This window comes from Liolophura sinensis, chromosome 9 (genome assembly GCF_032854445.1).
Source record: "Liolophura sinensis isolate JHLJ2023 chromosome 9, CUHK_Ljap_v2, whole genome shotgun sequence".
Classification (NCBI taxonomy): Eukaryota; Metazoa; Mollusca; class Polyplacophora; order Chitonida; family Chitonidae; genus Liolophura; species Liolophura sinensis.
Genome location: NC_088303.1, coordinates 22,845,658 through 22,917,746, shown reverse-complemented (window position 1 = coordinate 22,917,746; position 72,089 = coordinate 22,845,658). Strand labels below are relative to the sequence as shown.

Here is a 72,089-nt window from a genome sequence, read left to right as displayed (position 1 = left end):
CTGGTTCCTACATGCACACACACACTATACTGAAATTAAAGATAAAATGTGCAGCTGAGAAAATGTTTACAGACTGAGACTGACAATTTGTCTGGTCACTGCCGTCCACAGAACATGAGAGAAACCCCTGATTAGCCCCAGCTGATAAACACAACTGACCCAAGTTAACCCAGTTGTGGTTGACGAGGGTAAATAAAGTCAAGTGATCCTGCAGATAACACCAACTATCACTGAAAACCTAGGGCTTACCTGCCGATTTCGACGAAACTTGAGAAATGCTTCTTGCAGGGATTCACTTTTAGTTGGCCCTGGTTTCCTAGTGTTTCTGCGGAAGTCCGGATCAACAACAAAACACTGGCTCGTCTGCTTGTTATGGCCCGAGTTGCCTAGTATATGTTGTTGTGGTTGTTGGTGATTAGCTGGCGTGAGATTTTCGCCTGTGTTCATTCTGACGATTGTCTCTTGGCTTCTTCAGTGGAAAACCTACATTAATCGATCAACACTAACAGTTGGACTAACCGTCGATTCTATCTTTGGCTTCACGTTAAACTGAAAGTATTCATTTTGATCTTTCCGGTAACGTAGAGCTCGTAACTATAGGCTAACTTACTGCAAGAGTGTAAAATGTTCATCGCCGCACAGGGGGAAGCGTTCGGGTCTAAACAACGACTCTAATGCATGCAATTCCCGCCTGAATAAGCAGTCTCGTGTCCTAGTTTCTGAAAATATCCCGCCACATGGATCAAAATTGTGAATGGGGCGGTTTGTTTTGAAGGTTTAGCGCCTTGGAAATTTCAAAACATTACTGTCGTGAGATGTTGTAAATGAGTTATCGATTGGCTGTCGTGGAAACGCCCTTATTGTTATCAACCAATCAAATGTCCTTTGACAAAATGAACTCTTAACCTTTCATATACCAACACGTGGTGATTCCAAGTCTTGGAAAACATTAACCAAACATTTCACATCTAAAAGTAAAGCGTAAAACTTAACACCATAGCAACAATAATACAACTAATCAAACCATCAATACGCACAGCTCTAACTGAATGCATTAGGCTATGTGTCGTACCGTTAATATAGACGCCATGATTGGTTTACGTGCGCCTGTCATTTTGGGTAAAACCACAGAACTGTAGCAATACAATAAATTGGACTATTGTAATACATCGTTGCAAATGTCCGGAGATCTATATTCTATGGGCCTATTTGTGCCATTATAACATGTACGTTCGTCCAAAAAACAATGTACACACACACAAAATTCATCTCATCTTCGATGATATACAGGCCGGTTTTGGTGATCCTATAATGTAAGTGGACGCTGCATTTGCCGAGTCTCACCTTTGTATTTTGATTCAACCCCAGTCTTTGTTGATAAACGCCTGCTAGATTTCACCCGGGTGAGAAGCCCACTCCATCCCGCTGCTCAATGTAAAGGCTGTACATCTGCTATATTCGCTTCCAGCTTTCGGCTCGGCGTCTTTCATGTCTCAGGTCATATGTGTATCTGCTTGAATGACTTGTCAGCGACAGCCAGCAGTCAGAGGCTGTTAGTGACTTCACATGATTCCAGCAAGGAAATGTAACTCGATCGTATTCCGCGTCTTTTTTTCTGTGCCAGTTCATTTCGTTCAATTTACTGGAGTAGCCACTGCGAACCGAAGACAGCCTTAGTACTACTATATATAGCCCCATCATCTCCACATGCGCTTTAGAGAGCGGACTGAAGTGAAAGCCTCGCCCTCTACGAAGCACACCCCATCGCACCGGTGCGGTAGGTCGTATATACATATTCGTGTACTCCTAGAAAGTTCCAGAACACAATGTACTCACAAACCATTTCGTACAATTTAATATTAGATTGGCAATAATGTATCGACGTTTGTATATCGGGAGCAGGTAAACTTCTTTCACAAAGAAATATTTTTTGCTTGTATACATAGGACAATTTCAGGAATAAAAGCGAAAATATATCGAACGATGCATTGCCCCAGTCACCATAAATATCTTTCAACGCCCTAAACTTGTTAACAAAGGCACAGTCTAGGTATTTGTGTCTGAAAGCATTGCTATGTACATGTAGCGCATCATGGTGTTGGACAGCTTGCAGAATGTATGAGGATCCCGAGAACAGGAAAAACGAGTTTGGTTGATTTTGATATATCACTTTAAAATACATCTATACATTTATATAATCCCCATACAGTAGCAAAATTAAGGTACGCAGGCATTTATAAAGTTAGGAACGATTTACTTAATTGTCCAAACAGAAGGGGAACATTTGTACAGTCACCAGTATTATCCATAGCCTGTACAATTGTAACCTTACAACAATCTCTTGACCCTTGGCATGTTTTAGAACTTCTATAACAGCAGTCTCATCCGTCTCTTGCATATGCAACCCACAGGCAGCTTAAGTGATTTTTTTCTTAACACTGGCCAGTAACAATATACATATACATGAATGAGGTTTGTACTAAACGAAAGAGGTTATAACACGCTCAAAATGTCATTATATTTTTAAATTGATCAGAACCACAAAAAAATTTATTATACATGTAGTTGCTTCACTTACATTTTACCTTAGTTTTTCATTTCACTGAGAAGCAAATCTAAAATAAAATATGAACTATACAGGCGAATTTTCTGCGCGTGTTCGTTATTTATTTTGGTTCGGGCCAGAATTTACATAGTTGTTTGGTTTCTCTCTCATATGTACAATATCTCTCTTTGTGTTTTGATTTATTTTATTTTTGAAAATCATCCTGCAACAGGCATACCATCAATATTACATTATGTAGATGTGCAGTATAGCAATGCTGGAAAAACTGTGTTTTTAAACTTACAAGCTCATGTACTTATATATACACCCAGTCCTACACAGACTTAACTAGCATAGCCTGGACTATCCCCTACCAGATACGCTTGAACTGCCTTGTGCTATTTGTGAATATAGCACTGGTGTATATGCTCTGCCAGTATGTGCGTGTGTTGGCCTATATACTTATGCATACATTTATGCGAACAAAAAAAAAAATAATGATAAAAAAATAGTCCAGATCCATTATAACGCAACGATCACCTCATGTAAGGTAGGCTGTTATATAGCTGCTGTCTACGTCGCTGATTCATCCAATATAATTAAAGCCCTAGAGTCATAGCATTGCTTATGTCCAATCAGAGCCCTCACCTTGGTTTATGTATGGCCTGAAGCCAGTTGAATTATGTGTGTACGCGTTATATGGCTGTCAGTGCGATGCTGGGGTGCTAAATGAGATTGAAAGCGGGATAAACTTAACCGGTGACGTGTGTGTTCCACAAAAAGTAAAACCAATTATCACGAGAGTAAAAAGCAAAGGCCGCAGAAGCTTGTCCTTCAAGCACCGGAAACGTCGCCAAATATTTGCCCTGAAGGATTTAGTTCACTATTCCAGGGATAATTCGCTGTATGTAATTCAAATATTCATCACGCATTGTTACGAAAACGCTGGAACACTTGTTCGAAATTTCAACATAACTGATAAAAAAAAGCAAATGGGAAATATAAAAATAAAAGTAAATGATGAGTACCCCAAACTGGTTTATCATACATGTACTTTGAGGGGAAATATTAAAATTTTTAATTAAAATGAAAATTTGTTCAAGTGATGAGACAATGCTTTTCTATTTTATTTTTTCTACCTGTCGACTTGGTACTTGCAAAAATATTAGATACGAGCTTATGGAACATGTAAATTCGGCTTATTTGAGGGACTGGATGACTGACACGTATACTTGTTGGGTGTGTTCGTTAGGAGAGCGATGGGCAACCTGTGGTGGTACAGTGTTACTTTGTACAAATGTAGGTCATATGGTATTTCCCAACATACCTCATGCACCTTCAAGTCACGCCTGCCCACGCATATTAAGCCTCCGCTGTTATCACATACATGTAATTATTCAATGGATAATCATTCTGATTACAATCCATATTTCATTTCCTCTTTCCACGCTCAAACGACGCTCATTTCTAGCTACATTAACACGCCACCGTAGCTTGAATGACAGCAGCTATAAATTAAAAACGCTACAAACCCGCACCTTGAAGCATTCACATTGGCAAACGCCACAAGGACCGCCCACAAGATGAGCCACACCCAGCTCTTTGATTGACATCTTGGGGAAAAACATATCTCACGCATCAACGTTCGCAGCTGCTTGCATTCTACAGTCCTAACCTAGTAGCTCTCTGCATGTCTATGGCGAGGATTCCGCCTGGCTCTATACAAAATGAAATATCTTCCAGATTTCTTCTTTTAATTTCCGCGTTGAATATTCTGAAGGCACAGTGCGTAGCTGGTCATGTGGGTTGCCTCAGTGCACGACCTGAACTTCGACCATCTTTAGTACTTAAATACGCCAAGCATTTTTTTTTAGTGATTTTCCCGCTATTGAAATGGGAGTGCCAATTTTCTGCAGCAGTTTGTGCCTTGCACTGTCTCACGTGGCTAATTCCATGCTACCAGGTCAACTGAAAGAAATCAATGAATTCTGTTAACAGGGCCATATACATATATAATAATGTGTATAGGCCTACATGCAGTACGGGCTGAGCCGCTACATTAAACCATGTAGAGTTAAATTTATGTGAAAATATGGCGGTTATGCCTAACCTATATGAAGCTATCCAAATTAAACACTACAACTTACTGCCGTCTCCATGGAGCATCAGCAAATTAAGGTGACGATTGTATCGCTACTATATACTGGCATTACATGTTAATTTTGACAGTTATAATTTTCTTCTTCCCAGAGCTGCTCGGCAGATTAATGAACATCTGGACATGCATGTATATATCAGGAATATGAGTAATACTGTCCTCATATAAAATTTATTAAATATCATACCTGATAAATTGTGCATGTTTGGTTCATAATTATAGTTTTGGTGAGGCACAACAGCAGGGATCATTTTCCATAGATGTACACCTTTAATGCTTTAGCTTTTGAAATCAGTATACTGTATAAGCCTATATACACTGCGTTAACTCCCACAGACCCATCCACGCATGCATGGTTATAGTAGATTATAGAAACAAAAAATATTCGAGACGATTACGCGACTTTTCGTGTCTAAGAGCAAATAAGGAAGTAAGGGACGGACAAAGTTTTCAGTTCCAACCAAAAATTAAGCAGAGCATATATTGCATGCAGTTTGACTATGCCATGCGTATACAGTTGTTCGAGCGAGAGCAACATGTAGAAGGTAACTCGCCAGTCGCAAAATTATATAATATTTATTATTTATTTAGACAGTTTTGTCTTAATAATATGAAATACGGTGTGAGTTACATAACACAGAATCATCGATGAACTTTTAACAGAAGAGTAATTATAGAAGAGTAATAACAGAAGTTTATATATAATAACAGAAGTTTTGATACAAAAGTGTCACATAAAAGAACAAAAGTGTCACATAAAAGAATAATAAAACAAATGTGATAATACAGAGCGTGACATTAATACCACTTTAGTACAATGCTTACGCGTGAAAATTCCAAGTCATGCATATAACAAAATTTAACAAATAACACTGACAGCATAAAAGAATGTTACATTCCCCTAGTCCCTGACGAAAGTAATTTCTTTAACTACATAGAGTCAATAATTTACCTATATGCATTAGTTCATCTATTCACCAAGCTGAAGAAAAGACAAATGGACTTTTTAATAGACTGGGTATTCATTTATTTCTGTCTAGGAAATAAAAGTATTTGGTAAATTTGAACCCTCTATATATTGTATTACCAATGCATGTTTTGAAATTACTATAAATTTTGAACTTAAAATTTACTTGGTCATCGTATCATTTATTTTACCAAACAGGCATCTACATTTTTTTTTCTTTATTATAAAATACATTTAAAAATACAAAATTATCCGTTACAAATTGCTGGCATAAATGTAAAGCTAGTGGTCGAAAAGCGATTTATAAATTTGATATTCAGATTTTGTTTCGATAACAAACACGTGATTATATATGTGAGTGTAAACAATGATATCCGATCGTAAGAGGGAAGGTCTGGCAACAACCTGCGTATGGTCTTGGGTTACCCTCGGCGCATGCCCGGTTTCCTTCCACCATATAATGCTGGCCGTCGTGGTATTAGTGCCGTATATAGGTATACACGGACATTGAACTATATATGAACAGAATGGTGCTCAGTGAATGTGCCTGGCCTGTAATCACTTGGTTATTTACACAAAAAAAAAGTTTAAAGTGTAAAAAATTTATACAAAAAGAATCGAGGCATTATACCTGAATTATATATATATATATATATATATATATATATATATATATATATATATATATATATATATATATATATATATATATATATATATATATATATATATATACGGTTACAGTAAAGGCCTCGGCATAAGTCTGACATTGGCGAAAAAAGATTTATATGGGCGTTTAGGTATTATGAGGGTTGTTCTATGTATACTATCTGTTGGAACTCTTAAATGGTACAATTATATACAGTATAATTTCAACATATCTGTTTCTTCGTATTGATATTTACACCTGTACGAAGGCATAAAAGCACGCGATTTACCTCAAAGGTAAATCTAAGACAGTGATCGGATTGCAGTTGACCTCCACAGCTGCAAAATTATAGGCTGTTTTATTTAATAGGAGTAATTTTATATGTCCGATTATATAAAAAAAAAATATAATTTGTTTTGTCTTTGACTTATTGCCATTATACCACGGTGGTTCATATCGATACCATGTGCACAGCTTCGAAATTATAGGTTGTGTTATTCAATAGGAGTAATTTTATGTCTGATTATATAAAAAAAATATATAATTTGTTTTGTCTTTGACTCATTGCCATGATACCACAGTGCTTCATATCGATACCATGCGTATGGTTCCATATAATGTAGATGGAATGATATATTGCGTGATATATAAGATAAAGACATATATTATAGTACGGTTTCAACACTCGTGGATTTCAGTCCAAAAAGAAGTTTGCATCAATATACTGTGAATAAATACAACATTTCTTTTCTTTGTGTATCATTACAACCCCATGTCGTTGATGAGATACTATTTGGACAAATAAATCACATACATAAAGGCGAATACATGTAGAGACAAAACGAATCAACAACATTCGTCTTCCACAAAACATTCCTTAATTTCTATGTAAATCAAAACGCAATAGCCTTAAACTTCGACATAGATAATTCATCATTTTGACATAGAGGATGTTTTGTTTTTCAGGACTTACCAAAGCATTTTTGAGTCGGCCACTATATAGATCATCAGGCTGTAAAGAGGTTTGTATGCAGAGTGCACCGACACTGGCCGCTAGGTTGAATAACGTGTAGGTGGGAGGGAATGACACACAGGCTGTTTGTCATACGTCTGTCCCCTGCTTTGCTAAGTCATCGGGTTCAGCATCCCACTCGCCACATGCCCGTATGAAAACCTCCCAGTCAGGGTTTAGTGACAGAGGGTTTCACCTCTAACCTTAATTCATTTGTTCTCGTACAATACATGTCCAATGAAAAGTTTCGTTTACCTGAGATACGGTTGCTCCAACGTAAACCTTTTCCACTGACGTCATTGTAGCATTTATAAATTACGACAAATCACCATGGCAAATATAACGTAAATATATGTTATGCAGAGGCCGTATAAAGAAACTTCCAAACCCGTCCTGCCGCGAAGCCTTAAGATGCACTCCCAACATAGAGGTCGTGAGGCTCGATCTGAATACTAGCTTTTTCACACAAAAAATTAAAACGTAAGTTCAGAAAAAAAAATAAAAATCTGTGTACACGCCTCCATTGACATGTAGCTAGGCCTACATAACCTGATTATTTCAATGTGTTCTTTCGGATTAAGCCACTACCACGTGATGTTTCATACTGTCGTCTGCTCCAGCCAATAGTCGGACTGGATCACCCAGTTTTAACAGCCGGTTCTTGAAACTGCCTCGATTCCTAACAGCAACACCCCTTCGAAACGCTGGCTGTAGTGGGCGGGAAAGGGAAACGGAGAATAAAAGAGTGAGAAAGAAAAGTGACACAGAACTGTTGAGTAATCTTGATCATCCGGCACGTAGGCCTAATAGAATGGAAATCGGGATGGGGAAGGCACGTCGAATGGCTGCAGCTTGATAAAATGCCAAAGCTCTGCAGCCAAGCAGTGTTCTCTGTGTGTTCTATACCATCATAACATTGACAAATACATATATACGAACATTAAAATGCTAAAACTTCTAATCCATGCAGTTGTTCATACATGTACACTGTATATCATCATAAGTTTAACAGTATAGACATTAAACTACCAAAGCTCTGCAGCCATGCATTTATTTGCATGATTATATATTAAATTACCGTATAGACATCGACATCCCCGAGGTCTAAAGCCACCCGATAAGTTATCTACATGTATATCATCACAACATGAACGACTGTATAGACATTAAAATACAAAAGCTCTGCAACCGCGCAGTCATTTGTATCATCATAAAAACTGTATACAGGCTTATATAAATTAAATTCCTATGACAAATGCAATTTTAGATGGTGTTACATGAAATGGTATATATAGTAGCAGACTTATGGTTTATCAAAGAAGATATTGGGTGTTTAGAATTCAGGAACACTGTGCGCTGACAGGATATACTGTTGTGTGTTTCCTGTTAGCACATACACACTGTACATAGCATGCTTGGGACAGGGATTTGCGTGTATACTACCACGTTACCTGGCCTATTTCACGCCGTTTTAGTATTTGTTCTCTTATTATACACGTATTGAAAGAAAGAAAACGTGTATTGTTTAAAGAATATGCAATTATTTTAGACATATGTAGAGTTGTGTTGTACATAAGTGGAAATCATACATGTAAATGTACAAAAGATTTGCACACAGGAACAAAAATGATTTACAAATGTAACAACAAACCAAATCTTTTAGATATTATGCACAAATGTTTGCACACATGTGTAAAAGAATTGCTCAAGTGCACAACTCTTGCAGATATTTATAATTATTTAGAATAAATACCGAAACGACTTGGCATAAAAAATAACCTGACAAAAGACCTACTCGGAAATTATATATATAGCAATTTGAAGCCCTTGAGATTCAATGTATAAAATGTTCTGTATCTTAGTACTGGTCGAATGATTTGCAACTGATTCACATATATAGACCAGGCAGGTTATTTATTGGTTGATTAATAGACCAGGAATATTCTTTCGTGAAACAAGATAAGACTTACAGAAAACCCCGTGGTCACTGGACACCGCGAGACACAATATTCTCTGCTTTATATGATCTGGCACAAATTCCATGCATGCAGAAAAAAAAATAGAACACGTTTTGTAACTGTTGGATGGGCGTGGTAGTCACGGCCTCTTCTTATATCACGTAAAGAATGCAGGGGTGGCGGAAGGGAACTGATTTGACCGGATATGTAGCACAATTCTTGATAAAACAAACCTAATGTTCACACAATGGTAGTCTGTTTATTTTTCTATGAACATATGAATACAGACCGTATGGAGTTTGAAAAGAAGTGACGTCACATCTACGTCATAAACTTTTTGTTAGTTACTTATATATCTATTATACACATACTTATATTATATGTACCTGATCAATCTGAGTAAATAAGGGAGTAAATAAGAGAGTAAATAAGAGAGTGAAAATACCTTTCCAGTCTTCTCCCACTAACAGGCAAAACAACGACGAGCCGGTGTCACTATATATTTTCATTTTTATTTAGCTTCCTGTTGCAGTGTTTTACCAGGAAAATAAATTCAGCCCCTGGATTCTCTTCCGCATTGAAAATGTATAAACATATACGTGTACTTTAGTTCTACTTTAAACGTTTGCCTCTTCCATTCCAAATCTCTTGCCTATTTCAGTGCTTATATGTGTATGTATTCACTATAGTCGTTAACTTATGGGCTATATTCAGCTCTCTGTAAAATCCGTCGTATAACGAAATTAGGTAGCGAGTATTCAGCAGATACCGGAATATAGGAGGCGTATTGAAAGACAAAGACCTTAGTTCCAAAAAATAAGGGATGTACAAATAGAACGGCAGCCAAACCGTTCTCAAACAATTCGTTTTCTCCATCTGTGTCTCCATCTTGGACATAATACCACCTTCACTTCAGTCTCAATCTCTGTCCTTTGTCTAAACTACTTTGTACCCCTCGTCATGCTGATTGGACAGATTTTGCAAGGGTGGTCTGCGTATATGAATTATAATTAGAAACACATTCAAAACAAACGAAGGACAAAACCGGAGTTCTTGGTGAAATAACATTAAAGGCCATACAACCAGACAGATCTGGTTTTAATCTCATGATGGGTAAGATTCACTTCTAGTTTCAACTCAAAGTAAAATCATATCTGGAAGCACAATGTTATTCGACATATTCAAAGCGGTGGAGATCTAACCGCGTAAGACAGTACAGGGTAGATCACACAGAGCCAAATCCATCCGTGTCAAGCGGTAGACAGTAGTCGAGAATGAGCCATATATACACGTGTCAGATGGTACAGAGAAGATCAGACTGAGCCATGTCTACCCGTGTCAGGCAGTACCGAGTAGTTCAGACTGAGCCATATCTACACGTGTCAGACGGTACCGAGTAGTTCAGACTGAGCCATATCTACACGTGTCAGACAGTACCGAGTAGTTCAGACTGAGCCATGTCTACCCGTGTCAGGCAGTACCGAGTAGTTCAGACTGAGTCATATCTACACGTGTCAGACAGTACCGAGTAGTTCAGATTGAGCCATATCTACACGTGTCAGACGGTACAGAGAAGATCAGACTGAGGCATGTCTACCCGTGTCAGACAGTACCGAGTAGTTCAGACTGAGCCATGTCTACACGTGTCAGGCAGTACCGAGTAGTTCAGACTGAGCCGAATCCACTCGTGTCACTCGGTACTATACAGAGTAGTTCCTATTTTATCATGCAGATCTACACGTGGCAGGCGGTACAGAACTGTTGAGACTGTATGCCAGATATGCCCGTGTCAGACGGTACAGACTAATTCAGACTGAGCCAGATCTACCCGTGTCAGGCTCTACAGAACAGTTCAAGTTGAGCCAGATCTACCCGTGCCAGACGGTACAGACTATTTCAGACTGAGCCAGATCTACAAGTGCCAGGCTCTACAGAACAGTTCAATCTGAGCCAGATCTTCCCGTGCAGACGGTACACACTAATTCAAACTGAGCCACGTCTATCCGTGTCAGACGGTACAGACTAATTCAGACTGAGCCAGGTCTATCCGTGTCAGACGGTACAGAACAGTTCAGACTGAGCCAGGTCTACCTGTGTCAGGCGCTACAGAACAGTTCAGACCGAGCCAGATCTATCCGTGCCAGACGGTACAGAGCAGTTGAGATTGAACCAGATCTACCTTTGTCAGGCGCTACAGAACAGTTAATTTGACAAATCTGCCCTCTTCAGACGGCACGGAACAGTTGAGACTGAGCGAGATCTCTGCGTGCCAGACGGTACAGAGCAGTTCAGGCCCAGCCAGATCTACCTCTGTCAAGGCGGTACAGAACAGTTAAGACTGAGCCAGGTCTACCCGTGTCAGACGGTACAGACTAAATCAGACTGAGCCAGATCTAGCCGTCATCCGTTTCAGACGGTAAAGAGCAGTTCAGACATGTGAGTTGTGATGAAAGACGAATTACCAGCAGGCACCATAAAATCACTGAATTACCATAAATCACTGAAAACGAGCCAGTGTAGATCTGGCTCAGTGTAAACTGTATCGTACACAGATAGATCCGAAATTTTTCTAATAACATTTTCAGTGTGTACTTACATTTCGTCATGGCTGATTAGACACTAATGACAAAATTTAGAGAGACGTAAATTCAAACTCTTTGTAAAATTTATTTTTTATCACTTTTAACACTTGTTAATTAAAGTCGTTAATTAAATTGCACATAACTGAAAATTGCGCCATTTTTAATGCCAGTCAAACTCACGTGCACAAGTTAATCCTATTTATAATTGTAATATTATTTTTATATTGCATATTAATATCATATACTGTTTAGCTACAATGTTCCCCGGAGTGTTTCCAACACATTTGTATGTTATCTGTAACGGACAAAACAACCTCATGGGGTTTTATTCTCGCCTATATGTATCAATAACGTGTCGTTTTAAATAAAATCTATTTCTGACGAATAAATGAAAATGTAAGTTTAAAATGACACAATATTTGTCAGAAAAAAGCAAACCAAAAGATGCCACCCAGGTTTCATTCCCATGCATTATTTGAAATACGGTTTTAAGACTTTATTTCACGTGCATGTATTATTATAGTATAAATTCTAAGCATAAGGGCGCGATAAACGTGACTCTTGACCATCAATGATCCCATCAAACCATTACGGTACAGCGGGAATATTTCTTCTTTGGCAAGATTTTTTCAACACGTGCCAAAAATTTTCACTATTTATTTTTCAATCGACTGTCGGAGAGAAAGACCACATGTGGTGTGAGCAGGCGTCAGCATTTTAATGTCACGAGTATGAATATTTAGCTAAACATGGCTATAGTAAAGCGGAGACTGATGCTGGAATATACAGAGCCAATCCATAAGGGCTCTACAATAATAAACTTATATAAAACCCATATGATATATACGAAATACAAATTAAACATGTATCCAAATGACTTTCATATAAAATGTGAGTTTACTGTATGAACAGAATGTTAACTTAAAACAATACTTTGACAACATCATTTTTATGCAATTCAATATGACGTGATTCCAGAATCAAACCGCCATATAAAAGCTATCCTGAGTTGTCGTTGTTCCCACGTTCAAGCTTTCAAAAATGTTTCATTTTATGGAAAGAAAAAGCTGAATAGAGTGCAATAGAATTATTTTCAGCGGGTCATTCATTAATTGAAGCAGTCGTTACGGCTTAACGCAACATCGGCTGTTCAACATATATAACCGTATTTCAAATGGCGAGAACATATCTACGATCTATTTACGCTCATTGAATGATGCAAGTATTTACTTGTATATATATATATATATATATATATATATATATATATATATATATATATATATATATATATATAGGCCTATACATTATGTTTTGTATATCACTGTTTGTGGCTTTGCATTAAGAACCAAACTGCCTCATCACGTGAATTTCAGCACTGTTCAAATTCAATATTTTGGTGTATACAGGATACAAAGAAAACCCAATGATTTAAAACAACCAAATCCATTTCGCTGTTTAATTTGACAGTATTTATAAATACAAGATAGAGATAGATGCAATGGAAGGTTTACTAAAATTTAAATTTTATACAAATTTATAAAGAGTTTCAAACAATTCAATTATTCTGGGTGAAATTCGGGATTTTGTTTTATTTTAATATGAACCAAGTTGCTGTATATTAATAATTTGCGCAAATTAGAAAACATGAACCTTTCGACCTGACCTGACTCGTGTTCTAAAGGGTGACCTAATTTGGGCTGTAAATCTAAATAAAAGGTATTAGTGATTGGAGATTATCCAAGGATGCAGACCTGATTTTAAAGGAAATTATGTCGATGTTGTTACAAAAAACACTGATTTTAATTAAATGTAATAGAAAATGATTTTTTTAAGAACTGTAATTTGGTTCGTATATCTATGTCGTGTTTAGTACATCGAGGATGTCTTCATTGATTCAGATAATATTCATTGATCACATATTGATGACCTCTCAATGAACTGTTGTCGCACAAACATGCTATCAGCGAATTCTTCCTACAAAATACATGTAGGATCTAATATATAGCCCGGATCAGGAAAGAGAAAAGCTGTATCGTACTAAATACCATTGATCAGTAAAACTCCTTTGGCCTTAGTATACTCTATGCAGAATTCAAATTGTGTTATATTCTGGTTAATAACTGCTAATATTATCGAAGGGGAAGCGTTCATTGGAACCTCTAATCATCTTATTGTTCCAGTATGAACGCAGAATATTGACATACATTCGAGTCTCCCTCGGTCAAGAAGTCAAGTTCAGGTAAACAACGAAGCGATTTCATTTTTGAGGGGATTTTTGTTGTTATTTTGTTTTGAGATGTTTTTGTTCCCAAGCCAAGATCTCAAAGCAATGTGCAAGTATATGTTCTACGAAAATCTTACATGCAAAAATAAATACATGTAAAAATTAAGTGATTGCCCAGTAAATTCCAATCAAACATGAAGCATATCTAAAAGATATTCCAGAACAACGACTAACACATTTCCTATTTCAATTTATACTCACCATATATGCCATGCCACGTGTCGAAATAAGTATATGTATGTCACATACTGTCTGAGTAATGAAGTACGACAAGATGTAGATTCACAGAACCTTGCACAAAGATACGCACAATTTCATATGAAAGCTGGGAAAAAAGACGAAAGGCATCGCTGAACTACAACACCCTTAAGGTTTTGATCAACATTTAATTAACCCTTCCATGACGTAATTAGAAACATCTCAAATGTTTATAAAAGCGTGTAATCATTGTTGAACATATATACATGTATTATGCAAGTTACGTGATAGGAACTTCTCCTGTACCGTTATAACGAAACCGTCTATACATATACGTATATGGTTCGAATTTCTATTTCCATATCATTTCCTTCGCTAACTCACTTATCCGGGCTGTACACATTTTTACAAACAATTTTATATAATGTTGCATGGTGATGATAAGTGATGGTGTTGCTTGGTACACGCGTACGAGTCCGCGTGTTCCTCATTCTCAAGAAAACATTCTCTACAGGTCAGGTTATACATATCACGTGATACATGACACCTTTAATTTACATGTTCATGTTATTCCTATTGTCCTTCTGCATACATATGTCATGGTTCTCACGAATGTGCTTAGAGCAACATTTTAAATGTTTTCGGGAACACTTTTAGAATGAAATCCTTACTCAGGTGTGTATGTGTTATTCACCGCACTACATAAATACACATAGCTTATTCACTCCACACAGAACTGGCATGTTTCCAAGAACAGATGGTGAATAGCTTCTGTGAATCACTGACCGCCGAATGACCCGTCCTCCAAACTTTTTACGTTTATAGAAACGTTTTATTTGACAAAAGGATGACCTAAATTCGTTAGAATATAATTAACCTTCTCTATGCGGGCACTTGAATGACTTATAGAGACAAACTAGCCTCACTTCATCTTCGTACATTTGCTTTCTAGGAAATTGGACATGTGTAAAACCTTCTCACCTATAGTCTAATGGGCGGAGAAAAGGTCGGCACTGCGCGCACCATAGTGACAGTACAAACATATATGGTGGGACATGGCCGTGTCAACGCTTCCTGGTAAGAGCCTGCACGAGGTGAGAGATGGGCGAAAGCCTCTATTCCTGACTGAAGCCTCGCTAGACGGCGCTAGCCGGGTTGTCATGGAGAGCGCGTGTTTCATCTGCATCCATTAGCCTTGACACCCTTTAGCCACTGTGGCCAATTACACATAGCCAATTTTGATTTAAGTCAGAATTTTAAATTAACACTCCAAAGAGTAAATTCTACATAGTCATTTTTTCGCTTAAGTCCGGGAGCAGTTTTTGAAAGTAGAAAATTTTGAAATATTTGTCCCTGAAAAGGTTGTTATGTGTTCCCAGAATCCACTTTGAATAGTTTAAAAATCGATTTCACAAATCTCTTTCCGACTTAAATCATATTTCAAATTTTAACTTGGTTATTTGGAATAGGCCTCGGGTTACTCCAGTCTGGGAAACAGCCTGCAGCGCAATGTTGACCATTATATTAGCGAATCCATACATATCGCACATTAATGTCATTGAGGGAAAGATTTCTTAAGAGGACAATGAGGTGCTACCTAAAGCAAATCTTTGATAGCTAACATAGATGTATGTTACAAGTGTTTCCAGCGGGTTGGGGGCATCAGCGGCCTAGTGGTTAGCCTGCTAGCACAACATAATGACCCAAGAGTCTCACACCAGTGCGACCCCTGTGGGTTCAAGTCCAGCTCATGCCGACTTCCTCTCCTGTCGTACGCCGGAAGGTCAGTCGGCAACTTTCAGCAACTATGGTCGTGAGTTTCCCCCCGGCTCCGCCCTGTTTCCTCGGGCCATAATCTTGGCCGCGTCGTATAAGCTAAATATTTTTGATGTTCGGTGTGAAAAAATGTACATAAATTAAATAAGTTTCCAACCGGTATTACTTAATTGTTATCTTTTGGTGCTTTATTGTCGTAGTGAGAAAGCTACCGATATGTATGTGGGTTTACTAAGGTTAGCAAATTATCTTACGGTCTGATTCAAATAAAAATAATCTAGGTTTACTAGTTCTTGATGCAATCATTTGCATAAAGGTGTCAAGGTGTGAAGATAATTCTTAATTGCAACAGTTAGAACGCCTAAACTACGTAAGAATATTATTCTGTAAGGACAATTTTTTTTCTCTCGACTCTCGACTCTCGACTTTTTTTCTCTATAACTGCAAAATGTTTCCTTTTTCTAACATGTCATTACCAACTATAAGGGTAATGGTTACATCCAACACTGCATGAAATCGAAACCACTGAACGACACAGGTGTAACACACAGCTGTAAGACACAGGTGTAAGATGAGATTAGATTCCTGTACGGATTTCATCTGCCAAAAGCCTTACCACTTCCCCTATGTGATAAATTCTTGAGCACGGCGTTAAATCACGCTCCAAAAAATAAAATAAAAAATTTAAAATAAATAAATAAATAAAAATGAAAAGAGTGTCCTGTGGCGATATAATTTTCACTTACAAATTTGACAGTTTTTGAAATGAAAGAAATCATTTGATATCTTTCAGGAACTCCAGTGTTTGCTTCATTTCACTGGAATCATTACTCGATACACGGTATGTTAGAAAGGGCAAAATACCCCAAATGCATGTATTCCATATATCTAGGGCAAATAATATATTTCTATCCAAGAAAGTATCATCCAGCCAAGACGCTTCACTGAAATGTTCGAAAGACGAAAGGTATGCTCTAGTCGACTGAGTAAAATCAGTATTCAAATTGTGTATCATGGGCCCTATAAAACATTTATAATAACGTATTTCAGGCTGATGTCAATTTCTAATTGGATATCTTAGCCACTCTAGAAAACGATTATCGTCACTTGATATATTGAACTCTGCATGTAATACTCTTATCAGGGGCTAGTGTGTCTGGAAGCTTCCAAGATCTCCCACTCACCATTTGCGTCATGGCCTCTCGTCACGACCTGACACCATATTTTTGACTCACTCTATTTTGCTTGTTTTTAAATTAATTTATTTATTTAAATATTTTTGAATTTTGGGTGAAGAACTTCAAACACTGACTGGAGTGCATCCACCCGTTAATTGGGGCGGAAGACGCCATAACAAACTAAAATCCGCCACCCCATCCCCAATGTACCACCTGGGGCGTCTCTTTGCAACTCTTTAAACCAAATAATGGGGACACTTTTTTCAAAATGACTATAGCTGACAGAACGAGTATTGCCTTCCGTGGAATATAATTACGGTTGCCTAGCTTCTGTAAAACTGCTATGCCCATTGAGCATTATATAAACAGTCTCTTTTTATTTTGTTACAGCCTCGTAATTACAATATAATAGATGATTTGTACAGGAATAAGCACACCGATTCTAGATTATGTGATTCTGCAACGGTGAACACACAGGATGGATATTCTCGGAGAGTCAACAATCGAACTAAAAGGTCGAAATCACAAAGTTAGTTATTTTGAACACGACAAAACATTTTCTGCTCGCGTTTCGTGACGGTCGCCTCGACGCCTGTTTGGCAAAAGTGCCCTGATCTATTTTAAAGCGTGACAAAACAAAATAGGTCTATAAAACTGAATGTCCGAAATCTTGTATGTTCTAAATACCAGCTATTATGTTAAATGACTTCAATCAGGATGTTTAAGTTGTGTGAAGTCGACGTGACTTGGCGAAAAGAAGCGACATGCGCAAAGAGTGACGCAAGCACGCTCCCAGGCATTTACGGCGCATGGCCAAACAATGGTGACGGGCAGGTCAGAAGTTATCAATGGATACATACAAAAACAGTTCGGTTATTTTTACTTTTACATCCTTCTTATGTGGTTTACCAAGGCCATGTCATACTGAAAAACATTTTCGCTTTAAAAAGTTTACCGGGTTTACAAGGGTTCACTTAGGTTAAAACTTCCACTTAGGTCTGGTATAGATCCTACTCAGGGCATGAGGACGGCCCTGTACTTTTTCTAGAAACCTGTAGGTTGGGCGACGTTGAACGCCCACATAAAATCGGATATTACGAATGGAGTGAGGAGATTTCCTAATATTGATGATTAAAATAGGCCTTACACTTATAATAAAACCCTAAATGAGATAAATTGACGAGGCCGGATTTCACCGAATTTCACCGGATAAACGTGCGACTGCTTTGCCAGATATCTCACTGTCATCAGTCCTCAAGGTTTACTCTCAATGTTGTAGTGTTTTACATTACCGCTATACGCTTTCACTTTGCAGACAAACAGTCAAACGGGTGCATAGACCATATCTTTGTACATTTTATGATATACCTCACGAATTTCTTAAGAGTTTTAGTGATCTTTAAAGTGAACCAGTTACTGAAAAGGTATTAATATTCTTTTGTCGGTGCATTTCGCACGGATGCATACATGGTGTCTGTGGTAATGTAAGGAAAAGGCCTTGTTCTACGTTAAAGTCTTCAAAGTTTTGGAGTGATTTGTCCTTCATTAGTAAAAGGCCGTTTGTTTGCGCCATTAGACGCGAAAATACTAGGTCATACATGTGCAGTTCCTCTTGGTCAATCATCCGACACAAACGATCATGAAGGGGAACTCTCAAAAAAATAACAATTTGTTAAATTTAACAGAAAGTCAGTTATTGGAGTGATGCTAGAATGTAATCTGTTATTCCAGCAGCTTATACTGTTAAATATAGCACCTGTTCGGTCAGTTCAATATAAAAATTGCATTAGACTAGGAGGATATTATGTTGCCTATGACACATTGTTATGTTATAATAACAGGATACAGAACACATCACGCAGGCAACAGATTTTGTTAACATTAACAAATCAATTTTTTTAGTGAATAATCCACCAAAATAAAGGAATTGCGAGGGTCAAGAGGGTGAAACAACTGTCTATCGGCTACCCCGGTGGAATATTAAGCGTAATAAATTAAAAATAAAATTAACTACAGAGGCGGTTACAAATGCGTGTACCACATTTAGCATTGTCTTTAGTCTTTGAGATGTCTTCCTCACGAAATATGATTTGCACACGCACACACAAATATTGTTTGCATGTATTGTTATTTAAATCTGACCGTGGTTTTCTTTTCCTTTCAGGCACAGGACAACAAGCTCTGAAATAAATGGTCGTTCTGGGTGTTGTAGAACACATCAATCATGAAAAAAAATATAACTGGACTCGATCCTACAGATATCATTACGCATTTTACCATATATTGTGACATTTTCAGGTGTAGTAAATCAAATGAAATTTTCATTTTTTGACTCGGTCGTATATGTTTCACCACATGCTATTTTGGTAACTGCAACTTTCCTAACCGTAATGGAGAAGCGAGGACACCCTGCAGGCTGCCTTGTGAGAAGGAACGTGTGAACCCCAGCATATATACGTATCTGTCATAATAAAGGAATACATTCTAGCATCACTCAGACAACAGGCTTTCTGTTTGATTAAAAGATTAATTTTTCGGAGTAGGGATAGTGTTGTGCTGTTCATCTTGATGGAATTTTGAGTAAAAAATCAATGTTAAGTATGGTGAATAATGTCATGAATACATGCAAAGTAGCGCGGTTGTGTGGCGAAAAATTGATAACATTTCAGACTTTATGTGATTTGATATTTAAATTGAAAAATTCGATTTTTTATTTATTTGACTGGTGTTTTACGCCGTTACGCCAAGAATATTTCACTTTTAGGAAGTGGCGGACAGCGTTATGGTGGGACGAAACCTGAAAATACCACGGAGAAGCCCAGTTTGGCCGCAATGATGAAATTTATTTACTTGATTTCTGTTTTATGTTGTACTCAAGAATATTTCAATTAAACGACCGCGGCCAGCATTATGATGGAAGAAAATTTACCGGGTAGAGCCCGCAGCAAACCCACACCCATCCACAGGATGCTGGCAGAACTTACCACGAACGACAATAGAGGAAGCTAACATGAGCTGAACTCACATCGATCGCATTGGTGAGACGCTCATGAGTTATTGCGTGGCACTGGCACGCTAACCACTCGGCCACCACTTCTTTTAAAGGGAATGAGCGCGCATGAAACACAGGTACATCAGATCAGAACAAAACACTGATTCGTAGGGTATCCCAATAAGAGCACAGAAAACAGCTACTGAATTGTCGCCTTTATTTCTGCAGACGGTTTGATAATACCGTCAAGACTCGATAATAATATCATTTTGGGAACAACACATCGGTGTCTTATCACTAGTTTCGGGATACACAATAAGAAATGCAACTGAGTTGTATGTACCATTTGGAGAAATGAATATATGACACGACATATAAATATGACAAGAGTTATTTAAAAATATACAAAAATCATGCACAAGATTACATGAGGAAGTTTCATTACCGATACGAAGGTAGCGGTATTACTTAAACAAGAAAACGGAACTCTGGAGAAAGCAGAATGGCGGGAAAATCAACATCAATGAACGACAGAAAGCAAATAGTATTCTGGATACTAACAAAAAGGAGGCACCATGTACCGCAACCCTCGTGAATTCGAAACACGTATAAAGGAAGGAACTGGCACAAATCCAACCTTCACAACAGTGAATTACTAAAATCATTTATAAACACTATTACTACTCTTGCCTTCAAAAGGTCACATACACACGGCAACAGTCTTTTTTTTTATTTTTTTTTTTTTAGAATAAACATATTTGCCTCCTGGAGAAAGTCTCAAGTTTTACTCAAAAGGTACCTGCATGCATAACCTGCCAAGCACCTGCAACCATGGCAAAGCTGGCAAAGAACTCAACATTTAATGTACCATTTCAACACTGTCACAGGCGATTTAACCTATAAGCGTTTTGTGTCAGAATTATGGGTGGGTGGGAATACGGCATATCAAAGTCAGTCAATCCCAAACCGAGTACTCGGTTGCTGGCTGTGTGGTATTGCCCCTAGAACATTTAGATGGTGCACACATTTTGACACGTAACACTTGAAGAATAGGCATAACTAGGCAATGTAGGGTGAAAGTTTCAAAGTAGTTACAGGGTATGTTTGAACGAAATACTACTGTAAATGGTCTACACACACTTCACTTTTCTCATACATTATTCTGAAACTTACATACACGACAACAGCAATTATGCCCATGTCTTTTCAGGCTATTTATCTGGAATCCAAAAATACAAACATTTCATCATAAAACAATTCGTAATTGAACAACTTCACAGATATGATCTTAATTAGATAACGCCCTTCAAAACTAAGGAAGGTTTTACACTTGACTTATACAATACTACCTCCTATGCAGCTACCACATGTACTGTATTTCACCTGAAGTTTAACAATTTTGCATTATTCCGATTGATTCATGTACCTTACACAGTTAGGGCCTTTATGTGCTTCTGAAAGGCTTTTTACATAACAAGCTTTGAAATATGTAGTCCTTATGCATTCCATCAATATCTATATTCCATCTGGATACCATGTCATCAAACAGGTGAAGCATTATAATGCAAAAATACTACTTTTTGTAGATATATGTCAATATATTTTACTCGAAAAAATTTTGGGATTCATTAACAAGATCAATGACTGAAAAGAAGAAAATAATGTTTCTTAAAATATATGTAGCTTTGTGGATATATAGATGTACACTTAAATGTACAAGTAAGATACTGGGCATAACAATCATCAAAACGTGATGCTTGTAACATGTTCTCTCCGATAAATACAAAATGAATCCTGTATAACAAACCTGCAATGGACACCTTCTCACACACACACACACACACAGACACACACAGACACACAGACACTTGATGAACTGCAAACTGCCACATTGTCATGGCAACAATCAGTTAACATAAATTACATTTTTGAAATTCTTATGTAAAACAGGCAATTAATATAGTGATCAGGCAAAGAGAAAATGTATTTTTTTTCCAAACAAGAAAATAAATAAAAAAAATTACAATTTTCAGGTATACTTAAATACCAACTATATGTTTGTGCCTGTGTGCACTTATCTTTTCAGAAGTCTTGTGCCATGCTTAGGTATAAAATTGTGAGCTGCACTGCAATGTTCAGAAGATCTGGATTTTATTTTTCACTTGAAGTGAAACAAAAATATTAATAAGCCCTTCAGGCCACTGATGAATATATCTAAAACTAACTTTACTAAGATATTCTAAAGATGAATAATTACAATTAAATTTTGCAGTCTAAGCAGGGGGTTTCAGTACATCCTAAATTCTAAACAAGGCATTCAGAAAAAGTGAAGATCTTGCCTTTACAGATAGTTGGCAATAGGCTAGACAGTTAAGCCGCACCAATTATTTGCATTACAGGCAAAATGACTCTTTTTCCAACATCGGAGCGAGGTGATCATAAAAATTAAAATAAAACTGAAAAAATCATCTTATTCTGCTAGGGCAATGTTTCCTGTTTACCATGTATTTATGTGGTTAAAAGCCTTGAAAAACAGGAAAATTGTGAAAACATTAAGATCAGACAAAAAAACAGGGTGGATTTACAATTTTTTTTCTCTCCTAGAGCACAAAATAAAATTGGTTTCTCCTTACATACACTACAAAACAAATGTCATTGTTTGTCACAGCCAATCTAAGACAAATGGTTTGTTTAGCCAGCAAAACTACAGCAGTGCAGTTAGTGTGCCAGGCCCAGTACTATCCATTCACTTCCTCCCATGTGAGCAGTGAATCTACAGTTCATATGTACCTAACATATTTGAAGTCGTGAGTAGGTTCCCATCTGCAGAGGAGTTAGGGTAAAAATTAAGAAACTTTAAGATAAAAAAGTATATACCAATATATATATTCTTTACACAAGTCCTTAATTTGAATATCAGATAGCTAAAACATAGGTCTAGCTTTAAATTTACTGACTAAATACATCAATAAACGCATTATTTTCAAAACTGTAAGAATTAAAGCTACGGTCATCTCTTACCTTAATATAATAATAGTACAAGAATGATATTTCACAATACAGTTCAACACCAAAAGTTACTCATTAGCCTCAGAAAATCTAAACCATGACAATGAAAACAACAACGCCCTCTCTAACACTTTCATAATACCTCGACTTCATTCATACAGGTAGTTTCAGATATTGATATGGTGACACTCACTTTATCTTTTGTTTACTGTTCCTTTAAAGTACTTCATGATGAACATTGTGCACATATAAAACTGTTTCACCATATGTTAGCCTTAACTGATCAGATTCCTCTGTCATGTAATAAGAGCAGTTCTAACATACACATCTGCTGTCAACATCTTAAGTTCATTGTCTGATGATTTAATGCTGTCGCTTTCAGTTCCAGCTTATACAAAGCATGGTAAAATAGAAAGAATAAAATGAAGAATGTATTGATGTTTAAGGCCTCCGAATAACAAAATTGTTTTTAACCGGTCCTCGTTTTCCAGTGTTAGAAAATATCCCTGTTGTTTGGTTGTTTCACAAATCTGGGATGACCCTGTTTCCTAGAAGATAGATCAATACACAGTTGTCCACTGGGACAGGCTTCATAGTTATACATACAGAGGCACTAAGAGAGTGGCCAGGCACCCCCCAACCGCATGTACACTGATGTGTGATGGTGCATACAGTCCGTGGGGAGGGACAAGAGCTGCAGGGACAATGGTAACGCACAGGCAACGCCTCAATGTTAACACTTCACACCCCACAGGTGATCAATACAGAAGAAAAACACCTATTCTGTTGTGAAAAAATCTATACTCACTTCTACATGTAGACTACTGCAAAAACAGCCATTAAACACTATAACAACAATGGCTGAGAATTGGCCATGCTGAGGACAAAAGGCTGCTGCGTGTTGGGCTGGCCAAGGTTAAAATGTCGCTCACATGCCATCGCTGGCCATCACTGTCAGGCATGTCTCGTACATTGTACAGTCTCCGTTTGTCCTCTTTGCCTCTGTGCTTTTACACCCATTGGTCATCTTCAACAATCCTGCACTTTTACAGCCATTCATCATCTTTGGCAATTCAGCACTTTCACTGTCACCATTTGCTTTCGGAGATTCAACGCCTGTGCTGTCACCATTTTTCAGTAGAGATTCAGTGCTGTCAGCATTCAGCCATGTTGCTTCCTTTTTACTTCTTTCAAAGCCAGAGTCATTCTCAGACTTTGAAATCTCAGAGTTCTTGCAGATTCCTTTTGTCTTTGGTGAAACTAAGCTGACTACTGTAATGTTTGCCTCTGTTGGATCATCAACACTGACTCCACTGTTAACTTTGGTTGATTCCTCGCCATTGACTGTCACGTTCAGATTTGGGGCTTCACAATTACTGCTGGCACTGTTTACACAAAGGCACTCAGTCTTCTTACTCTTAGAGTCTCCACAGGCGTTCACTATTGTTACTTCACAAATTCTCCCTTCATCACAGCTCACGTTTGAACATTCAACTCCTTTGCTATCTCCACTAATCGTGGGCATTTTGAAATGGTCTTTCAAGTCCCGCCTTGTACCACTCTCTCTTCGTGCCGATGGAGCCTTCAATAAGCCCTTTGTTTTAATCAGCTCATCATCCAGCGGATTTGTTCTATTGGCTGTTTGTGTTTCCCTCTCTTCCTCAGCAGTTCGTATAGCATCAACCCTGAAACATTCAACAAATCAGATGTTTATCCACACCTTTAACGTGATTACTCCCCTCCTCCCCCTCATAAGACAGCCCAAGTGAAATCTTTGGTTTTCCTGATTTGTAAAAATCAATTAAAAGACACAACAAAAATTGTTCTTCAAACCATTCAGACAGAAAAAGGACCGTGCTACACACTATAAAGTATAGACTGTTTTGCAAACCCCTTAGGGGACTAAACAAGGGCTGTTGTGCACAACATTTAGAGGACTGAACAAGGGCTGTTGTGCACACCATTTTTAGGACTGAACAAGGGCTGTTGTGCACACCATTTAGAGGACTGAACAAGGGCTGATGTAAACACCATTTAGAGGACTGAATAAGAATTGTTCTGCACACCATTCAGAGGACTAAACAAAAACTTCAGCACACCCCTTTGAGGACAGAACAAGGATCTGATCATGCCATACAGAGAACTGAGCAATGGCTGTTCTGCACACCACTTAGAGAACTGAACAATGGCTGTTCTGCACACCACTTAGAGGACGGAAAAAGGGCTGTTCTGCACACCATTTAGAGGACTGAACAAGAACTGTTCTGCACACCACTTAGAAGACTGAACAAGAACTGTTCTGCACACCAATTAGAGGACTGAACAAGGGTTGTTGTGCACACCAATTAGAGAACTGAACAAGAACTCTTCTGCACACCACTTAGAGGACTGAACAAGAACTGTTCTCCATACCATTAAGTGGACTGAAGAAGGACTTTAGCACACAATTTTAAGGGTAGAACAAGGATTTCACCAGGACTGAAAACTAAGCAAAGGCTGTTCTGCACGTCATTAACAAAACTGAACAAGGACTTCTGCACACCACTTATAAGTCAAGCTATGGACTCCCCTGCACACCATTTATTTATTTATTTGACTTAAGTTTTATGCCATACTCAAGACTAAGCACACCATTTAGAATGAACGAATGATGTTGGCTCAACATCATGTTGCACAACTTCTAATGGGAAATAAATAAAGACTATTCTGCATCAGGGGTCAAAATGTTTGGTCTTTCACTCGTTTTTAAGACCTCAAAATAAAATTAATAACCTCAAATTATACCCAAGTAATCATAAGGATGACTATGTATCATGCAAATATTCCTGTTTTTAGACTCATAAATGATTGTTACATTTTATCCACTTCCATGCTGCTTTATCTGCATGTAAATAAAGTCTAATATATTTGACATCTTCACTTCATATTTGATGATAGTACTTTTTGTTGAGGTCATCATTTTGAAGAAACATTTTGCATGTTCCATTTGGAGGTCCGGCCAAGAATTGCTCTGCACATGATTTAGAACAAATGAATAATTAAGGCTAAAAATTACGTTGCAAACATGAACTGCTCTGCACACATTAACTTAGAATCACCTTCTCACTACGATATGGCTCAAATATTGCTAATCTGTTGCACAGTGGGGCAATTGTGCAGTCTTGCCTTTCATCAGTATAGTATGCAGCTCTGTACGTCACACACGTTAAAACTTTTGAAAGGTTAGTCATTTAGCCCAGGCACTCCATGTTCATCCACTCATAAAACTTCCTTGCCACGATATGGCTGAAATGTGGCATTAAACCAAAATCATTCAATCATTCATAAAACTTGAAACGTGAAAAATTTTTAAGTATGGTATCACACAAAAATCAAATAAATTGATTATTGCGGAACACAAGAAACAAATTTGAAATTTCTGCAGGTGATCAGATTTACAGCTGAATATAATACCAATATTTTTGTGTTCCATGATATTCAGTCATTTGGGGGAATATGATAAATCAGAATTCTGAGCCATCTCTATATCTCCTCTAAAATACAAGAAAATTGTATTCTTCTTGACATCTCTTGCAGATTAATGGATGTTATCTTTTCAAGAATCCAACAAGACTGCCATTCATTCACAACAGAATTTCATTTCAAACATGACTCTAAAGTTACCCAAACTACCTTCAAAAGTCGAGCCACTTCATAATACACTGTACATGTACACTAATAAAATGTTCAAACCCTCAAAAAAAAAAAGAGACTGGAACACAATGTGTGTGAATCTTAAATTAACTTATAGAGCATTGTAAATTCCTGTATGGTTCACAAGAGAAGTCTCTAGAATAGTAAGCTATTACAGAAAAAAAAGACAAAAAAAAAAAAAGACTGCAAAGTCATTTATAGTTTTGCATCCATCTCTACAAAGGTCAAGACAATTTGTGTTTCCTTCCAATGTTGTTTTCTGGTGAAAATACAATTTAAATTTTGATTTCAAGCAAAAAAAATACAAGCAAAGGAAAAAAGAAAACTATAACTGCATGCAGTTTTACGGCTTCCAAGCCTGTCTTAACACACTGTTTGCAGCTTCTGCCCTCAGCACTGTGTTGTTTTGGCACGGTATTCATAACAACTGATGGTGTTTTAGATGTGGAATCTGCCATTTTGTGTTTTCTTCGCTCTTTGATCGCTACTTCTGACAAAAGCATACACTGCAGGAAAGAAATAGCACAAGACTTGTGAACATAGCACCCAACTATGTCAGGTAACAAAGGCCTGCTTACAACATTCATACATATTTTTTAGTCATCAATGCACCTGTATACTGACTATACAACATGTACATATAAATGTGCCAAATATAGTAAATCGGCCTTTTGTCATATTTTGAAGCCCTACAAGTCTTGTATTTATTAACACACCTGAACAATTTCCACCACAAAGATAGTACATACAAAGACCTTTCCACTCAGGAATTTCCAGCTTTATAGCTACATGTATAACAGCTTCCTGACACGTGACCTCCAAATATGTGCAAAATTGCAATTTTTAGAGCTTTAATCGTAATTTGTGACAAAACTGTATTCAGGAGAATAATCTTTACCAGACAGAATACATGGCATATCTGCTATTAAAATTTCAACTCCATCAAACAAGTGGTTCTTAAGGTACAGTGTTTGATTAAAATGTAAAATGACCAAAATTTGAGCTGCTGTAGCTGCGAAAGTATAAACGTCACAAGAATTTGAACATAGCCATTTTTAGAGAAGAGATTAGTCTTAGATTCTAGGTAACTTATGTGTCTTTAATGCAACAAGTATTCTGTCAGTTTGTGGGTAAAAATATGTTTTTTTCCGCAATTTTTTAAAATTTTTGTCACACATAGTTTCAAAAGTATTCAAAATAGGAAAAAAAACAACCACAGATTCATGAACAGCAGCAAAAACTTTGCCAAGTTAAGTATTCTTCATTTTCAATTTCAAAAATTTTTGGTCAGGTGACAAATATGCAAAGTAGCGATCTTCCAGAGTTTTTGGTATATAGGCCTGAGCTACGCAACTTATATTTGATTTGCTATGTTCTATCAACACATAAAATTTCCGGTCGATCGGTTCAGCCATTTTTGAGGAGAAGACCTTTAAAGATTTCTTTTAGATGTTAATATGGCGGCAAAAGTATGTTGCACAGAAAGTTCGAAGCAGTGCAGCAAAGTTATCCTCTGAGACCTAGTATTGCTAACTGTGTAGCGGTTACAGTTTTCATACAGTTACAAAAATTGGTGAGCCAAAAAAATAATAATAAAAATAACCTACACAAGAACAATTGGCTTTCGAAGCTTACAACTTGGAAGCCTAATAAAGCCAATTTTACTCATAAAATATCTGCAGAGTTATGATTTTCAGCTGTAGAATTTTTATGAAGCATATGGTACCAGTTTCATGTCCTACTTGGGCTCAATTCAGACTGAATTTCTCTCTCAAGCATTGTTTTCTCTGAGCAAACATTTCTGAAGAATATCATTTTAATCAGGCATTCTCTGCTTCTGGAAGCTACCAGGTGATGACGTCAAAGCCACAGATAAGGTCAGAATATGTTACATTCCGTAGAGGTCAATACAACAACAACAGCCAGCACACAGCCTTATTAATGTAAAAAAAACTAAACTTTGTCACCGGTTGGATGAAAATAGCGAGGTGTTAAGGTTTGTGCAAACCTACGTCAGTGTACATACATGGTGAACAAGGGGTAGGAAGTGGCTGAAGAGGTTTACACCTGTGGTTTTGGTGGCTAACCAAATAAGGGTGTGGGTGAATCTGTAAGTAGCTGATGAATAGCCCAGCGTGACATATTTTGGCTTCATTCTGAGTAGATTTTGATCTCCTTCAAATAAAACTCCTACGAGTCTTAAGCAGCATTTTCTACCCAGATCAAGCAGGTCAAGTCTGATAATTGTAAGCAAACATATTTATGTTGCAATGTGAATCCAGGACAGAGCGGTACAGTATATTTCCTCCACTGCTCAGAGAATGGTGAAAGCAACCAGTTTACCTGAGCTTCTATACCTCAACAGAAATCAGTCCACAAAAGTAAAATCTCTGGAAAATATTTCATGTCTATGCAATAAGAGTGTTACTCATATCTATAAAATTCGAACAAAATATAAGCTCTAAAATGTTCTGCATGAAAACTGGAAAGTGTATATTCAGCTAGGATATCACATTACGAGATGTATTACAATTAGAATGGCTCTTTTTGTCACATCTTTTGTGAATTGGTATATAGATAAGATGGTATTCATTGTGTTGAGATGAAGACTTCTCCACAAGTTTAAATATCTGAGGACAAACACTGCTGTTATAATATCTAACCTATGTAAATATATAATGGTGACACATCATTCCGATCTTTCCTGTATCAGTGAACAAGTCAGGTAAATCTTAAAATGGGAACAGTTGTGCCACGAAAGTTTGTACAAGTTTGAAATATGTAAAAAAAAATGTGAATGAAAGACTGAATACAGCTTTAAGAATATAAGTCTATTTCAGCCATATCCTGCATAGAGGGTATTTAAGCCTGAGATAGCATACAATTTTAAAAAACTCAAAAACCAATTTAAAAATCTGTGTACTTCTAGTAAAACCATCAAAAGATATGTACAAGCTTGTCTACTTTCTGAAAAGGGTATCACTCTTGGTAAGAGAGGGAGTTGGAGAGACATGAAATTTGAAGAACATAAAGATGAGTAAATACGTAAGAGGGACAACGGAGCATGTGCCTACACGTGTCCACGAAGACTAGCGTCACAGATATTACATACTAGTACACAGAAAAGGCTGGTCACTTGATTAGTAATTATGCCTGGACATCTACAGGAGCTTAATAGCAGGTGTCCAGCCCAGGTGAGGCCTGACTACAGTAATCTCCATTCATGTCAGAAGATAAACCCTGCCATTTAGCGCCGCCGTCCTGGCTGAAGTGTCCCACCTCACAGGCATCTCCGCTAATCCCACAGAAATGTGACTTTTATACCAACAGCTTAGAACACAGCAGGTAAATTTTTAGCTGTGCACAGCTTTAGAACAGCCCACACAAGATGTACTGAGCATGCACTGATGACCATCTGTTCGGAAACAATTTCCCTTGATTCAGCTCGACACACCAAATCACAGGACAAGACGGAGGAGTTTAGTGTGAGGGCGAGGGTTACGTGTGGTATTGTTACTATCAACAGCCATAATGTGGGGATCGTTTGTCTGCTTGCTTGTACAAGGCTAATATCATTTTGGCAGGGTTAGGCTGATCTCAGCAAATAAGTAGACAACCAATGTCATTAACCTGTACAAGACATCAGGAATGTCACTCTGAAAAACTAAACACCTTCAAATATTTCAACTTTCTGTCTTGTAGTCATCACCCAGTATCTCTGATACAAAAATACTGATACATAGCACTTAAATTTCAATTCTTACGCGCAAAATAAAAAAATTATCATATGCTTTACTATACTGCTATGCAGGCAAATATATGTATCAGCAACTGCCATTGGTTCTTCAAAATTCCATGTACACATGCACTTTTTATAAACTGCTAAGTATACAGACATCAATATCTGTCATTATCTCAAAATCCAGGATACACTCCTTATACTCTGCCAGGAAGGAAAATAACAACTGTCATTCTTCTATGAAATGCTTCATAAACTCTTTTTCTACATTACTAAGCTGGTAGAGATCATTCCTAAGCACAACTAAGTAAGATGATTTTCTTACTAACTTCTAAGGACAACATCTGTCAACAACTGTCATTCTTGACAAGGTGTTATAAGGCAATATCACAACTTTTCATGGAATAAACAATTTGTGTGCAGGAATTTTCATTTTCCTGACAACCAGTAAAATCTGACTTCTGCCTGGACTCATGCATGTATTTCATAAATGAGATGAAGAAGTCCATGTGATTGTGATCTAAAATACAAACTGAAATTACATCCACACAAGATGAGTTGAGACAAACACAGGTATAATAAAAAAGAAAGTACCTCAAACATCTCATAATTTCCTCATTTTTACCACTTCTGCATGAGCTACTTCCAGAACTTTTTCTAACAAATATTGTTGACAAAAACAGAGGAAATCCTCCAAAAAGAAGAAAAATCTCATGACAAGTTTTCAAGTATTTAACTTTGTCCAATTAACCACAAGCAATTGGATTACAATCAGGAATTCTCAGCACTGTAAAATAGCTCAACCATTCTAGCAGAAATTCATTAATCTGCACCTTATGATCTAGGACAGCCATGTGAAGTTTGCCGATTTGACAAGAGAAATTTTCCCAGTTCAGTTGTGCATGCACTGAACATCTTGATCGATGCACATCAGGTGATATATGGTGTCACCAGGTTGTCGGCCAATATCAACGAATATCGCCATGGCAACTCCTCAAATGAAATCAATTCTTTGTATTGTAGAACAACAACAAAAAAACTCCCTTAGCACTTTCATAGTGTTACTTTGTTTGTTTAAAATCAACTTGGTGGGTTGTCTAGGGTAACATAATCATGTTTTGATGTGATGGTTTGGCAACTGTTGTTCCAAAGCTTCCATACACGAACTTCATTACAACAAAATCTATTCAGTCTTCAAAGAATGAATCTGTGAAAATACTATGCTAAATATAGGTATACAGGATGGTGACAGTCATTGGCATACAAACCATGCAATGCCCGACAAAAATCAAATCGACTGTCAGGATTAACTTTAAATGAGCTATTTATTATGGTAACAATAATTTAAATAAAAATAACCACCCTAATTCTTCAACTTTTCCAACTGCTTTTGCGAGCAACATTTTGAAACATTTTCAGCGAAACAGGGGGTGTAGAGAACAATTTGAAGCTTGCATCTTTATTGACACAAACAAATCATTTTTAGAGGTATTTTCATGACAACTGCACGCATAAATTCCACTGAAAAACTCATAGCTTTAATGGTTGAAAAGGTTAAAGAACTACAGTATGTTTTTTATATTAAAATCGCATATACTTAATGTTGTTACATTAAGCACAGGACGGGGGCCTCCGTGGCTCAGTTGGTTAGTGCACTAGTGCAGCTTAATGACCCTGGAGCCTCTCAGCAATGCGGTCGCTGTGAGTTGAAGTTCAGCTCATGCTGGTTTCCTCTCCTGCCAGAAACCTGTGGATGGTTGTGGGTTTCCCCCGCACTCTGCCCGGTTTCCTCCCACCATAAAGCTGGCTGCTTTCATATAAGTGAAATATTCTTGAGTACAGCTTAAAACACCCATCGGGGCCTCCGTGGCTCAGTCGGTTAGCGCGCTAGCACAGCTTAATGACCCTGGAGCCTCTCACCAATGCGGTCGCTGTGAGTTCAAGTCTAGCTCATGCTGGCCTCCTCTCCGGCCGTAAGTGGGAAGGTCTGCCAGCAACCTGCGGATGGTCGTGGGTTTCCCCTGGGCTCTGCCCGGTTTCCACCCACCATAATGCTGGCCGCCGTCGTATAAGTGAAATATTCTTGAGTACGGCGTAAAACACCAATCAAAAAAAAAAAAAAAATAAATAAAACACCCATCAAATAAAATAAATAAATAGAATTAAACACAGGGAAAAAATTTAACAGAAATATCAACTCAAATGAATTATTGCACAAAAATGTTAGGACTGCTTAGAACCCAAAAATTTTAAATTATAAAAAACAGAAACAGAAATTTTAAAATTTATCTCTATCTTAAAATTACATACATACTTAATACTGCTACATCATGACAAAGGGTGGCTAAGAAAAGGAAATCAGCAATTTGTTAAATTTGTCAGAAAATAATTAAAAAAAAAAAAATCAAACACAAAAGTCTTGTCTGCTTGAAAGCAATATATCCCTTGTCCTAATTAAAATGCTAAGCCGTTGTTTAAAGGCTACAAGTGCTGATACTGAGCTGACCATTGAGCATCAATGGAGATAGTACCAAGATAACCGTAAAGTCTTGGGTACATGTAGGACTTGATTCGGGAGTCATGGGCATGTAGATGTTTTTGAGAACTAAGAACTACATGTATAAGGTCACTGGCCAAATGTTGAGTCTTTTAAGAATGATCTGACTGAATTCTCCATCCATTAGGCTGTTATTCTGAGTGACAAAAAGACAGTCAAAATAAGCTGAACATTTTGTCATTCTAAATTTTAAACTTGGTTTAACAGACGAAACTCCTTGTTCTAAGTTATGACGTTTGAAAGTAATTAAAATAGCAGAATGCCTAGCTGACCAAAGTTACAAAAGCAGGTCCAGTAGCTGAACATATCGCTCTGAGTTATCAAACTTGTTTGAACACCTTGTGTTGTTCACGCATTCTCAGTTTTAAAATATTCTTGATAGCCTGCATGAGGACCATGTAATTCTGGGTATGACAAATAAGTTGGTTTAACGGCACGAATATCTTGTCATTCTAAGTACTAAAAAATGCTTCAAACTGATGATCACCTTGACATAAACTGATGAATGTGATTTCAAAAAGATCCTTTAAAGGACTGAACACCTTGTCAATCTTAGTTATGAAAGTGGCTTAACTGGCTTGACCTTTACAGCCCTACGACTTCAGCAATAAACAAGGTCTTAAGCACAAATTCTTCTTCTCTTCACCCTAAACAATTTTTGCATAATTTACAGCAGTACTGGAGAGCTAATTTACTAGATTATTAATAATTATTGACACAAGTAAATGTGTCTGCAAAAGACCATCTGTGATGATCGTCTCCTCATCAGTCAAGACCCGCTTGTTCATTATTAGTATGCTTACTCAGTCAACAATGAATTCACAGAGATAAATTTCAACATAATTTCCACTGAGAATATTACATATGATATCATACTTTGTCCAATTCATAATTTGGGAGCCATTTTCACACAAAATTTCTCCAGAATCTGATCAGATTTTAAATGAAAATTCATAGAAAAGTAAGAACAAAAAAAAAAAAACACACACACAAAACAAAAAAAAACGTCTACCAAAAATTAGAAGTAATTATGAAAATGACAGATTTTTGGCTAATGAAAAATCTCTTTGATAAATTCGGTTTAAAATCTCAGAATATCAAACTTAAAACATTTAATAATATTTTCGGAACGACAAAGACCTGAATTCATAATTCAAAAAATGTGAAACATCATGAAAAAAAAAAAAAAAAATGAAAAAAAAACAACCCCAAAACCCCAAGACAAATGCAAAGTATATATTGCAGTGTGCGAACTGGTATACGTGACGGTTCTCATGGAGTATCCCTGTTTTATATGCAGAATAAGCACTGACTAACAGTGCTTTGGTATTCCACATGAATGTGAATATCAGTCTGTCTTGCAAAGATTTTTTCGATTTCATGTATATGTAACAGCTGCGGAACATGAAAGCTACAGCGGCATTGCATTTGCTAAGCGATGCATAAGCAGTTGCTTAGTGAAGCTGACCTAGGACGTCTGCAAGGAATGTGTGTACAAGGCCAAACAAGTGCACAGGCCTCATGACTGAGGCTTTGAGAAAATCTGTACCTAGGAAAGGATAACTCCACATCATTGCCCGTCAGAGTTCCTCCCCTTTAATATGTCTCCATTCTTTTCTACTTTTTGCTAATATACACCAGTCAGTCCACATATACTCAAGTACTTACCACCCACATTTCTGTGGATTGAAATCTGCTACTTTCATGGTCTAACAAAGAGTTTCACTTTACCATATGCAAAAAACCAATTCACTGGAACCAGCAACAGGACATGTCTAATGGCCAAAACAAAATGCCTCCTAGAACATTTCTGACTTCATATTGAAGTTACATGTACCGTTGCTAATAATGCTGTCCTCTTCACAGGAGCGGTAAACCTGAAGATTTACTCTTTTAAACAAAAAGTGCAATAACAAAGCAGCCTTTGCTGGGAAAACAGCGATGGAAATTTTTTCGAAAAAAAAAAAATTGACTTGCATATCCAAATTGAAAAAAACATTAATATTGGAAATGGATAACTCTACTTGAATGTGAAAAGCGCCGAGAGCCATACCGTTTTTCTGGGAGGTTAACAGCTTTTATGTTCTCTGGATAAAGCTTGGCTGAGGATTACAAACAAAGAGGTGAATGCCTATACCGATGCAGCTGGCTAAAGTCTAGCTCTCACCACACCTGAGTGGTTACTAACCATGCAAACTGTGTCCTAAATACACTTTCTACTGGTTTGGTTGCAGCTTTCAGTCAGCAGGTTTACCATGGGGCAGGTGAAGGGCTGTGGTTTCTGTGTGGCGAATGGAGGGTGGAGGAGGGTGTAACCAGTCTCCAGGTAAGTGTTAAAGGCTGGTTCAAGTTATCATTCAAGTTATTAAATCTTATGATACTGACAATAAACACTGAGTTATAGTATGTTCATGTGTACTGCTTCATCTCAGTCACAGGATTTGGGCCAGACAGTTAATAGCATTTTACTTGTATCCATGTACATGCATAGGGTTAGACAGATACCCGTCCATCCACCGAAGTGGACAGGTCAAATAGAAACCTGGTGCTATTTGGACACCCTGTTTTCACCACTTTTAACATGGGAGAGATAGGAGAAAATGAATTCTGGACACCCGGCTATAACAAAAATGGATTCAAAAAGGGATGTTTGGACATCCTCTTTCACATTTCTGGCCAACTCCCTGTGTACATGTAATTTACTTATCAAGTTTTTGATCAAGTCGGAAGACCAGGGATCAAACCTGGGTCGGACCATACCAAAGACAGGCTAGAGCAACGAAGGACTTGGTTGGCATAGTGTCAGTAAAATGTGACTGGGGTGTCATGTCTGTTGTCTTCAGCACGATACTTCTGTGGTTGCTGCACTACTGCTGCATGGACTTGCACAGCCACATGTAGACACAGTGTATGTACAAACACCTAATGACCCCCCTTCGTCACATGACTGAAAATTTTTCAAATACAACCCAAGGCATACATACATACCAATCACAATTACTTGACTCCTAAGTAAATCTTTTATCACTATCCTATTGCTACAACTGCTTAGATTTGATTCATTTAATTGAATGGTGTTTCACACCATACTCAAGAATATTTCAGTTATACGATGGTAGCGGGCATTACAGTGGGAGGAAACTGGCAGAACCCAGGGAAAACCCACAACCATTCGTAGGTTGCTTAGATTTGATGGAGAGATAATGAATGCAAGTACATGTACCACAACCGTAATATGATATCCCTTTCCCAAAGCTGTAGGCTCCTATTCCACATCTTCTGGTACTGTACTTTCTTTCTGATGTCTCTACAGGGATGGTAAGAGCGAGGCACAGTGGATGAACACGCAGGCTCAATCATACGTCAGTTGAGGCCTTGTCTGCTGTGAGGCGCTAGCCAGGGTGTAGCCATACACAGGTTCTCTAGAGAAACTGCTAATACCATCAGCCAGTGTTGGCCCAAAATTACAAACTGATAAATGTGAAGACTTACCGTTGTTGTGAATCAGGCTGCATCGTGTTGATTTGCTCAAACAAAGCATGGATCTGCTTCTCTTTATTTGAGGACGAGGAATAATCTCCTAATCTGAAGAGCACCGCCAAAGAAGAGTAGTGATTAGTAAGACAGTAGCAGTATTCCACCGTCTCTCCCACCTACTTATTTGTAAAGAGACACACTCCTGATCATTGCACCCTTTGGGGCGCAACTTCACACTACTGCAGGGCGTAGTCCACATATTTTGGGAATGAGCCCATAGCAACATAACTAGGAAAATTCTAATGTAATATTCAGGGGAAAAAAAAGCGTACCAGAGAGCTGCGGTTTTTAACTACTGTGCACTGTTCATTTAACAGGTACTTTAACCCAGTTCACATGTCTGAAAAGTGTATATTTTGGGAGAATGGGAATTGGGGAAAACAAGCCATTGGAAATGGGGCCAAATACCCACTCCTAGATAATGCCCTGTACTCCTAGCCCTTACATTTCGTTAATTTTTTGGGCTTGAGAACGATCAGGGTGACCCCAGCTTCAATCTTGACCACTAATATTAATATTATAAAGCAAATTTGAAGACATTTTCCACAAAAAGTTATTGCATTTGTCTAGAAATGTGGGATTATGTTGGTTGACATTTAGAAAACATAATTCCCTGACGATCTACGATGTGGCTTAGGAACAAACCCATGATTACCATCACACCATTACTAAAAAGCACATTCACCCCATCATACCAACCAATGGGTGCAGGTTTAAAAGCATAATATGGGTGGCCTTCGTGGACAAAAGGGTTAGCATGACAGCATGGCCCAATGACTCAGGAGCCTCCCACCAATGTGGTTGCTGTGAGTTGAAGTCAGCTTATGCTGCCTTCCTCTCCTACAGTACCTGGAAGGGTCTGTCAGCAACCTGCCGATGGTTGTGGGTCTCCCGCGCCCTGCCAGATTTCCTCTCACCATAATGCTGGCCGTCATCGTATAAGTGAAATATTCTTGAGTTTGGCGTAAAACACCATAAATAAAAAAAAATAAAAGTATACTATGGTATTTTAGAGAAAATGTAACAACAGACAAGCTAGGTCAGTCTACCAAGGCCTATTACAACTACCACTACCACTACCACTGACAACGGCATCAGAGACTGGTGGCTTCAGGTGATAAGTGGAACAATACTTTAGTCGGCATAAGCTACCCCGATTAACATCAGTTGAAGGTCAGAACAGAGACTACACTTTTCAGTTCAATGACATTCACTTGTAATTCACAGCCACTCCCATGTACTGTAGCATCAGTGTTACGTCACCTTTATTACCCTAACTTTTCCAATTTTTCTGAGAAATATTAGTGTGATGAAAGCAAAAATTACATTTCTCTCCCACTTTTTTTGGGAAAAGTAAAGGATATGAATAAGCTGAATGAGCAAGTAAACATTTCTGCTATTTGGGTCGGGTTATGCCAAAGACTAGTAAAGTGTGGCTGGGTGGGGTGTCATGTCCGGTGTCTTTGGCATGATACTTCCGTGGCAGCAGCACTTCAAAGCCATGGACTTGCACAGAAGACACAGTGTATGTACAATACATATAAATGAAAAATTGTTAAGTAAAACAATATAACCCAGGCATACATACATGTTTAAGTACTTACTTAGGCACAATTCTCTCTGTGACCTTAGAGATTGACTCAATGAAGGGAGACAACTGTGTGACAATTGTCTTCAGATGCTGACACTCCTGTTTCAGTCGTAAAACATCACTCATTTGAGCTGAAATATATCAGAAGGATTACCCGAACATTTCTCGATCTTTTGTCAAGAACAGATAAAACTGTATTTAACTCACCACTCACACTGGCCGTCTAGACCAATGATACATTAGAAATGATAACTGGATTTACAGCAATCCATCAAAAATTATTTCCAGGTCGCACACTTACAAACTCATAATGGGGAAGCTAACTTAAAATAAGGTCTTGCTCAAAACTTCTGTTTTTCTAGTTGTTCAGTCTTTAAAAGAAGAATCATTCCAATTTTTTTTCATGGAAGTGACTACATGTAAAACCTACCTTGATACAGTTCTTGTTCATTGCCTATTCTCTGAAGACATTCTTCCCAATGCTGAAAAACAATTAAAAATGACAGTGGTATGTATGACAGGAATAACAAACCAATTCCATTATATAGTGATACATGTAATGTAGTATTTGTAAGATAATCCATGTGACTTAATCTTGATCAACCTCTGAGAGTTACTTAGATTATCAACTGCCACTGAAATAGCATTGTAACCTCAATAATAATAAATTACAAAAAAAATGTCTCATTCCAATCAACGTTCCACATTTCCCTATACAAATAACACTTTCAGGTAAATTACTGGTACGACCCTGACAGCTGGATGGATTTACATATACACATGAGAAGTTTTATCATATTGTCTTCACAAAGAAATATCCTCTACACACATACAAACCGTCAAATACGCGTCATTGTTTCCTTGCTTCAGACTGAATGTTTATTTGATCATGTCAATGAAAGTGTCTCGTTTAAGCCTGTTTTCAGTTACGTTCATAGTTCAGTCAATGTGAAGCATAATGTTTTAAAACAGCACTGTCAGTTACAGCCTGTCAGGAATGAACCATCTCCCAATTCAAAATCACTCACATTCGTCTTGTTTCTTGGTCGTATCAAAGCACAAGCTGCGTGCATGGCAGACGTGATACACAGTCCAACATGAACTCAACAATCCCCAAGGATGATCAGCTGAATAGACTGACTTACCCAATCCACGGCTATTCATTTCTGCTCAGGTGAAGTCAGTGACTAACCTTTTCAAGAGCAATCCGCTTTTGCTCCAGGTGATCTCAGTGACTCACCTTTTCCAGGGCAATCGGCTTCTGCTCCAGGTGATCACAATGATTTACCTTTTCCAGGGTAATCGGCTTCTGCTCCAGGTGATCTCAGTGACTCACCTTTTCCAGGGCAATCGGCTTCTGCCCCAGGTAATCTCAATGATTTACCTTTTCCAGGGTAATCGGCTTCTGCTCCAGGTGATCTCAGTGACTCACCTTTTTCAGTGCAATCGGCTTCTGCTCCAGGTGATCACAATGACTCACCTTTTTCAGGGCAATCCGCTTCTTTTCCTGGTGATCACAATGACTTAACTTTTCCAAGGCAATCGGCTTCTGCTCCAGGTGATCACAATGACTTAACTTTTCAAAAGTAATCCGCTTCTGCTCCAGGTGATCACAATGACTTAACTTTTCCTGGGCAATCTACTTCTGCTCCAGGTGATCACAATGACTTATCTTTTCCAAGGTAATCCACTTCTGCTCCAGGTGATCACCATGACTTAACTTTTCCAGGGCAATCTACTTCTGCTCCAGGTGATCACAATGACTTATCTTTTCCAGGGTAATCCGCTTCTTTTCCTGGTGATCACAATGACTTAACTTTTCCAAGGCAATCGGCTTCTGCTCCAGGTGATCACCATGACTTAACTTTTCCAAAGTAATCCGCTTCTGCTCCAGGTGATCACAATGACTTAACTTTTCCTGGGCAATCCGTTTCTGCTCCATGTGGTCACAATGACTTACCTTTTCCAGGGCAATCCGCTTCTGCTCCAGATGATCACAATGACTTAACTTTTCCATGGCAATCCGCTTCTGCTCCAGGTGATCACAATGACTTAACTTTTCCAGAGCAATCCGCTTCTGCTCCAGGTGATCACAATGACTTAACTTTTCCAGGGCAATCTACTTCTGCTCCAGGTGATCACAATGACTTAACTTTTCCAGAGCAATCCACTTCTGCTCCAGGTGATCACAATGACTTAACTTTTCCAGAGCAATCCGCTTCTGCTCCAGGTGATCACAATGACTTAACTTTTCCAGGGCAATCCGCTTCTGCTCCAGGTGATCACAATGACTCACCTTTTTCAGGGCAATCCGCTTCTGCTCCAGGTGATCACAATGACTTAACTTTTCCAGGGCAATCCGCTTCTGCTCCAGGTGATCACCATGACTTAACTTTTCCGAGGCAATCCGCTTCTGCTCCACATGATCACAATGACTCACCTTTTTCAGGGCAATCCGCTTCTGCTCCAGGTGATCACAATGACTTAACTTTTCCATGGCAATCCGCTTCTGCTCCAGGTGATCACAATGACTTAACTTTTCCAGGGCAATCTACTTCTGCTCCAGGTGATCACAATGACTTAACTTTTCCAGAGCAATCCACTTCTGCTCCAGGTGATCACAATGACTTAACTTTTCCAGAGCAATCCGCTTCTGCTCCAGGTGATCACAATGACTTAACTTTTCCAGGGCAATCCGCTTCTGCTCCAGGTGATCACAATGACTCACCTTTTTCAGGGCAATCCGCTTCTGCTCCAGGTGATCACAATGACTTAACTTTTCCAGGGCAATCCGCTTCTGCTCCAGGTGATCACCATGACTTAACTTTTCCGAGGCAATCCGCTTCTGCTCCACATGATCACAATGACTCACCTTTTTCAGGGCAATCCGCTTCTGCTCCAGGTGATCACAATGACTTAACTTTTCCATGGCAATCCGCTTCTGCTCCAGGTGATCACAATGACTTAACTTTTCCGAGGCAATCTGCCTCTGCTCCAGGTGATCACAATGACTTAACTTTTCCAGAGCAATCCGTTTCTGCTCCAGGTGATCACAATGACTTAACTTTTTCAGGGCAATCCGCTTCTGCTCCAGGTGATCACAATGACTTAACTTTTCCATGGCAATCCGCTTCTGCTCCAGGTGATCACCATGACTTAACTTTTCCACAGTAATCTGCTTCTGCTCCAGGTGATCACCATGACTTAACTTTTCCAGGGCAATCTACTTCTGCTCCAGGTGATCACAATGACTTAACTTTTCCAGAGCAATCCACTTCTGCTCCAGGTGATCACCATGACTTAACTTTTCCAGAGCAATCCGCTTCTGCTCCAGGTGATCACAATGACTTAACTTTTCCAGGGCAATCCGCTTCTGCTCCAGGTGATCACAATGACTCACCTTTTTCAGGGCAATCCGCTTCTGCTCCAGGTGATCACAATGACTTAACTTTTCCAGGGCAATCCGCTTCTGCTCCAGGTGATCACCATGACTTAACTTTTCCGAGGCAATCCGCTTCTGCTCCACATGATCACAATGACTCACCTTTTTCAGGGCAATCCGCTTCTGCTCCAGGTGATCACAATGACTTAACTTTTCCATGGCAATCCGCTTCTGCTCAAGGTGATCACAATGACTTAACTTTTCCAGGGCAATCTACTTCTGCTCCAGGTGATCACAATGACTTAACTTTTCCAGAGCAATCCACTTCTGCTCCAGGTGATCACAATGACTTAACTTTTCCAGAGCAATCCGCTTCTGCTCCAGGTGATCACAATGACTTAACTTTTCCAGGGCAATCCCCTTCTGCTCCAGGTGATCACAATGACTCACCTTTTTCAGGGCAATCCGCTTCTGCTCCAGGTGATCACAATGACTTAACTTTTCCAGGGCAATCCGCTTCTGCTCCAGGTGATCACCATGACTTAACTTTTCCAAGGCAATCCGCTTCTGCTCCACATGATCACAATGACTCACCTTTTTCAGGGCAATCCGCTTCTGCTCCAGGTGATCACAATGACTTAACTTTTCCATGGCAATCCGCTTCTGCTCCAGGTGATCACAATGACTTAACTTTTCCGAGGCAATCTGCCTCTGCTCCAGGTGATCACAATGACTTAACTTTTCCAGAGCAATCCGTTTCTGCTCCAGGTGATCACAATGACTTAACTTTTTCAGGGCAATCCGCTTCTGCTCCAGGTGATCACAATGACTTAACTTTTCCATGGCAATCCGCTTCTGCTCCAGGTGATCACCATGACTTAACTTTTCCAAAGTAATCCGCTTCTGCTCCAGGTGATCACCATGACTTAACTTTTCCTGGGCAATCTACTTCTGCTCCATGTGGTCACAATGACTTACCTTTTCCAGAGCAATCCGCTTCTGCTCCAGGTGATCACAATGCTTTGTTAACTGCTCATCCACTTCAGCGACTTCAGTTTTAAAGTCAGATACTTTGCAGTTTTTGGCCATGATGCGTCGTAGAGTCAAGTCTCTGTGAAGCTCCTGCACACAGGATTTCAACTTCTCCAACTTCTGCAGAAGGTCCTATAAATAGTTACAACAGACATGCATGTTCTATATTCACAATGAAAAAATAAAAAGCCAGAGTAAAGCAAAACAAAGTTCATGAAAAAAAAAAATAAAGAAACATAGCAGTTTTCCAGTTGGAGTTGTCAGAAGATGATGTGACCCAGCACTGAAGATGTACCTTTGATCTTGAACACAACACACTACAAAAAACATAATCATCATCACAAATGTCACCATATTTATGTCTTCAGTATGCGTGAATAAAACGGTTACTAAGAACTTATTCTGCCCAGCTTTATCCACAAGCTACATATCATATACTATCTTACTCTGTGACTGTTGTCAAACTCCACACAGTGCTCAGCAAACACGCCTTTAGCATCAATGAATTTCACTTTACTCCCATTATTGTTCCCACGCCGACCACCATTTGGGCCATAGCTGACAACTGTCACCCCTCTGTTTGGGCCGTTTGTTGTGCTGGGGGCAGTCACGGGAAGCTCTAGTCTGTCAGAGAAAAAGTATGAAATAAAGGAACATATGTGTAAAAGTAATAGGCTGTAAGTTGTCAGGCTGAAATTATTGGTAGTTTGTTCCTTGTATTGTGGCCAATTTTTTTCCCCCTGCATTTATATCCGGTTTGTTTTGAGGAATGTGGGTCAACCAAAAAACAGCTCCATATTTCAGTTCCCTTATATCTGTAAGAGTTTTCACATCATTTAATACATGTCCACATTAGGAACTTTCACATTTTACTTGATGTGGTTGTTTGGTATGTCTTATGCTACAATAATACAGGTCTGTACTTAACCGTGACCAATTGTGGTTCTATTACATATATCTGAATTGACAGAATTGTCTTCTGTGCATCCTAAAAGCAGTTACAACAGTTACCTGATGTTTGGCATAGGCACAGATTGACTGGAGGCTGGGCGGCTCAAAGGGAGAGAACTGGTGCAAGTGTTGTTATCTCCCTTTTGATAATACGGAAATAGCAGAGGCTCCAGACATCTGGAAAGAAATACAACCATAAACATCTGATTTTTCTTTCTTTCCTTACTTTAGAAAATCCAAAAAAGTTATTAAACATTAAAAAATATTGAAATGCATTATTCTGCCAACACTGTAAGTTAACTCTTTATACAATTCCCACAACATGCAATGAATAAAGGGCAAAATAAAATATACACATAACTTTTGCACATATCTATCAAAAGTGAAAAACATGTGGTACAGTATTTAAGAGAAATTTACTAAACTATCAAAACTGTCTGACAATGTTGCTGTTTCCTTTCACTATAGACGGCTATTTACTGCAAACAATCAACTTGTGTTTGAGTAGATAATAACATATTTTTCTATCTTTGGAGCCCTATAGTTTCTTCACAAAAAAAATTAAAACAATGATTTGAAGACTATGCAAGGATTAAAATCATTCACTCGTCTTTTCAGGCCTCAAGATGAAAATGATTCCCTCAAACTGCACCAAGGTCATCAAACGGATGACTTTGTACCATGCAAATATTCATGCTTTATGAAACATAAATGATTTTGTATTTTATCCATTCTCAATGTTGTTTTACTGTATCATAAATGGAATCTAATACATTTCACACTTTTAAATCACAAATCATATTAAATCATAAACTAAAGTTCTCAAAATATTTAACATTTTGATCCCCAGTAGAAGTGATCTAAGAACTTTATTTTATCTTGTTTTCTGAGACATCAAAATCCATATATTTGATCCGTGGAAAAGTTCTTAAACAAACTACAACAAATAGAATTATACTTACTTGGCAATCTGAGCTTTGTAATCTGTGTTAACTTGACTGCTTTGGGTTGGGTATAGTTTATGCTGGTGTTGTACTATAGAAGTCAGTCTACCCATTAAAGACTGCAAACAGATAGCAAAAGCAAACACATATCAAATAGATAAACACATGCATTCTGAAAAACACTAGTCACTTAAGACTCTGGTTGTACCAAGCTGAATGACTAAAAAATTTCGAGTAAATTTCGGGATCAGGCTGTTGGTCAGCGAACAGGGTACATAGATTCCTAATCATAAGTACATGAGATGCTGGCACAATCCAAGCATCTAACAGGGAACTTCCCCTGCTCTCATTGTTTACTGGGGCCTTAGTCACAACAAATGACCCACAGAGGGACATTTGCACTGACGTCTGTTGATGAATACATGTATTCCGCGTAATAAAAGGATATACATAGTCTGTCCGTCATAAAAAGAAAATAATTATTTGCCAAAGGTTACATGAGCAACTTGCCAAAGGTTACATGAATAACTTGCCAAAGGTTACATGAATAACTTGCCAAAGGTTACATGAATAACTTGCCAAAGGTTACATGAATAACTTGCCAAAGGTTACATGAATAACTTGCCAAAGCTGGGTGGTTCCTCCACACAAAAATTGACCACTGCACATGTTAAAACTTCTTCTGTTTCTTGTTGAAGAATAATCAATCAATCAAGTACAATTCATTAAATTTGCAGTAAAGCTGTATTTCAATATGCTAAAGTGAGATGTATGAAGCCAATTCTGTACTCACATATGCCAAGTCTAAGAACTCATGTTTGTTGGCTGTTCCTGTGAAGGCGGCGCTGGTGACCAGGTTCACATGAATTGTGGGTAATAATGTTGTCAAGGTTACCAGCTGAGCCTTAAACAGTGACTCTTTAGCTTTGTACTGTCTGTAATGTAAAACCACATAAATAGTCAAAGAATGAATGAATGGTAGTGGTTTTATGCAAACTTACTACTCAATCAAATGATTGAGAGAATACAAAATATCAAATCGATTTTCTACGTGAAAGATGACAAAGGGCAAAGTGCAGACATAAATACAAAAAGCAACATAAAACATAGCAAGATGCAAGATTACAGTTACATCTTGTAATACAAACAGCTAAGCTTTTATACACCTAATAAGCGCATTGATGGGAAACTCCAACAAAATAGGGCCCTGTTGTTCAAAAGTGCATTAGCCGTCTGCCACAGTATTCACTTTATTCAGAACTAAAGTCCCATTAGTTTTGTATAATGATATGACTAGTATTAGAATGGAAGTGTGACTGAAGTTTTAATACATTTTCTAACAACTGACACCAGAACGTCACCATTCACGTATGATGTAGATTTTCATGCCACACCTTTCTACTTCCTCTTCCAGCTCTGTTTTCTTCTCTTGTATTTTCTCCTGCATGTTGACATACAGAGTCTGTATGGCCTGTTTCTCTGTCACAGCATTACGACGCACCTCCTCTAGCAAAACCCGCAGTAAGAGGATACCATCCCTGACGGAGTTCTGCAGGTCATGAACAGCCTGGGAACAGAGAACAAACACGCCATTTAGCTGCATCAGTCTTATAAACACCAGTCTGGACAAACCCTGCTGTCTTGCACTTATATACCTCTGATGGACACCTCCTGGCTAGGAGTGATTTATACAAACATATCACAACAAGAATTTCATTTATTTCTTAAATGCATATGTAACCTTATATCTGTGACTTCTATTGCGTGGGAAAGTCTGGCATGGCTCTGTGGAGACTAAGTTCTGGTTCATTTGAGCCTATACCTGTACCTAACTATGCGACTTACCAATACAGCTTGGTCTAACTTCTTACAGCCTTGCTTATAGGCAGTCTCCAAGTCAACACAGTAAGACCGACTTTCTCTGGAAAATAAATTATAACATAAATTCTTTTTCTTAAATTGTCTCCCACACAGTAGTAAGGTCAACATTCAATTTTTAGATACACACATGTAGAAGACTACCAGGCATACATATACATCTTAAAGGTGATCCCTAATGACTTTATTTTCACATTGAATGTTCCTTAGACACAATATTTATGCTATGTTAGTCTGTAAACTGCATTTAAAAACACACTATGCTAACTAGTTCCATTTAACATTAAAGTTACATGTATCTTGACTGGATTTAGATTTTCTGATGTTTGATCATCAAATTCTATCCTTTTTTCTTCTGTTTTCAATGTTCTAATGATCAGAACCTATTCAGGGGACATCAAACCATCTCTGTGCAGTTTGGAAGGTCTAGCACCAGGGTTCTACTTTAACACACTTTTTACAAAACGCACTCACTGTTCCAGACTGCTCTGTCAAATCTGACTTACCTACCTGTATAAATACTTCTGTTTGGAAGTTGTTCATAAACATTATGTGAAATACATGCTTCCTAGACAGGTTTGGACATACATGTACATGTAGTCTGATGGTGAAGCTCTGTATACAAAACACTGGACAAGCACGCAGTCTGATGGTGAAGTTCTGTATACAAAACACTAGACAAGCATGCAGTCTGATGATGAAGTGCTGTATACAAAACACTGGACAAGCATGTAGTCTGATGGTGAAGTGCTGTATACAAAACACTGGACAAGCATGTAGTCTGATGGTGAAGTGCTGTATACAAAACACTGGACAAGCATGTAGTCTGATGGTGAAGTGCTGTATACAAAACACTGGACATGCATGTAGTCTGATGGTGAAGTGCTGTATACAAAACACTGGACATGCATGTAGTCTGATGGTGAAGTGATGTATACAAAACTCTGGACATGCATGTAGTCTGATGGTGAAGCTCTGTATACAAAACACTGGACAAGCACGCAGTCTGATGGTGAAGTTCTGTATACAAAACACTGGACAAGCACGCAGTCTGATGGTGAAGTGCTGTATACAAAACACTTGACATGCATGCAGTCTGATGGTGAAGTGCTGTATACAAAACTCTGGACATGCATGTAGTCTGATGGTGAAGTGCTATATACAAAACTCTGGACATGCATGCAGTCTGATGGTCAAGTGCTGTATACAAAACTCTGGACATGCATGCAGTCTGATGGTGAAGTGCTGTATACAAAACACTGGACAAGCATGTAGTCTGATGGTGAAGTCATGTATACAAAACACTGGACAAGCATGTAGTCTGATGGTGAAGTGCTGTATACAAAACACTTGACATGCATGCAGTCTGATGGTGAAGTGCTATATACAAAACTCTGGACATGCATGTAGTCTGATGGTGAAGTGCTGTATACAAAACACTGGACATGCATGCAGTCTGATGGTGAAGTGCTATATACAAAACTCTGGACAACCATGTAGTCTGATGGTGAAGTGCTGTATACAAAACACTGGACATGCATGCAGTCTGATGATGAAGTGCTGTATACAAAACACTGGACATGCATGTAGTCTGATGGTGAAGTGCTGTCTACAAAACACTGGACATGCATGTAGTCTGATGGTGAAGTGCTGTATACAAAACACTGGACAAGCATGTAGTCTGATGGTGAAGTGCTGTATACAAAACACTGGACATGCATGTAGTCTGATGGTGAAGTGATGTATACAAAACACTGGACAAGCACGTAGTCTGATGGTGAAGTGCTGTATACAAAACACTTGACATGCATGCAGTCTGATGGTGAAGTGCTGTATACAAAACACTGGACATGCATGCAGTCTGATGGTGAAGTGCTATATACAAAACTCTGGACATGCATGTAGTCTAATGGTGAAGTGCTGTATACAAAACACTGGACAAGCATGTAGTCTGATGGTGAAGTGCTGTATACAAAACACTGGACATGCATGCAGTCTGATGATGAAGTGCTGAATACAAAACACTGGACATGCATGCAGTCTGATGATGAAGTGCTGTATACAAAACACTGGACATGCATGTAGTCTGATGGTGAAGTGCTGTATACAAAACACTGGACATGCATGTAATCTGATGGTGAAGTGCTATATACAAAACTCTGGACAACCATGTAGACTGATGGTGAAGTGCTGTATACAAAACACTGGACATGCATGCAGTCTGATGATGAAGTGCTGTATACAAAACACTGGACATGCATGTAGTCTGATGGTGAAGTGCTGTATACAAAGCACTGGACATGCATGTAGTCTGATGGTGAAGTGCTGTCTACAAAACACTGGACATGCATGTAGTCTGACAGTGAAGTGTGCACACAAAATAATCCCCACTTACATCTTCATATCCCTGAAACAGTTGATACACAACATGACTTTCTTCTCTGTAGAAAACATTATGTAAGGTTCACTGTGCAATTCTGGAACAAAAGAGAAGTGTGCACATATATATACAACATCAACAATGTAGCTTTAAAGGAATTTGACATTTTGACTTGAATTATTAATTCATCCTCAATTCTCTTGTATTGATGAACATTCTTTAACTGATACATCAGTTCCCCTAGCAATAAGCTTTTGAGGTGAAAGCTCCACAGTTGCAAACATTCAATACCCGGACTTCAATGACAAGAAGAAGCTGTTCTCCTTACTGCATAGTTTATGGATGTCCTTGGTCCTCTTTGCCATGAGGACAATCTCGTGAGATGCAAACATCCTGGCTTTGTGTGTGTCCTCACGACATATCCCGCACAGTGGCTGGGTGCATGTATTGCAGAAGAACATGTGACCATTGGCCTGAGAACCGAGATGGAGAACATCATGGATAATAAGGACATGTAAGGTCTTGGGCTCAGTTACCATCTATATCAGCATGATTCAGAAAATAGCATTTTTTCAACGTAGTCAGCTTTGAAACTTCAGAGCTATAAAGACAGTGGTTATTGATAGATAAATTTTGCATGGAAACAGAACTCTTGTGATTTGCAGATACATCAATCAGAACCATTTTTAATGTGTGAGTTTGCTAAAAAACAGTTGAACAGAACTGGATAAATGATCCAGTTTGATTTGGGCTAAACACAACTTTGGCAGACATTTGCGAATATAGTGATCATGTTCCATACATCTGGAGAGACATATATAAAAATATGCTGTCTGCAATCTACTGAATGTCATGATTTCTACTGAAAGCTCACAACAAAAATACCCTATCTTCATCCATCATTTATCGGCAACAATATAACACAAGCACTGGACATGCATGTGGTCTGATTCTGCATATTTCAGAAAACATTATAGCAATTACAGGCAATGTATTAACAAATAACATACAAGGAAAAAACTTACATTATCACAGTTTGCACAAAGTGCTTTTTCTTCAGTGGAAGACTCAATGAGGAATTTGAGCAAGGAATCACTGGGTGGAAGAGACTGATCCTCTTTCAACTGGGCAACCCCACTGAAAACAACACAACTACACTGTACAGACATGTGCATGAAACTTCATGTTATTTTTCCTCAGGACCTCACATTAAAAGAAAAGAAAACTAAGAAACAACATTGACTTTTATGGTCTCTGTTCTTATGACTGTTCGCTTAACATAGAAATACAAATTTAGAAGGGCGCCATGTTAGTTGTAGGTTGGCCTCCTTCTCACTGGCAGTGGACAACAAATCTAACAATTTGGCAACCGTGCATGAGGTAGAGCTTTTTGTACTCCTATCTTTTGTATTTCTTAACACAAACTCAAAACATGGAACAGGCACTATTGGCAATGGACTTTCGTACCATTTTTTGTATCATAATTCTGGGCGTTTAAATCGAAAATTTTGTTGTTAACACCATATTACTGATATATATTATATATAAGCAAAAAAATGCAGATACAAAGATAATCAAGACACTTACCCACACAAAGGGCAAACAATCTTTCCATCAGACACATGTCCACGGATACATTTTGAGCAGAAGCTATGAAAACAGGGGAAAATTCGAGGATCCTCAAACTGTTCATTACACAGGTAACATAGGAGTGGATTTCGTTTCGTTGCATTCTCAAAATCAGCCAGGTTATCCATTTGGTGAATGATTTCTCCAGACATGGTTCATCATGGTACATGTCTGCAATGTGTTGTCACAATGTCAGTCTTTGTGCAGTGGGACAGCAGCCAGTGATATGTAGGAAACACCTGCAAAGACAATGAGAGTGAGTGAGTGCTTAGGGTTTAACGTCGACAATAAGTCATGTGACGACAATAAAGACAATGGAAAATGTGACTGGATGTACATGTAGCACCATATACCTGTGTGAGTATGAAAAGTTTATCCTTGAATAGGACAAGGGCCAGTTTCTTGAAAGTTTGTACATTGATTTACAGAGGGTATGTAAATATGTACAACCCCCCCCCCCCCCCCCCCAAAAAAAAAAAACACATGAACATGGATATGTCGGCAGATGCCACGGAAAGGTATGGACGTAAAAAGCAACCAACTTTTTTAGGCAAATCCATGGATGATCACCTAATTTTAAATGGGAAATTTGTGTTCTCATGACATTTAGCATTAAATCTACTCTTCCACTGGCCATGACTGTCTTCTTGGCTGTTTCACATCTAAAGTCAGCTTGACGTGGGAGTCTACTAATACGTTCTTGTAATTGTCCTGGTTTATGTCTTAGCAAGTCAGCGTCATTCTTGTTTCATAAGTTATTTCATGTGAGTGTGATGTAATACATACCCACATTCTACACACTGCAAGGCCTGTGTTCACATAATTCAGAGAACTGTTATTCTGTCTTTGTGGACAGTGAGATTGGAGACGTCAATGGAATGAGCTCATTTGTAGCTCAGGGGGCCTGACTAAAGACCTGAATGGGAGACCGGACGGCAGACAGTGACTGTAACACAGAAACTACGGCCTGGACATTTATCAATCTCTGGGTGCCACTAAATTAAAAAGAGAACATTTCAAGCTATCCAGAAACATTTGTTATATGAAGAATTACTTTGTTTTCAGGTATACCGGTAATTCTTTGACAAGACTGAAGATCACAAGTACTATTTCTCTCCTCGGAAACCATGTTGCTGAGCCCTGATCAAATCTGTCAGGGCAAACAGGGAAGACAAGCCACAACAAATGAGCTTGGACACCATGCTTGGTTGCATTTCTTCTTTCCTCTGGCGCTCTTGTTGAATCTCGTGACCTGATAAATGTCCACAAAGTAGTTTCTGTAGCCTAGTAGCTTAGTCAATGGGCTCCTTCTCAGATGTTCATTATGAAAAGCTGCTTCTTCAATGAATTTACGCCATTTTACCACGTGACAACACACTAAAGTCTAAAATTCCCAATCAAAGTAATTAAAAATAAATCGTCGCCTCTTCTTGTTCTGCTGTTGATTGACTTAGAATGTTTTGTTGTTGTTGTTGTAATCTGACATGCCCGCAAACCGAGGAAGAAAGTGTATCAGTCCTGTATTTTGACATCAGATTGCAAAAACTTAGGCAAATAATCGGTCACCTGAACTCACCTAATGAACTGAACATAGAATAGGCGAAAATAATTATTCATCACCGCCGAGGAATTTGACTTATTTACAAACTTTCACACCCCTCTCAATCGGTCGCTGCCATTTTCCCTCCACCTCTTCTGTGATTGGCTGAAAACAAACAGAGCTAGTCTGGCATAAATACGAAACTGCCGCTGGGTATGAATAGGTAGAAAACCCAATCCTTATTTGGCGGTGGAATGACAGCCGTTCAAAAATCAACAGAAATCCTTCAGACATAAGCTCACACAATTTCACCACAGTGACAACCATTTTAAAGTAAATCGCCGCAAAAATAAACCTAATCCAAATGACCTGAAATATTTATTTGTGTGCATGATTGCTTCGGCTTTGCTAACATTGGGCCGAATTGCAATGACCTACAGGAGCTTTAAAACGGAAACAAATGCCCCTCCTATAACTTTGTCACGACTGATGCATTAAGTTTGTTTAAACAACGCAAACTTGCGGTATTCCTATGTCTCTATAATCATAGCAAATACTTCATTTCTAAACATTTTTACCCAGTCCAAAGCTAAGCTGGACATTCCCACCGTAACGCCCACCTTCGCTCATATAGACTTCTACGCGGACAATTTCACAAAAACCCCCCAAAAAACAAACAAACAAAAAAAAAAAAAAACAAGAAAACAAAAAAAAAAAAAAAAAAAAAAACACCAAAAAAAAAACCCTCGACATGAGTTGGACTATCCACCGATTTCCTGAAACGCCGGAAATGTAATATGCGAAGCTGTGTATAACGGTAGGAACGTCCAGCTAAGCTTTGAGATATTTTTTTTTTCGTGGGACAAAACTGAATAGAATTTCATCCATCTAGTATAATGTAGACATAATTTAATTTATATGTATTTGGCATGTTGAACATAAAAGAAAAACTAACTCAAACAAATATCACTTTTTTACAGACATTGCGCAGTAGCTATGGTAAACTTTTTCAGATAGAATCGACCAGAAAAAGGGGACATTACTCTAATAGGCATTACAATTGGGTTATCTACCCTAGTTGATGTTCTGCGATGACATGATGATATCCATTACCTTCCCATGGGAAGGAATAGACACGGAGCTCAGACGTAAGCTAAGTATAGGCTCACTTTGCGATGAAATCGATCAGTGAGGTTTTTTCCTACACTTTGTGTGTAAATGTATTCATTTGAACTATTCCAACACATTGTTGTAAATTGCACCACCTAAGTGTGCTGAGTTGTGCTTTTGTTAAATCAGAATACGTAAGGTCAACTTACTTTATAAACTCTCGCATTTGTATCGGGTTTCTTTCTTCTCAAACTCGGCCAGACAACTCCTCTTTTCCAGTATACGCCCTTACCTGGAAGTCGTCGCTGTCCGAAAATGCCTAGGATCGTCATCTCTTCTGGCACAGAAATCCACTAATATGCCCTATATCCCTTTGTTAAAACTCAGAAATAGCTTCATACGTTGCGTTTGCGACATGAAGCGTTACCTTATATTTGCTCAGACCTTTTTTACTTCAACAAGCTTTTATATATATATATACACCTTATGTGTTTATTTTTATTTATTTATTCCATTAGTTTTATACGCGGTAGGCCTACTGAAACATTTTTACTTATACGACGGCGGCATTATGGTAGCAGGGAACTCCAACGTTGCTGTCCGACCTTCCCACGTACAGCCGGAGAGGAAGCCAGCATGAGCTGGTCTTGAACTCACAGCGACCGCATTGGTGAGAGGCTTCTGGGTCACTACGCTGCGCTAGGGCGCTAACCGACCGAGCCACGGAGGCCCCTCACGTGAGAAAGTTCGTCAGTAGCTTACCAAAGGTCGATCAGGCTCTCTGGTTTCCTCTACCCATAAAACCAACCGCCATCGTAAATGAAAAATTTCAACAACAATCAAATAAAACAATTTTAGAAGCTCCCCACTGATCGAGTATATGATGTCATAAAAGGTTTTGAATTTTGATATAACGGTGGTTCCGAATCTACTCTTGTTTATTTGTGTTTGCAACTTTTTGAGATATAGTAAAAAATAGTAATTTTACGGTTTTAAAGTTACGTATTTTCAGTTGCCTAAGAATAGATAACCACGAGAGCTAACTTAAGCTCATTTCGTGGGAGTCAAACGTGTACAATCAAGAGTTTTCTCTCTACAAGTGCTGAGCTGCACATATAACATAGACCTAATGGCACACTCGTTAAGCACAAAATCGTTCCTCGTTCCAACTCGTTCCTGTGGTAAATGTTGCCCCGTTGTATAGCTAGATTTGTACCGAAAAAAAACTTGTGTAAAAATAAAGGAAATGTTAAAAAAGCCCCTAATGGATGTAATAAAAATCGCCCCATGTCGCGGTTTTCAATGGTCTCAAACTCCAGTTGTTGTCGCTGGGTTACAGTTATCATCCTTGGAGAAACTTCGTAAAGCGGGAGCTAGGATAATCAAACGTTGTCCTTTAGTACGGCGTAAACACCAATCAGATAAATAAATAAACGTGTGCGAATACATCATACCAATGCTAGTTTTTGTTTAGATATTCCGGTAAAGCTTGCATGTAAAATTCCTTCACCCGTTTTCATTTTATCGGAAACATTTTCCTATTCATACCATTTCTTCGATAACTCTGTGAAGGCAGATGCCGAGACCCTGCATCCAGTTGTTCGACAGTTTATTCACTAATGGTGGTATTAAGTTATCTTTTATATTTAACATTTAAGCCGAATTCAATTTTCCAAGGGCAAATCATAACAACAACAGGCAGAGTTCATATTTAATATACTGTTAGGCAAGTATTTATGTGTAGGTCTTGTCTTAAAGTTTCAGTTGGTTAGCGCGCTAGCACAGCGTAATGACCCAGGAGTCTCTCACCAATGCGGTCGCTGTGAGTTCAAGTCCAGCTCATGCTGGCTTCCTCTCCAGCCGTACGTGGGAAGGTCTGTCAGCAACCTGCGGAAGGTCGTGGGTTTCCCCCGGGCTCTGCCCAGTTTCCTCCCACCATAATGCTGGGCGCCTTCGTATAAGTGAAATATTCTTGAGTACGACGTAAAACACCAATCAAATAAATAAATAAATATCTTAAAGTTAAATCTGGTTTTGAACAACCGGACCTTGCATGATTCATACGCCTTATGCGTCTTGCCCCTTAAGACAGAAGTTAATGAGACTCTCATAATGCTGATATATATAACTGCAGACTCTGATTAATAAACCTGTGCCCTAAACCTTTAAAACCTCGGGTGACAGAAGATAATATGACTCACTGATACGGGCACTGATTTTCAAGCATTGTCTTTCTTCCTAAAGCCCCGCTTACACTTAGAGGTTAATGTGGCGTCCAACCGTAACGAGAAAGGATTCGTATTACAACTTGTAGCAAGAGTAGTAAATACGCGTGAATTTCAGGATAGGCTTTTGATAGGCGTATACGACAGTCATTTTTGAAGACCTTCAAAAGAATGATAACGATCCGTTTATGACAGACGTGCGAATAACTAAGAATGCGTTACGACACTGTACATCGTAAATTCGAATTCATCCACAAGTATTTCGTATCTGTTCCTCGGTTATTTTGGCAACCGTTTCCGTAATGATTACATTGCCGTAATGCTTCCGTAATGATTACATTGCCCTTACGATAGCAACAGACAGCCTTGCGGATATTAACGAAGCTTTTACGTATACTAACGAATCGTTAGGAACTGATATCCAGTTATTAAATCTTTGAGCTTTTTGAAATTGTAACCGACATGAACGAATTCATTACGAACGCTCACGAATCAATACGAAAGACCACCAATGCAAACACGATTGCATTATGACCTCAGTTTGTGAGCGGTTCGGCCAAAAATTCGTCTTAGAGTGAACGTGGCTAAAGGCCTTTAGCCCAGGGAGATAGAAGCGAATATGACTTTCACATTGCCGATATATGTAGTGCAGATCTTGATTCGTAAGCTACCTGTGTCTTCCTTAGGCCTTTATGACCTCGGGAAGCTAATGTTCTACTGCTGACAATACCTAGCTATATATATATATATATATATATATATATATATATATATATATATATATATATATATATATATATATATATATATATATATATATATATATATATATATATATATATATAGCTAGGTATTGTGATTTGTAAGCTGTTCGTGTCTTCGCTATACTTTTATAATAATAATAATAATAATCAAGGTACACGATTTGTTTATACTCGTGTTGTATGCCTATTTTGTAAAAGTTAATTGGATCTTTACGTTGCCTCCCGTTTGACCAGTCACAATACTTGAAAAACCTCACATCTTGATACACTTGTGTGTTTAATTGCAAAAACTTGCTCTTTCATATTCTTCGGGCTAGGATTTACCTTGATTTTCCTTGTTGAGCACAACCTGAAGTTGAGTTTCTGTGTTTTTCTTTTTTATTTCTGTTAAGATCCTCAGAAAAACCTTGTGAATGCATGGTCTATTAAATCTTGTATAAACATTACAATTTAACTGCAATCAACTTTCTAGGTGTGATGCTTGCTCTAGCCATGTTAATTAGTGCCATCAGGTGTGATGAAGCTGTTTGAACCTGCTAAGAAGTCAGTCCACATGCAGACAGGTGAGAAACATACATTTCTATTACCTGCAAGGACGTCACCCTTGTGGACTCATTCAGCCGTGACCAGGTACTGCCTGACAGACAACCTGACGCCGTTCAGCGGGATTAAATATCGTTGTTTCGGTAACTGTCGTTTTAATTCAATCAGGTTATTTTAATATTTTAGCACCCTGGTAACAATTTTAGTACAGTAGCGTGAAACCGATTAATCCAGAGAAATCACAAATTGGATAATGAATGTCACTTCAAAAGGCCGCCGTAAACGGTCACCTTGCTTTGTTTTTTTTAACTTTTGTTTTCTAATCCGTTTATGAAAGTAAAGATTGGAATGTACTAAAATGTTTTATTGTTTTCCTCTATCACATCACATCACACTGGCTGCGGTAAAATAACAGTATTCGAATGTGGAGGCAGGAAAAAAATGGTCATCAAGTTGTTAGTAGTTACATTTTAAAAGTTTAGCCTCTTGTCCGTTCTCCAGAAGAGAAAAGCTAAGCAGTGGAGAGCCTGATGGCGGTCCTGTGTTAATAGTATAAATGTTTTACTGAATAGATAGCCTGATTGTAAGAGATGTTTGGATTCCGCATGTTGCGGATCAGTACAGGTTTCCCACCGTAACTGGTTTTGCAGTTTATCCCATAGAGGTTGCAGAGGAATAATCAGAAGGCCGTATCAACATCAGTCATATGCAAATACGTGAAGAAATCGTTTACACCCAGAATTGCTTTTATAACAGTGATTTAACTACAACATACTTTCGACATCATGTATGTATTGTTAACACCACCTGTGTATTTTCATCTGGAGAGGCAGTAGTAAACTGGTATTTGTATATAGTCCTTTATCGCGCAGCTGAGCCGAATGTAAAGATGTATAACCCTAGCTATAGCACTCCTTAAGATATTGCAAAGGGAAGAACTTTCTGTTGGACACCATCTTCGATTTATTGTTCGATGTCTTGTTCATAAACGCTTAGAAATGGTTAGCTTTTACCTGACAAACATTAAGCAATATATGTATAGAGTATGAATATGGACTTGGCTTTTGTACGCACGGAGACAGGAAGTACAGCAAGAGTGAGTTAGATTATTAAGTTTTATATACGGAATCGTGGGGCTATAATCTCCTGCGTTTTGCTTGCAGTGGAACGTCGCGTATGCATGGAGTGCTATAATGGGGCTTCTTAACTGCGATGCTTGGCAGACACTTGCCCGCCAGTTTGGTTAATTGCAAACAATTGGTTATCAGCAGGAGTTGTTTTAGTTAATGACCGGCACGTTAGTTCTCTCCGTAAGTCTAAACTTATAAAACCAGCAGGAGGTGTTCAAAAGTCGCAGATGCATTAATAATCTTTGTTTCGCCACATGCAGGCTATAGGACCAAACATTTTTCTCCTGTTTTCGCGTAAATTTCAATGTTATGAAAATTGTTTTAATTTGCTATATAGGATAATATGGTATTCTGTCTATTTTTTCATTAATTATACACGTCAACCGCATGATAAACTGGCTGTACATGGGAAGGCCTGCAGCAACCTGTGGATGGCCGTTTGTTCCTCCGGGCTCTGCTCGGTTTCCTCTCACCATATTGCTGGCCGCCGTCGAATGAGTGAAATATTCTTGAGTTCGGCGTAAAACGCCAATCAAATAGATAAATAATTAAACTTGTGAAGTTGATGGTGAAGAAACGGCAGACTTTCAGTAATCAGGTATGTTAATGGTCGACGGTAAAGCATTATTATTTTTTTTACCCTTAAATACGCGAATATGCATTGAAAAGTCATGCTGTCATTGCACTTTTGAATTTTTTTACAGAGACCATCGGCTAGATTTACTTCTTGAATGTTTCCGACTGGTATAGATCGTTAACCCTACACCCACTGACTGAACCACGTGTTCGGCGCAAACGCTGATTCAACCCACTATATAACACCAGCCCCTCTGCTGGAAGCCATGGTCCATCAGAGCAAGATTTCCAGATAGGAAAATGGCGCCTAATCACTGACAACTGGTCATAAATGTCTTCCGTCTTCGTCTTCCGATCCTGTTTAATGGTGTGCCTCTCATGCGGAGAGAAGTCAGAGGTCTCCGGACACAGTCGAGTCCGTTTCTGCTTCTCTTCGCTCACTGCCGACTAATCTGGCGGTAAAATGAAATTCTGGCCCCGAAATGATATATGAGTGGTCATGGGATAATCAATTGGAACAGATCGCCTCGATTCCAAGTCAATCCCGCTCATATCTCGTCTCGATTTGGACTTTGCTCGGATAACCTAGGTGGCGCGTGCCACCATGGACGCAGACGAGTGATGCGGGTAATGGATTGGCTGGCTTATCGACGCATAGTTTGTTGTCGGACGTGATTGCCAATATAAAATGAGCTCAGATTGGACTAATTGTGTTCGCGGTGGGCAGTTTTCTGAAACACAGCGCCGTCTTAATAGCATAAGTCAAACACTGTTTTCAGAGGAGTACAAAGCCACAAACACGATCATATGCTAAACGGACTTAGGAACAGGCCTTTGTAGACAGGATGAACCTATTTAATCTTCGCCATGCCCTTATTAGACATCCTTAAAGGAGAAAGGACAAACAATGTACGAGTGTCTATTGTAGTGTCCTGTACAAGGGAACTTGGAATGTTGTTTCAAACGCATATATCATATAAGAGAGCTCACTCATTGTTGGTTCTTTTCGACAAACTCCAGATTTTAGAGTACATTTGAAGAAAGTGTTTAAGGTATTTGTATAAAGTATTGAACAAATCTTTTGAAAGCATCTGTTTAAGGTACCAAAACGTGATGTGTTATCGTGTAAGTATTTAGTGTGAACTTCAGTCTTTTTGTTAGTCTATGGGGCCGTTTTTCTTGGTTTGATGATGTTTCGAAAACTCTTTTTCATCACACAAGGAACTTTTATAGGGATCTATAAGTAGAGGGAATATAGCAGACGATAATACAGAACGAGGGGTGGGGGTGGCAGAGAGTCTCAGCAACGACAAAGGGAAACAGATCTATAGGCATCCGATAACCTTGTCAAAACTGCATTGGCACGTGATGTAACACGCAACGACTTGAAAGGTGTGTCTTGATTCGTCAGGAGACAACATTTATTTTCAGTCATCATTTTTTTGTGCTGCAGCGTTCTTAATTACCTGTTACATGACAGGAGCATATGGGAGAGATTAACACGGGCTGTGGGTCTGTCAGATCTGCCTTGTCCCCTCGGACACGGACACTAGATTCTTGATCCAAATAAATCTCACTCTTACGGTGCGGAACGAATCCTTCCTCCGCGCACAGATGCTTTATACAGGAGTGAGCCTCCCCGAGTCGAGAGCCGCTGCCCCACCAGTTGTCGCAAGCCTTGATTTACGGCTTTTCTTGAGACGGCCTTATATACCCACTTGGGTTAGAGTATAGGGTGGATTAGAGTATAGTGTAATAGCCCCGACTCCTCTAAGAAAACTGCGTACTGACATTCGTAAAAGAATGTAGGAAACCACGCTGTACAGTATGCCATGCCCAAGTTCTGGTAATGCAAATTGCTTACACCTGATTGGATGACAGTCAGGGGATAACCAGGTGTCAGCAGAGGACGACCTCAGTCAGGCTTATGCAATACAGTCTCTCAGATGGAATTATTAAATTTAATTTCCTTTTCTTTACTTTCAAAAAATCAAGGAGACTAAAATATGCACAAAAGGTTTGAATACCATTAGACCCAAAAGTTTTGAACTTTGAAAAGTTTTGTTTTTAAAAGTTTTTATACCACCAAATACCTCTGTGATATTACAGCATTTTTCAAATTTGATTGACTAGGCATTATTTGGTTAGTGTTTATTTCAGCAGATATATGTAGAAATAGAAATGTCCACTCACAGCGAAAATGTTTGCGCTTATGTGAAGTATAGTAGAAAATCTACCCCTCTCCATACTGCATGTTAATCTTCTGAATGAAAGTGAACATGCACGTGGGGCAACGGGATTTGGACGAGTGGGTGACACAGACGTGTGTGGTTTCTGCCAGACTGGTTGAAATGCGGACAACCTATATTTGGCTTTTTCGTGCATGCCATTCAGATCTATGTGAAAATAAAATTGACACCTATAATAGCAATCTTGCTATGTTCTGGATGTAATTATTCAGCATTGTTGTATAGGTTTTCAGTGTAGCGGAAATCTACAAATGAATAATTTATTATGGCCATCATTAATAAATAAACAAATTATGTCAACTATTAATGCACCAGTGTTTTAATGAAGGCAGCGGCGGTGGGGGGTTGGGGTGTTGGGTTGTGGAAGATGGGGGGGGGGGGGGGTCATAATGTGTTTTAGGAAGAAATTATTTGATGAAGTTAAAACTAGGTCGCAAATCGTCTTGTTTCACTGTCCAGTAACTTTGTCTATCTCACCCTTAGTTACTTTAATGTAAAACTGCTATATAAAAAAAACAAGAGTTTTAATTTTAATTTCCAGACTTAATAAAGCTTCATGTTAACTGTGAACATCGCTTTAACTTTGCCATACACACATATAAACTTATTACAGTCGGGATTGTTTTGAGGAGATCGCGTCTGTGTGAGGAACAAGGATTAAAGATAAGTTGAGTGAATACTCCAGCGGAAACAATGCCGGGAGCTGCGGGCTTTGATGATCCAGTCACCCCTACCGCGAGGTGTTTACACGGGGGGAGAGAGAAGGCCCGCTGGTCTTAGTCTACCGGGCTTGGCCCCCGAAGACGGTATGGTAAGAGAATAGCGTTACAGACTCGGGTGGGAGGCAGCCAACCAGCAGCCGGGAAAAGCCACCCGGATAAAAGCTGGCAGTGGGGACGAGTTCTGGGAGATATTGCCAATGTACTGCGGAAGGCAGAAGTCGCGAAGTGATCCACGCATGTGTGTAACTTGTATATATTTATATATGATTGTCTTCTAAGATTGATCTGCGTGTGAAAGTAGATATTCATATAGATACACATCGCAGTGATCTGAACTCTGGATTTATTCACCGACAGACGTGCTATTGGAGTTTTTAAGACATGCAAAGAGTCCATTTCAAAAGAAACCCAGTTTAACGTCACGTTAAAAGAACAGGAGAAGGAATTTCGGCCTTTACCAGGCGTCCGAACTGCGGATGGTTTACGATCGGTGACGACTGTTGTGTTTATAAATCATCGCACTTGTATGAAAGAGGGATCCAACAGTTGTACAGGAGCTGTTCTGAGCAGGGATATAAAACGTGCTGCGTGTTTGCCAATAAATACAGCTGATTATTTGTCAAAAGGGGTGTGTGTGGATTCCTTCCCACGTGTCCCTGGTCGCCCCGTGAAGACAGTTCAGCAGGGTGGTGCGTTGGTCGTACCCTGCAAGCTTCTACCCTCATCATGTCACCAGAGAGGGTACAGTTATTGATAAGAACGCTGCTCTTCATTTTACTTTGTGTCACTCCGTGTATAAAAGGCATTCGATGGTTGTGAGTATTATTATAATTATCACTACATTATAATTATCAGTTTTACATTTTTCAAATGTTTGTGATTTCACCTTTGTATGCCATAGCCATATCTATAGTCATTGGCAGCATTTTATTTAACAAAAATTACTTAGTTATTTGATAATTGATAGTTATTTTACACATGGTTTAGTTTCTCATTGAAAATACCACTTTCCTTTCAGTTTCAGGCATTTGTAATCATAAAATCACAATTATGCATAATTTGTTTACGTTGTTACTTTTGTTTTGCGTTTATTATACATACGGATAATTTGATATTAAGAGATAATTACCAATGTCTTTGAAGACGGGCTGCGCTGTGCATGGGTGCCTTCAAGTTCTTATACAGGCTTGCCACTTATGGCATTCCACGATGTTTTCACTGTTGGAAAAAATACATTTTTCAAATCACACGATCTACATGTACACTATGCATGTTGACGTTATTATATGAGGGTATGTCTCTGTTACTTTCAGGGAGATACTGTTCGCAATGCCAAATTTTTTTTACACTTTATTTTCGACTGAAAAAAGTTACAGAGAAAAATAATCTTCCACAAAACACATTTCCAGAAGAATAAAGTGTAACAGTGTTTCATATGCTGTACAGTGAAACATTATAGTTAAATGACTGAGCACTTAAAATACTTCTGAAATTATGCTTTCAAGGATAAAATGTTCGTAGAAGAAAGCTATGCTTTTAACTTTTAACAAAAGATCTCCACTGAAAATTGTTAACATAAAGTCGGCTAAATGGTGTCAAAAACAAAACCAAGAAATTGCGCTTCGGTTAAAATGTTTTCCGGTGAAGCGACTAACACCACTAGTGAGGAGCTCTGTGTAAGATTCTGTAGCCGTAACAAATGGAAAAGTTTCTTTCCTCAAGATTGTAATTGTTAATTTTCCGCTCATGTATATGTGTGTGCAGTTACATCATGCAATTCACCTTACATACATGAAACATTGATAGAAAATGAGGGACGGATGAGAAAAAACTAAATTCCGTATATGCTTTATACTATTGTAAAACATTACCCGATGCTTGACGCCAACTAAGTAATTTTGATGGATTTCGATTAGAAACTTCTTTATATACATGGAAATAACACGTTGACAAAGTAATGGTAATTCCGCACAGTTTGCAGTTCCTAGCTTGGTACATTGGTACCTTTTTTATTTCAGTAAAACTCTTTTTGCCGTTTAACATATTTACCTATTTTAAGATTGAGAGAAGAAAAGACTCACACACATATCAGGCACGTATTCTATTTATAGGAAAGACTAGCTTGATGGCAATAGTTACTGATTTCTTAACTAACTCAGGGCAAATCCACTGCACAAAGATGTACATATAGGCCCGTAGAGCAACCCGTGGTAAAATATCGCCCAAAAGTAACCAAAACACAGGGATTGTGGTTTGGGAACAATTTGCAATATGAATCACGAAACAACTCCCATCGAGTGTTTTGACGGGTGATATTGACGAGGAAATAGCAGCGGCTTAAGTAACGCCGTAACACTAGTAAAACATGTCGACCACTTGACTTCGCCCAGCAAGTCTGGCAGCCAACACGTGTTTTTGATTCTCTCTACACAGGATTACGTAGCCCTATCTGTATCTGGCCTGGTCTCCGTGGGCTCTGGGTGAATGGCTGTCACTTATACGTGTGCATTTTGAAACTGATCACATGCATATTGTGCAATACAAATCTTTATCATATTTGTGCATGATATAGAAGTTATGCCGTGAGAAGAAATGTATTCTATTTGGTTTTTGTTTTATTAACTGACGAAGATTGACCGGATACTAGTGTCGTGCATTATGCCAATGTTCACAATTACTGTGCACATTTAACGTGAACAGACGTCAAATCATGATTTTAAAATGTATCAACACAATAGATTTCAGTAACAACAGGTTGTACCCAAGTTTAATTTGATAAGTGCGAGTCAAATAACAGATAATTTAATTTCAGGTGCTATGAGTTTCTCGTGTTCTTTTTTACAATTTCATTAGATAAAGTGTGATGTATATACTAGCTATAGAGAATCGTATCTGTATTGGATTCGGCCACTGGTTCATGTTTGATTCAGTGCTTTGGTCACTGCATGGTTGTCAAACTTTCACTGATTTCGTGTTCGTGGTGTATTATAGTGATATAGGAAAAGAAGATATACGTCTGATAATCCACGCAGAAAACTGACTGCTCCTGTGGGTGCTCCTGACACAGCATGCCCGACAAGCAGTGAGCGGTTGACAGCTTCCACCAACCCACTCCCCCCAACCCCACCAAGTCCCACCTAGGAACTCCTGTTATAATATAACGCTCCTAGTCTGAAACAAAGTATCGTTTTATGTTCTTTAACAAGACACACAACCCTTCACACGAAGTCGCTTTTGTCTGGTTGTCCCACCAAGGTGTTGACGATTCTTGTCCATAATAGCTATCGTTTAAGTCCACACTTGAATAATAGTTATCGTTTAATAAGTCCTGCTATGATAACTGTTTTGTGTAAAAAACAGAAATTGGTGACACAGAATAAGACTTTGATGACGAATTTTAGTGTTGATACAATCTGGAATAGAATCACCACAAAATGTAGAAAACACATTTTAACGAAGAACGCTACTTATTGCTGACAAATGATGTCACTCGATCATATTGTACATATCATGCGCTTGGGCAAAGCCTTTTCAGAGTCTTTTCACAATTATATGCTCTAACCAGGCATTTATGTCTTAATTTCTCTTTACCTTTATCATTTGCAATTCTTCGAGCAGCCACCCACATGCGTTAAGCACGACCAACCACTCATTCTCATGTGTTTAGCAACACCACACACTCACATGTGCTGAACATGACCAATCACGCATATGTTTAGTATGGCCACCCACTCACATGTGTTTAGCCTGACCAAACACTTATATGTATTTAGCATGATTCTTAGGTGTTTAGAATGATAACTCACTAACATATGTTAATGATGATCCCTCACTGGTGTTTAGAATAAATTATAACTCACTCACATATGTGCAGCATTATTCTCCAATCACATGTGTTTAGCATGACTACTCAGTCACATGTGTTTAGTATGATCACCCAGTCACGTGTATTTAGAGTTACACACTCATAAACTTTTACTCTCATAACAATGAGGATTGCATTTGTTCAGGAACACCACGCAGACTGATCGTTACTAGACTACACCCCTGTCAGACGGCACGTTATGACTTTGGCTCACACCTGTATTAATCCGTATTATTGACAACTTTGCTTGCAGAGCACTCGCCAAAATGTCCTCAGTAATAAGTATACAGAGTGAAGAAAACTGTGACCAGCTGGTGGGACTTATAAAAAGGCAGAAGAGGATTTGTAAGCGTAATGTGGAGGTTATGGACAGTGTCAAATTAGGCGCTCACATCGCCATCGAAGAATGTCAACATCAGTTCAGGAACAGGCGCTGGAATTGCAGCACCGTCAATGCCATCTCCGTCTTCGGAAACGCCCTCAATCACGGTAATTAATTTTTTTTTTTTCAAATCTTTTTTGAACTTATTTAATGTATATTCGGGCTTGGGTGCATGTTCCGGTCCAGGCTTTCAGAATCTCCAATATATCACACATTGGGACAAACCAAACACCTTCATGGCATAGTCGGACAAACAGACATATCAGACACTATGGAAAATTAGACATTCAGACCAATCAACGGAAAAACCGAATATGCCCCTTAATGACACAGTCAGACATTTCCATAAAACAGACAGTTAGACAAGCCAAGTAGACAGAGAAGCCAACTATACAAAGATAATTGAATCAATCCATGTACTGAGCAGTCAAACATTCACTACCAATGAAACAACAATGCTGATGAAACAGCCAATCAATCAATCAATCAATCAGTCAGTCAGCCACTGAGCCAATAAGTTCGCCAGTTAACTAGTCTGTCAGTCTCTGACTCAGTAGTTACTCTATCACTTCGACTGCTGCTTTTCCAAGTATTTTGCGTTTGCCACGAAGTGCGTTACGCTTGCCACAAAGTGTGTTACGTTTGCCACAAAGTGTGTTAAGGCTAGGCAGAAAGTTGAGCTCTTGTCAGCAAGTTTTAACACAATGTCATTCGTGGGAAATTAAAGCCTCTCGTGCTCTGCCCTTCTTTTTGCGCGGAATAAATATAAATCTTTTTCAGTTATATTTACGTTTCAGTATCTATATATGAAAACTGAATCGTTTCCATGGTGTTGTATTTCACTTAGCAGGTTGCTTAGTCCTGGCCGGAGCTGATGCTATCAGCCGTCAGTTTACATACGTCCTCACCGGGTTTACCCTGTACACCTCAACACGTTCACTACGGTGACAAGCTGAGGTGATATATATGGTAATATAATATAGTCTCCGAAATAATATAGTATATGAGGGAAAATACTATGTAAAACAGCATGTAGAAGGGTGTGGGGGAAGGGGGGCGAGATGAATGAGCAGGAAGTTAAGTCCTTAATCACTATGTGTATATGTGAGAACATTCTCACAATATCTATACGATAATAACAAAACAAAAAATTTATAATATCAAATCTAGGGGAAATGTATCCTTTCAAGACAAACATGGGCGTTAAGGCCAATAACTGAGCATGCTGATAAACATGACACCGTATAAACAATCTATTCATGCGGTATACCGTATGTTGAACAGAATCAGTAAGTAATGTGTTTTGCATTTGTATCGCATGAAAATATTTCCAAGTCACTCCGTTTGATACTTTGGCATGAAAGTAAACTATTAAATACCAGTTCAATATTAGCTATTAAGTATTAGAGATGCATGTGTAAAACAATAAGAGTGTCAATATTTGCATGGATTACTGTGGATGAAGTTACAATGTTATGTGAGCTATAACTATAGCCATTGTAGTTAAACAGTGGCTTATTTTCATGCATGCTGATGTGGAGTATCCACTCAGATCGTCTCGTTTAGGCTTTCACATAGGCCTAATGTGAAACTTGGGAGGAGATCGTTTTCCTCAGTTCGAGTTCGAGAATTCTTATACATACATACATATGTGATTTTAGTTGCTCTATTACACGGAGTTTGGCAGCACACAGATACTGACCATGAGACCGATTACAGGCTGCACTTGCGCACAAACAATATGTACGTCTGGTGGAGACCGTGAACCCGTAAACCCTCCAGTGCTTGGCAATCCGTCTTAAACGAGGGATGAGCCAAGATTTACGACTCTCAAATATTCGGGGATATGCAAGGTGGCTCAGATAGGAAGCACATGTTGGCCGTTTGAGTCTACAGCTAATATACCAAATTCATGACAACACTCAAGACCAGTTATCTCCAGAGTGATATGTAAACAGGCTTGTCTGTGTAATTCCGCGTTGAAAGATATAGTCCCTGGAGACTGTTTACTTTCCGCCGGCGTTTGGATGCCTCCGCTGTGTTATATCCAAGCGGCTGGTTCGTTGATCTTTATTTACCGCGAAAAGGCAGATTCAATATTTTCTTTTGAAGCAGTGTAGTCCATATGGACAGCAACAGATATAGATGGAGATAAATACATATAAAAGAAATAAATCTCGATCTATGTATTGTTGACCGTACGCGAGGATTAAATATCGGCCTTAATTCCTGAATCCATGGTATTATTATGTCTAGATTCCTTCTTTTACGATAACCAACAGTAATTAGGTGGGTGTGTGGGTGGTGGGGGTGGGGGATCGAGGGACTTCATTGCAATTTTATCGGTTTGTTTATTATAACGGGTAAGTTAATTTTCTGTTGGTTACAAAGAAATTTAAACTGTAATGCAGGATATCACATAAAATATAAACTATTTTCGGCCCATATCTGTTTGCATTTTGTCATTATATGTCCCTCATATTTGTTGCGTAATAGGAAGGCTTTCTGATTTGCGCCGCACTGAAGTTCAAAGACTGTTGATGGTTTGTTTAATTACATTCTCAGTGAAAGATAAATTTAAAAAATATAATGTAAGTCATCAAGATATTAAAACCGCTGTCAATCTGATATAAAATAGATTGGTGATGCCCAACTTTCCTTATGCCTTGATATATTACTATAGCCCCAGAAACATATTCTTTTAGGTATATCTGGCATATGGCTATTCACACGTAATCATAGATAAAAACGACTTAATTTAAGTTCTAATATAATTAAATACTGAATGAAACAACATGTCCAACCAGTGCACCGTGTTACCTTCACAGTATTGTTTCAGCCTTGCCTGGGCACGTGACTTGCCTGGGGGTGGGGATGTTAGGGGGGGATATATTTGCACTCTATCTGATGTCGTCAGATTCCCGTTGTTTTATCTCAGATCCTTAGGCAATGGATAAGCTAAGGTTAAAGGTATGGATATGAAAACAACAACAACAGGCCGGCTTTTCGCCGCCAAGCCAAGTTAGAATGATCTGTGGTTTTTGCCTGGAGGAACTGCATGGAAATGTTAGAGAAATACTGACAGTCCTGACGACTCTGTGAGCATGCGGTAAGCCAGACCGAAATTCTTCCGGACCTGGGGCTTTGATTGCCAGCGCTAACAAGCCACATAAGGCAATGCCGTTTTTTTCTGAGTTAAAGCGCTATATGTACTACAGCACTTCGATCTCATGGTGATGTAGTAACGTCCCTTATACAATGACGTCGCCACTACACGTTGGGTTGAATAATATGCAAATCAACTTAGCGATGCTCAGAATTGCCATCTCAGCAGATTACACTGAGAAGGATTTTTAAAAGCAGATTGCAATGTAATAAATTGACAAACTGAAATTGAATGGTCGCAAAATTTAATCTGGATGGTAACAATCTGAACTGATATAAAGTTTGAAAGAGATGACCTGAAGTGGAAAGTATGAATTGTAGAAATCAGTTCAGAGTGTGGACTTTGAGTTTGAGGGTAGAAATCAAAGGTCGATGTGAGTGGAAACCCCAAGACGAGTCTTGATTTGACCGGTCTACGTTTCAGGCGATTTCAAACCCTTGAAACACTGATTTAACTGCAACAACAACATGGATATTTTCCACCTCTTTGCATCAATGAACGGGGCTTGTTTTGTAGAGGAAAAACTGGGTGGTGTGCCCAGCACGTTTTGGGTCGGTTTCAACAAGCGTGTCGCCTATCAATTCTCACTGGTCGACGAGAAAGCCAAATGTTGTGTGGTAGTTTACGAGGTTAGAGGGAGATGCTTTTGTCTGCCGTTAGATCTTTGAAAAGCCTAGGGCCTATACTACTCTTATGTCTCTTCAGCCCTCGGGTTCGGGTGTCCATTGGGTATGTCGTGACAGAGGCTCTGGATGGCCCGGAGGAGCGTCCCGCCAGACCTCAGTCTCAGCGCGGAAGAGGCCGGGAACTGTTTGCTCTTCGCGACCTTTCGTATCACATTAACCAACGCGGTCAAATTATTGTTGTAATAAAATCATCTTTAACGCTGGGTTTCCCATCTTAGCAGGAACCCTGTAACGAGTTTTTCGATAAAAGGCAAACATAATTTGATTTTAAATGTACCGATGCAAAAAGGCCGATTGTCACGTCCTTTGTGGGTGTGATGAATCCAGTATGTACTTACATCGTTCCGCGCACCTTGTTGGTACAATGACACTCTGAGGTGTTCGAGATAGAGACCTTCTCTTTTGTACTCAACATTCACGTCGCTTTTCATCTGGAATTTACAGTCCCTAATAAGACATGTACAAAAAGCAAACCGCCCGTCATGCATGTGTATATATACATACCTTGGAATCCAAACATATGCATTCAAAAAGAACAGAATTATCAAACATGAATGGGCTACACTTCTATATGCAACGTAAAAGGAAAAACGGGAAGCTCCATAGTGTGTGTTGGTTTGTACCTGATATGACTCTTACTTTAAAGAGACACAACTGGGTATGGCAGCCGACAGCACAATAGTAGATCTATCAAAACTCTGAAACTTGCTACAAATTTACTTGAAGATTATTCTTTACCCTTGTACCATGAACTTACAGACAAACCATACATACGCTTCACAAAATGCCACTAACGTACAAACATTTGTGTTAAACAAACATGTGTTAAACATTTCTGTGTCCAAATCTTGTGTTGATCTTGCGTCCACTACCTCCTGATGGCAACACAAAGGGCACCAACCATCTACTACACAAAGTGTTGATCTTACATCCACTACCTCCTAATGACGACACAAAGGGCACCAGTCATCACATAATACTGCACTAAGTATTGATCTTTCGTCCACTACCTCCTAATGACGACACAAAGGGCACCAGCCATCACATAATACAGCGCTAAGTGTTGATCTTACATCCACTACCTCCTAATGACGACACAAAGGGCACCAGTCATCACATAATACTGCACTAAGTGTCGATCTTACATCCACTACCGCCTAATGACGACACAAAGGGCACCAGCCATCACATAATACTGCACTAAGTGTCGATCTTACATCCACTACCTCCTAATGACGACACAAAGGGCACCAGTCATCACATAATACTGCACTAAGTGTTGATCTTACATCCACTACCTCCTAATGACGACACAAAAGGCTCTAGCCATCACATAATACTGCACTAAGTGTCGATCTTACGTCCACTACCTCCTAATGACGACACAAAGGGCACCAGCCATCACATAATACTGAATTAAGTATTGATCTTACATCCACTATCTCCTAATGACGACACAAAGGGCACCAGCCATCACATAATACTGCACTAAGTGTCGATCTTACGTCCACTATCTCCTAATGACGACACAAAGGGCACCAGCCATCACATAATACTGAATTAAGTGTCGATCTTACATCCACTACCTCCTAATGACGACACAAAGGGCACCAGCCATCACATAATACTGCACTAAGTGTCGATCTTACATCCACTACCTCCTAATGACGATACAAAGGGCACCAACCATCACATAATACTGCATTAAGTGTCGATCTTACGTCCACTATCTCCTAATGACGACACAAAGGCACCAGCCATCACATAATACTGCACTAAGTGTCGATCTTACATCCACTACCTCCTAATGACGACACAAAGGGCACCAGCCATCACATAATACTGCACTAAGTGTCAATCTTACATCCACTACCTCCTAATGACGATACAAAGGGGCACCAACCATCACATAATACTGCATTAAGTATTGATCTTACATCCACTATCTCCTAATGACGACACAAAGGGCACCAACCATCACATAATACTGCACTAAGTGTTGATCTTACGTCCGCTATCTCCTAATGACGACACAAAGGGCACCAGCCATCACATAATACTGCACTAAGTGTCAATCTTACATCCACTACCTCCTAATGACGATACAAAGGGCACCAACCATCACATAATACTGCATTAAGTATTGATCTTTCGTCCACTGCCTGCTAATGATGACACAAAGGGCACCAGCCATTACATAATACTGTACTAAGTGTCGATCTTACATCCACTACCTCCTAATGACGACACAAAGGGCACCAGCCATCACATAATACTGCACTAAGTGTTGATCTTACATCCACTACCTCCTAATGACGATACAAAGGGCACCAACCATCACATAATACTGCATTAAGTGTCGATCTTACGTCCACTATCTCTAATGACGACACAAAGGGCACCAGCCATCACATAATACTGCACTAAGTGTCGATCTTACATCCACTACCTCCTAATGACGACACAAAGGGCACCAGCCATCACATAATACTGCACTAAGTGTCAAT

At 38.8% G+C, this 72,089-nt stretch overlaps 2 protein-coding genes across 2 annotated transcripts in view; both read right to left on the bottom strand.

Annotated features, from left to right (window-relative positions):
* Positions 1–2,509, bottom strand: part of LOC135475177 (uncharacterized) — a 68,653-nt gene extending 66,144 nt beyond the window's left edge. Inside the window, exon 1 of the mRNA XM_064754966.1 lies at positions 250–2,509. Coding sequence (XP_064611036.1) covers positions 250–447 — 198 coding nt within the window. The 5' untranslated portion in view covers positions 448–2,509. The remainder of the gene's footprint in view (positions 1–249) is intronic.
* Positions 2,510–22,154: 19,645 nt separating this feature from the next.
* On the bottom strand, positions 22,155–52,320 carry LOC135474736 (RING finger protein 207-like). Its single transcript, XM_064754312.1, has 16 exons — positions 52,201–52,320; positions 50,583–50,863; positions 50,021–50,132; positions 49,324–49,468; positions 49,011–49,092; positions 46,583–46,658; positions 46,132–46,304; positions 45,531–45,672; positions 44,756–44,856; positions 43,854–43,970; positions 43,289–43,466; positions 42,789–42,974; positions 38,859–38,910; positions 38,442–38,559; positions 36,793–36,885; positions 22,155–24,996 (listed from the first exon to the last, which is right to left on the bottom strand). Exons 2-16 carry the CDS (start codon positions 50,774–50,776, stop codon positions 24,240–24,242), a joined length of 2,526 nt encoding a protein of 841 aa, XP_064610382.1. The 5' UTR covers positions 50,777–50,863; positions 52,201–52,320; the 3' UTR covers positions 22,155–24,239.
* Between the last annotated feature and the right edge of the window lie 19,769 nt (positions 52,321–72,089).

Excerpts from the sequence above, each read along its gene's own strand:
- LOC135474736 (XM_064754312.1), bottom strand. The coding sequence starts at position 50,776 with ATGTCTGGAGAAATCATTCACCAAATGGATAACCTGGCTGATTTTGAG. Across the intron at positions 38,560-38,858 it reads TGAACAAGAACTGTATCAAG|CTCAAATGAGTGATGTTTTA; the intron begins GTAGGTTTTACA and ends GATATATTTCAG. Across the intron at positions 36,886-38,441 it reads ACAGAGAGAATTGTGCCTAA|ATTAGGAGATTATTCCTCGT; the intron begins GTAAGTACTTAA and ends GGTGCTCTTCAG.